Below are 72,089 nucleotides of genomic sequence, written 5' to 3' on the forward strand. Positions count from 1 at the left end.
GTAATTAAATAATGTCAATATTATAAGTAAAGATTTGATTTTTCATACATTGATATATGTTGTCCCTTGTTTACAGGTCCCTGCACAAGAAGATGAGGAAGAAGATGAGGAAGGATGCAGAGAAGGGAGCGTAGAAGGGAGTGCAAAAGGGAGCGTGGAAGGGAGTGAGGACGTGGAGAACATAGATTAGTCATAGAAGTAGTGCTAGCTACTCTTTTTTGTACTTAAAGCCACTGGCTTGGCTTCGTGCCTCTTGTATATACACTCCTCTTATTTTTTATACTTGAAGCCACATGACGTGGCTTAGCTTCGTGCTATATGTACATACAAGCACTTTTTGAGCTTTCAATTTTATTGCATTTTGGAGTTATAATGTTTTATTTGGAATTGTAATTAAAATGCGGTTGGCTATAAGAATTGAATTACACAATGTGGAAATGGGATTCCTGTAACTATATAGCATACACTACACAGCATTCTGTAAATTTTAAAAAAAATATTATGTAGCGCATCTATCAGTGCGTCTATAAATGCGTCCATATACGCGGCTGTCTGTTCAAGGAGCATCTATTTGCGTGTCTATAAAGGCATCTATAAGACCATTTATAAATGCGTCTATACACGCATTTAATGATGCGTCTGTCTGTTTTTTAAATTTTTTAGTAGAGCGTCTATTTATGCATCTATACGCGCGTCTGTCTGCTATATAGACGCGCTATTAGATGCGGGTCTCATGACATGCAAAAAGACACGCAAATAGATGTGCCCATAAGTTTTTTTTTAAGTTCAATAAACCCATCTGTGTGCACGTCTATGGGTGCTTTGTCTTGTTGTGATTTATTTATTCTTATTTGATAGCCAGAATAATATAATGTAAAAATATTATAAGAGAAGAGTATTAAGGAATTGCATGATTTACTACTTAATATGATTTTGAAGTTTGTTTTTTTTGTCACACCCACCCCCTCATGGCCCACTATGAGGGGAACATGTGCTCACAACCTTGGTTCTTGATTTTTAGATGAATATTATATCTATTTATTTATATCACTAATTTATAAATTTAAAATAATTATATTCATAAAATTTTAATGATTATATTGATTATATTTTATTATTATATGTATATATTATAAATTTTATTTATTTTGTATAACTGATATTATGTAATTTTAAAAAATCTTACATAAAAGATTTTGTATCAGTTAATTTATTCAATTGATATTTTAGATATTAATATTATATAACATATTCTATATTAATAAAATTATTTTTATAATTTTGCATGATTATAAATTATGTGTATGCAACAAATAGGGACCTTTTGTATAATCAGAAAATTTTCAAAAAGTGATCAGTGATAACCAAAGATTTTTGAAGTTATTACATATGCAAGAAGTTAGTAGAGAATTCATTTTTTGAAAAGTCTTGAAAACTTTCCAAAGGTGTAGAGAAAAGTTTGTTGAAGTTGTTACGTATGTAATAGATTGGGAGAGAATTGACTTTTTAAATAAAGTGAAGTCAAAACCTTTTCGAAAATGTCACATATGGAATAAATGGAATGACAATTTACCTATTGCCGCAATTTGAAAATTTTGTAAATTTGAGGAATGAGGAGATGAAGAGTGAACTATGATGATGGAAGAATGAAGTGTGGAATGAAAGTTTAGCCTAGAAACTTTCCATAAACCTAATTACAACCCACCTATCCCTTATAATCCCCTCTCCCTCCTCATTCTCTCATTCCCTTGTTCTCCTTCTCCTAGTTTCCAAATCCTCCTCCTCGTAGGCAATCCCTCCTCCTATTCTCCTCCTCCTTCCCCTTCCCTCTCCTCCCCTCCTTTCCCTTAGCTACCCTCCTCCTCCTATCCCCCTCTTCCTCTCTCCTTGTCGGCCCTCTCCTCTCCTCCCGTGTCCCTCTCCCTCCTTCCATCGTTGCCTCCCTTCCCTCTTCTTTCTCCCGTCTCCCTCTCTCCCTCTCCCCTCGTCTCCTCTCCTCTCCTCTCCCTCGCCTTTGACATCGATTTCATTCTCATTAGGGTGTTTCTTTGTTAATAACCACCACTTGGAAATTCTAAATGGAAATGGAAAAATGAAGAATTTTTTTTATTTTTTATATAAATTATAAATTATATATGATGTATTTTTTGGTGATTGAAATCTATGAGAGGACCAAGCTTGTCAAGGTAAAAGAAGGCTGAATGATATTTTGAATTTTAGCCATTAGTATTAACTCCAATGCCTAATTTGGACATCGAATTCATTGTCATCGGGGTGTTTCATTGTCGATAAGCGGGGGTTGGAAATTGTCAATGTGAAATACAAATGGAAAAATGGATAAAGTTTTTTATTTTTCCACTATGGGTATATATGAGTGTGTAAATGAAAATCTATCATATGACCAAGCTTCTCGAGGGAAAACGAAGGCTCATTTTGAATTTTAGGCACTAGTATTGACTTACTAGTCACGCGTGAAGTAGCAAACTTTGGTGATTGCGGGTTTGACCACGTCGAAGAGAGTGGGTGAGAGGATGATCGTTTTGAATTTTAGGTAGCAAATTTTGGTGATTGGAGAGTGACCACATCGACGGGGTGGGTAGGATTGGCTTACTTTGACTATGAGGTAACAAGCTATGGTGATTGTGATGACAAGGTATGAGGTCATGTAGCTTTCTTCATTGAGTGCCCATGGGAAAGCAAGAGTTAAAAACTAGTAATTTTAAAGGCGTGGAGAGAGTCCAACGGCCCTTTAAAGGCAAGGTTATAAGGGGTCTACGATAAAGAGAGGCAAGTACAACTCTAGAGTCTAAAACCATCAGAATTTTGAACCCAACTCTAAACCAACTGTGAAATCATTTATTCTTCTCCTTCTTCGCATGGCCCTGCCTTTGCCTGCATTCCCACAAGCCATAAACTCTCCGATCAGCTCCTCCCACCTCAGAGCCAGCTCTGGTGCCCCTCATGATCACATGCGCCCCTCATTTCCCAGAAATGCCCAACTTCCACAACGTCTTCAGTATGTAGCTGCCTCTTCCACTTCATCAACATTCCCGTCCACCGGCTTGTACACGTCCATGAAAGTAGACCATCTCGCTTTCTGGGATCAGCATGATGGGCTAGCCAGCTGCGACTTGGAGGAGGATGAAGTCGAAGACTCAATGTCGCTGGCAGAATTGTGCTTGTTAGCAAACGTAGCCGCGGATCGAGCCGAGATTCACTCCATCCTCGCCCAACAGCGGGACAATTGGAACAAGCTCTTCCATAACACCCTCACCGTGGCCACCATGACTGCGACCGTCCTCGCAGGCCTGGACGGATAGCACCATAGCTTGAGCTTCAGCTTGCCCGCCTTCTTCTTGGATGCTGGGTGTGCCTTCGTCATGTCCGTAGTCAACCAGTTTCAACCCTCTCAGTTGGCGGAAGAACAGCGGACTGCCTCTCGCCTCTTCAAGAAGCTCGTCAATGACATCCAATATGCACTGCAACTCCCTTCTCATCTAAGGCAATGCATCGCAGTGCTACTTAAGGATTCAAGGGGCAGGCTTCAAGCCCTGGATAGGGCATACCCTATGCCATTGACGCCCGGTGGACTGGAAAAGTTCCCGTCTCGAGTCGTTCCTCCGTTTTTGAGCGACCAACCGGCTCCTCCTTCCGTGGTACAGCTACCATCAGCACAGCCCCGTCGGAGCAACGGGTGGAACGACTCCATCGCTCGTGATCTAAGGGACGTAGCCACCCTACTTCACGATTCCGACATCCAAACTTACATCAATTTGGCCACCAATGTCTAGAAGGTCAACAAGTGTCTGTCTATAGCAGCGCCCTTGTTTGCCATCTCTGGGGTTGCGCTCAATGCTATAGACAGTTTCGCGTGGAGCAGCAGCAGCCTGGGCATGCACGCAGCGATTTGCAGCCTTCTCGCAGCCATTGCTGGAAGCTTTTCGCACGACCTGCAGCTAGGAATGGTATTCGAGCTATATAGGAATTCTGCGGGCTACTATGGAGTAGTCAAGGCATCCATCGACATCAAAGAAGAACACCCATCTGATAAGTACTTGAAATTTAACATACCTAAGTGCGTGTTTTTTTGCGGATGTGCATATCACTACCGGAAAAACATTGTATAATGCATGATCGACCATGCAAAGCATATCCAATGGTGACAATACTTTGCATGCACCTCAACCTAGTTCAAAGGGACTTGCGTCCAAAGTGGAGCCCCCATCCGATAAGTACTTGTTTGAATAACACACCTAGGACCGTGTTTTTCTATGCTTGTGCATGACACTAACGCAAAAACAATGTTTTATGCTTGATCGACAATGCAAAGCATATTTGATGGGCACAATACTTTCCACACACCTTCAACTCAGTGGAATCGACTTACATTCAAAGTGGCATTCCCATCGCATAAGTACTTGATCGGATAACATACCTGTCAGCGTGTTTTTTTACGGATGTGCATGACACTAAGGCAAAAATGGAATTTAGTGCTCGATCGACCATGCAAAGCATATCTGATTGCCACAATACTTTTCCTATGCCTCAACCTAGGTGGTATTTAAATGTTCTCAAAGAGGCACACCCATCGGATAAGTACTTGGTCAGATAACATACCTAAGGGCGTGTTTTTTTATGAATGTGCATATCACTACCGGAAAAACGTTGTATAATGCGTGATCGACCATGCAAAGCATATCCGATGGTGACAATACTTTGCATGCACCTCAACCTAGTTGAAAGGGACTTGCATGCAAAGTGGAGCCCCCATCCAATAATTACTTGTTTGAATAACACACCTAGGATCGTGTTTTTTTATGGTTGTGCATGACACTAAGGCCAAATGGTGTTTTATGGTTGTGCATGACACTAAGGCCAAATGGTGTTTTATGCTTGATGGACAATGCAAAGCATATCCAATGGGCACAATACTTTGCACACACCTTCAACTAGGTGGAATTGACTTACATGCAAAGCGGAATTCCCATCGCATAAGTATGTGATCAGATATAACACACCTAGTAGCATGTTTTTTTACGGATGTGCATGACACTAAGGCAAAAATGGTATTTAATGCTAGATCGACCATGCAAAGCATATCCGATGGGCACAATACTTTTCCTATGCCTTAACCTAGGTGGTATTGAAATGTTCTCAAAGAAGAACACCCATCTGATAAGTACTTGAAATTTAACATACCTAAGTGCGTGTTTTTTTGCGGATGTGCATATCACTACCGGAAAAACATTGTATAATGCATGATCGACCATGCAAAGCATATCCAATGGTGACAATACTTTGCATGCACCTCAACCTAGTTCAAAGGGACTTGCGTCCAAAGTGGAGCCCCCATCCGATAAGTACTTGTTTGAATAACACACCTAGGACTGTGTTTTTCTATGGTTGTGCATGACACTAAGGCAAAAACAATGTTTTATGCTTGATCGACAATGCAAAGCATATTTGATGGGCACAATACTTTGCAAACACCTGCAACTCAGTGGAATCAACTTACATTCAAATTGGCATTCCCATCGCATAAGTACTTGATCGGATAACACACCTGTCAACGTGTTTTTTTACGGATGTGCATGACACTAAGGCAAAAATGGAATTTAGTGCTCGATCGACCATGCAAAGCATATCTGATGGGCACAATACTTTTCCTATGCCTCAACCTAGGTGGTATTTAAATGTTCTCAAAGAGGCACACCCATCAGTACTTGGTCAGATAACATACCTAAGGGCGTGTTTTTTTATGGATGTGCATATCACTACCGGAAAAAAGTTGTATAATGCGTGATCGACCATGCACAGCATATCCGATGGTGAGAATACTTTGCACGCACGTCAACCTAGTTGAAAGGGACTTGCATGCAAAGTGGATCCCCCATCCAATAAGTACTTGTTTGAATAACACACCTAGGACCGTGTTTTTTTATGGTTGTGCATGACACTAAGGCAAAAACGGTGTTTTATGCTTGATCGACAATGCAAAGCATATCCGATGGCCACAATACTTTGCACACACCTTCAAATAGGTGGAATTGACTTACATGCAAAGTGCAATTCCCATCTCATAAGTACTTGATCAGATAACACAGCTAGCAGTGTGTTTTTTTACAGATGTGCATGACACTAAGGCAAAAAAGTTCTTTAATGATCGATCAACCATGCAAAGCATATCCGATGGGCACAATACTTTTCCTATACCTTAATCTAGGTGGTATTGAAATGTTCTCAAAGAGGCACACCCATCCGATAAGTACTTGGTCAGATAACATACCTAAGGGCGTGTTTTTTTGTGGATGTGCATATCACTACCGGAAAAATGTTGTATAATGCATGATCGACCATGCAAAGCACCGATGGTGACAATACTTTGCATGCACCTCAACCTAGTTGAAACGGACTCGTGTTCAAAGTGGAGCCCCCCTCCGATTAGTACTTGTTTGAATAACACACCTAGAACCGTGTTTTTTTATGGTTGTGCATGACACTAAGGAAAAAACGGTCTTTTATGCTTGATCAACATTGAAAAGCATATCCAATGGGCACAATACTTTGCACACACCTTCAACTAGGTGGAATTGACTTACATGCAAAGTGGCATTCCCATCGCATAAGAACTTGATCGGATAACATACCTAGCAGCGTGTTTTTTTACGGATGTGCATCACACTGAGGCAAAAATGGTATTTAATGCTCGATCGACCATGCAAAGCATATCCGATGGACACAATACTTTTCCTATGCCTTAATCTAGGTGGTATTGAAATGTTCTCAAAGAGGCACACCCATCCGATAAGTACTCAAGTGGTCAGATAACACACCTAAAGGCATGTTTTTTTGCAGATGTGCATATCACTAGGGGAAAAATGTTGTATAATGCATGATCGACCATGCAAAGCATATCCGATGGTGACAATACTTTGCATGCACCTCAACCTAGTTTAAATGGACTTTTGTGCCAAGTGGGGCCCCCATCCGATAAGTACTTGTTTGAATAACACACCTAGGACCATGTTTTTTTATGGTTGTGCATGACACTAAGGCAAAAACGGTCTGTTATGCTTGATCGACATTGCAAAGCATATCCGATAGGCACAATACTTTTCACACACCTTCAACTAGGTGGAATTGACTTACATGCAAAGTGGCATTCCTATTACATAAGTACTTGATCAGATAACACACCTGCCAGCGTGTTTTTTTACGGATGTGCATGACACTAAGGCAAAAATGGTATTTAATGCTCGATCGACCATGCAAAGCATATCTGATGGGCACAATACTTTTCCTATGCCTCAACCTCGGTGGTATTGACTTGTTTTCAAAGAGGTGCGCCCATCCGATAAGTACTTGGTCAGATAACACACCTAAAGGCATGTTTTTTTGCGCATGTGCATATCACTAGCGGAAAAATTGTGTATAATGCGTAATCGACCATGCAAAGCATATCCAATGGTTAAAATACTTTGCACACACCTCAACCTAGTTGAAAGATACTTGCGTGCAAAGTGGAGCCCCCATCGGATAAGTACTTGTTTGAATAACACACCTAGGATCGTGTTTTTTTATGGTTGTGCATTACACTAGGGCAAAAATTGTGTTTTATGCTTCATCGACAATGCAAAGCATATCCGATGGGCATAATACTTTGCACAACTTAAAATAGGTTGCATTGACTTACATGCAAAGTGGCATGCCCATCCCATAAGTACTTGATCGGATAACATACCTAGTAGCGTGTTTTTTTTACGGATGTGCATGACACCAAGGCAAAAATGGTATTTAATGCTCGATTGACCATGCAAAGCATATCCGATGGGCACAATACTTTTCCTACCCCTCAATCTAGGTGGTGTTGACATGTTTTCAAAAAAGCACACCCATCCGATAAGTACTTGGTCAGATAACACACCTAAGTGCATGTTTTTTACAGATGTGCATCACTAGGGGAAAAACGGTGTATAATGCATGATCAACCATGCAAAGCATATCCAATGGTCACAATACTATGCACGCACCTCAACCTAGTTGAAAGATACTTGTGTGCAAAGTGGGGCCCCCATCCGATAAGTACTTGTTTGAATAACACACCTAGGACCGTGTTTTTGCAAAAAATGTGTTTTATGCTTGATCGACAATGAAAGCATATCCGATGGGCACAATACTTTGCACAAATCTTCAACTAGGTGGAATTGACTTACATGAAAAGTGGCATTCCCATCGCATAAGTACTTGATCGGATAACACATGTAGCAGCATGTTTTTTTACGGATGTGCATGATACTAAGGCAAAAATGGTATTTAATGCTCGATCAACCATGCAAAGCATATCTGATGGGCACAATACTTTTCCTACGGCTTAACCTAGGTGGTATTGAAATGTTCTCAAAGAGGCACACCCATCCGATAAGTACTTGGTCACATAACATACCTAAGGGTGTTTTTTTTGCAGATGTGCATATCACTACCGAAAAAACGTTGTATAATGCGTGATCGACCATGCAAAGCATATCCGATGGTGATAATACTTTGCACGCACCTCAAACTAGTTGAAATGGACTTGCATGCAAAGTGGAGCACCCATCCCATAAGTACTTGATCGAATAACATACCTAGCAGCGTGTTTTTTAACGGATGTGCATGACACCTCCATGACACTAAGGCAAAAACGGTCTTTTATGCTTGATCGACAATGCAAAGAATATCTGATGGGCACAATACTTTGCACACACCTTCAACTAGGTGGAATTCACTTACATGCAAAGTGGTGTGCCCATCCCATAAGTACTTGATCGGATAACATACCTAGTAGCATGTTTTTTTCCGGATGTGCATGACACTAGAGCAAAAATGGTATTTAATGCTCGATCGATAATGCAAAGGATATCCGATGGGCACAATACTTTTCCTATGCCTCAACCTAGGTGGTATTGACATGTTCTCAAATAGGCACACCCATCAGATAAGTACTTCATTGGATAACACACCTAAGGTCTGTTTTTTTTACAGATGTGCATATCACTAGGGAAAAACGGTGTATAATGCGTGACCGACCATGCAAAGCATATCTGATGGTCACAATACTTTGCACCCACGTCAACCTAGTTGAAACGAACTTGCATGCAAAGTGGATCCCCCATCTGAGAAGTACTTGTTTGAATAACACACCTAGGAATGTGTTTTTTTATGGTTGTGCATGACACTAAGGCAAAAACGGTGTTTTATGCTTGATCGACAATGCAAAGCATATCCGATGGGTACAATACTTTTCAAACACCTTAAACTAGGTGGAATTGACTTACATGCAAAGTGGCATGCCCATCCCATAAGTACTTGATCGGATAACATAACTAGCAGCGTGTTTTTTACGGATGTGCATGACACTAAGGCAAAAATGGTATTTAATGCTCGATTGACCATGCAAAGCATATCCGATGGGCACAATACTTTTCCTACACCTCAACATCTATGGTATTGACTTGTTTTCAAAGAGGCGCACCCATCCGATAAGTACTTGGTCAGATAACACACCTAAGGGCGTGTTTTTTTACGGATGTGCATATCATTAGGGGGAAAACGGTGTATAATGTGTGATCGACCATGCAAAGCTTATGTGACGTGCATGCAAAGTGGATCCCCCATCCGATAAGTACTTGTTTGAATAACACACCTAGGACCGTGTTTTTTATGGTTATGACACTGAAGCACAAATAGTGTTTAATGCATGATATACCATGCAAAGCATAGACGATGGGCACAATACTTTTCACACACCTCAACGTAAGTGTTATTGAGTTGCATGCAAAGTGGCATGTCCATCTGATGAGTACTTGATCGGATAACTTCTCCCACCAATAAATTAAGTACTAATTAAAAATTATAATAAATGAGTAATTATTAAAAAGAGACTAATATTTATGTAATTGTTGCTACTGCAGCAAAGGACTCTCACAAAGGAGATGACTATGGATTTTGTTCTAGGGATGGATGTGATTTATGTAGCAAAAGAGAAGTAGTTGCATTTGCTAAAATTCATGATAGTGATCCCAATTCAATTTGCCACTTTCGAAGGCAGCAGCCTTTCTTTTCCAAAATTGCTCCCTTGATCTTGTTTGGCGTAGAGTAAGATGTTTCTCGTCAACTGTCTGTCTGCCCACTTTCTCTTTCTTGAAACTTCAAATTGTTATCTTAGTTACATTACTTTGCTATTGTTACAGATTCAGAAAATCTCCATGGTGAATCAAAACCACGGCCGTTCTTGTGGAAGACGCTCTGTGGATGATAATGCTACAAAGGCAGAATTATACCAAACATCCTTACCCTGTCGACCTACTTCTTCTATTTCGTCGGTAGAGAATTCAAGTGTAGTCAAAATGGAAGGAACTTGGGAAAGATTTAGTGTTTCGAAAGGAGCATGGGTGCTCATGCAACCTAGCAAAAGAAAAAGACCCAGACAAAAAACATTTTCTTGGCGTCGTGGAAGGGAAGAGTACAAGATTTTAAAATCACCAGAGGGAAGATATCCGTGAAAGAAGTTTTGATTCAGCACGTGTACATGCATAAAGAACTTGTCTTGCGAGACTATCCAAAAAATCTTCCACAACACAGGCCTAATTGTATATTTTTCTATTGTGGTTTTTTTCTTTACGAGGTGTATGGATTTTTAAGATGAAGCCTTCTCTCTTAGCTTATTGACATTCTTGTGTTGTTTTATTTCAGATTTATATCCTTCATCGTATGAGACATGGCAAAACATCGATTGTATTCTGGGATTTATAGATGTTCTGCATGGATTGATAGGAGAACAACAATACCAAGGTCGATGTGCAACAGAGCTAGCTCAATCGGGTATATTTTTTACTGATCATTTTTATCAGTTGCTGGACAAAGCTAACACACATGGTGTATTAATAAAACAAGACCTTCCGGCATGGAATTCAGTGGATTGGTCTCAGCCACATTCTAGTGTTACAGAGGCATATAGGGCGAAGCTTTTTACAGAAGTACAGAAAGCTCTGAGGCCCAATATTGCCACTAGGATAGTAAAAATTTCTTTATGCATGCCTCTCATAGTTTTTGTGGACTTGTTTAATACCTTTCCAGTGAAGGTTTCAAAAACAATGTTCACAGTTAAAGCAACAAATTCGGCATGCATGCCATAATTTTTGGATAAAGGTTGGGATAAGAAGACATGTAGTTCAGTGTTTTGTGAGGTTGTCCAACCTTCTATGCAACTGAAGTACATGGTTGCATCACAAAATTTTATTTTCTCTTTTTATTACAAGCGCAATCGAATGCTAGGCACAAAACTAGTCCCAATGGATCAAGATGAAGATTCTTTTGGTGCAGAAAATAAACTTATTGATATTGATGTTGTTGAGAATGGTGATGTGCTAGTCAATATCTCATTAAGAGAATGTTGCTCCCTAGCTCAATTGCGCAGTGACATTCTGTTTGAGATAGAAGGTTCTATCTCAAACGACTTTTTATTTATCTACAACAATAAAAAGGTACACCATCTGATTTATCCTAGTCTCATTAAGCATTGCTATTAGTTTAATTTACCTCTCTGATTCATATTGCTTTTTTGCAGTTGCTCAAAAGAAGAGAGAGCTCAATAAAATGCAAAGACATTGAAAATTTAAAAATTGAGATAACACAGACTCCATAAACAAAGGTTTTGTATTCAATCAAGTAAGATTTTGTACAGAACTGTTTAGTTAAATATGTAGAACATATTTCTGACATCCATTTTCTATTTATGTACAGCTTGATCCAGAGGCTGCTCTACATCTTTGGAGGATCTTTTTTCTGCTGCTCCATCCTGTCCTATGCAGTATGTTGGTGTTGCTCCATTGTCTCCTCCACTGCCCCAGGAGCATCTCTTTACTGCTGCTCCACCTTCTCCTCAACAACATCAGCAGTAGGTCTTTGCTCCTGTGTCTTCTCCTCCTCAGCACTAGGTGATTGCTCCTGTAGCTTCTGGTCCTCAGCATTAGGTGCTTCATCTGTGGCATCAAGGTGTATGACACCTTCTTGTACTTTAGAGCTCTCACCCAGCTCCACAGTAGCTGGTACCCGGGGGATTCACTCTTCATTAAAGGGGGACGTCACCTGCGTGCATGAACTTTAAGAAAACCCCCTATTTAAGATCCGCGTAGGATGATAAAACACCCCTATTTAAGCTTATAAGATACCACCAAAATTCCATTATGTCCCCCCCTTTCCTTAAATCTACATTCTTTCTCAAGCATTTAGATTACACAATAAGCAAATTTAGGTTACTTCCCCTATCACTATTTAAAACCATACACAAAATCAAACTTGTTTGGACTAGTTACCCAAGGTAACCTATATTATGTCCCCCCTTTTTAAATATGACATGGTCCCCCTAGCTTAAATTCAATATTGGGGAAAAAAAAAGGGCCCCCACCCCTAATGTATAAGCTTATGCCTCATTTCAAAAAAACCCCCTATTGTACACTCACGTGATATCATAAGTTTCCCCCTGTGAATCCCTCGGGAGCTGGTACAATAGGTTTGGGGGAGGCATAGCTCAAAAACCTCCAAATTGTATGAGCTCTAAAATTATGTACATAGTTTGAGCTGAAGCTATCCTCTTTCATCTACAATGGTAGACAATAATTTAGAACACTTTGTATCATTATGAATTATCTTCAAGCTAAATGAAAATTATTTTTTCTTACAAGGTCTGGCTGTTCCTTCTCAAAGTAGCTTGAAAGTAGATATTTTGCATTGATCAGCACTCTCCATCCACAGCTACTTGAATCATCTTGTTGTGGTGTCTGTACAGTTGGAAAGATATGTTAGAAACTGTTAGCATCTGCACAAAACAAAATTATTCAATAAGTTCAAAGACATAGCATTTAATAGACATCAGTAGAGGGAACGACTTTTTACCTCTAGACTTATTGGCTCTATTGAATCCAAAAGAGAGACATTGGGAGGACAGTGATCCAATGCATCTAAAAGCCTTCTAATACAACTGCAATATGTATAATTTAGTTAGTATGATATCAAAATAATGAAGTTTTAAGTTCAAAAAGCACACACAGCACTTACAATTTCAGCTCTCTGTGTGTGTTTTTAAGAGAGTTGAATAGAAAGCATTGCTTCTGCTGGATGTCAATAGAAACAAAACTCCAGTGGTCACTGCATAAGGAAATCAAAGGCTACAAGAGTTCCCAATCCTGCTATGGTATGGAAGAAGTAGTCACCCACATACCTGCTATGGTATGGAAGTAGCAAAAACATCAATTACTTCAAAATTGCAGTGTTTGAACCAGCTGGAAATACTAATGGGAGTCTCCTTTGCATCTCTTAATTTAGAAGAAATGGTAGGATCAATAATTTGGACTGTATGCTGTACAGAGGGGTGAAGCCAGCTTCTCATCATGCTGCATAGGACCAAAAAATAATTAGGGTAGGTTATAAAGGAGGTACAAGGAGGATTGATTTGCAAAAAATGTAAAATAATAGACACTTACTAGAGCATTGCAAGAATGATAGTATCTGAGCAATACTCATTCTTATGAGCCAATGCTGCTAAGCATTGTTTTGTTAAGTCAAAATCATTCACTGAAACTTCATCCTCAATATGGACAACTACATTAGGGCCCAGCTCCTGCAACCTTCTATGTATCGGCAGCTCCTTCTTTTCAGTCTCCACATCTATAACAGATTTTGTTTCTTTTATTTGCTGCTTCAGTGACTCCTCATAAGCAGCCTTCCCTCTGGTGTTCTTTGAGTGCGTTACCTCAACAACCTTTACCTCATCTACCTTCAACTTCCTTGTAGGTGGAATTAGCAATATGTCTCTCATCTTTATGTCCTGCCATTCCACAGGATGAACAAGCTTATCATATCTCCATCTCACTCTGGACAAAGTGTTGAAGTCTTTGGCCATCGAAGTCACCCTGTGAGCATGGGCTGCTACCAGCATTGCATCTTCAATCCATTTTTCCAAGTAATCCTCTGCCATTTCCTGTAAGGAAAGAATGGCAGTTCTATTCCACCTGAACCCAAGGTTCCAACTATCACAAATTTCTCTCACCAGTCTTTGAAAAAGTGCCTTGAGTATTGCAAAGCCTATAGCTTTCTGTTGCCTCCTGATCTCCCTTAGCACACCTACACCATGATTCAATCTTTTGGCCTTTTGCTTGAGCAGGCTCATTGGCTTACCCTTCCTGCAATGTGCAGCTCTTCCCTTTGGAGGCACACTAAATTTCTTGGTACCTGCCCCAGCTGCTGTTGTTGCAAGCCCTGGCCCTTTGCCAACTTTCCTTGCAGTTGACTTGGTTCTTGCCATCACTCTGAAAAACTGCATACAAAGGATTGGAAAGAGATTACAGACATGGAGAACATGTTTTGACCAAAAAAAGGCAATCACAGGGGTGGATGAAGCAATATAGAGAAATTTGCAATAAAATGCGATACGAGGAGTTTGAAATTCCAAACAGGTCCAAATCGCGTTTTCCTGCAAATTCCTGAAATGACATGCTGGTGCATTCCTACAGTGATTTCTCTCTCTCTACAACTAAATACAGTATGAATGGAGTTTATGCAAGAAGATTACATCCATGGATAGCTATGGAAGTCACAAAACCAGAATGACAGGGGCTGATGAAGCAATATTTCAATATTTGCAACAAAACGCGATTTCAGCTGTTTGAAATTCCTAAGGCCTTCTCCTCACGTTTTCCTGCAAATTCATGAGGCATCATGCTGGAATATGCCTTCAGTCATTTGAAGGTGTTTGCATAACCATGCAGGATGGATTGAGTCTATGGAAGGCAAGAAGTGTGCACAGACTGAAGGAAGAACCCATAAGTATAGTTTTACCCTCACATGCAAATATCACACTTGAAGATCTGCATTCCTATAGTGATTTCTCTGTCTCGACTTGAGTCTATGCATTTCCATGCAGGATGGATTGTTTCTATTGTAGGCAAGAAGATTGCAGAGACTAAGGGGAGAACCCATTATTACTGACCTGAAATCCATCTGTGGATGTGCTGTGCTGCTGATGAGTAACCTATGCTGAGGATGAACCTGTGCTGCTGGACAGGACGCTGATGTTGCAGAGTATGGAGGTAGGGAGGCAAGAGAGCAAAGACTAGAGGGCAAGAGGTCTGAAACAGGATACCATTAATAAGTGCAAATACAAATAAGGCATCTTCTAAATCCCACACCTGTGGAATGTAGTCGTTTTTCACACGTGTGGATGGGACCCAGATCTCTTGGAGTTTGAAATTTGGCACGTGTGAAAGGTACACTTTATGCCTTGGAACTTGTGCCATTCATGATTTCATAATCAATTCCACAACCACTCTTCCCTCCCCTGCCTCCCAATCTTTCATCCTTGCCACGACCCTCGCATCTTCCATTTACTTCTCTCTGATCCTTTCCTACCCAGCACACTCCATCCAGACTGCCTGAAGACTACTACCACTACCAGATCTCTAGGTTACCTAGAGTGCAGAGTTCAAGCCAGTGAAAGAGCAGGAGATTTACCAGTGTAACTCCAATAGCATGGAAAAGGAAAAAAAAGGTCAGAATTCTAGATTGGTTTCAATGTTTTTTAATATATATTTCTTCCATCCATTGGATTTTTGATGTCCAAATGTCTTCACTCAGCTCCACCCTTCTTGTTACATTTTCAATTTATACTGTCCAAGAATGTGGTAAATCACCCAGGAATTTGATTGGAGATGGATATGGATAGAAACTAGAAATTTGCAACAAAATGCGAGGAGAGTGGTTTATAAATCTCTAAATAGCCCATATCGCATTTTGCTGCAAATTCCTATTGTTGACACATTCCTCATGAAAATTTTCACTCAGCTCCAGCATTTCTCTTGCATATGAGATCATAGTGTCCAGGAATCACTGAGATGAACCTAGTGTTTGATTTGACATGCACATGAACAGAACTGGAGAATTTGCAACAAAATGCGAGGAGAGTGGTTTATAAATCTCTAAATAGCCCATATCGCATTTTGCTGCAAATTCCTATTGTTGACACATTCCTCATGAAAAGTTAAATTAGAAAAAAAGGGAGCTCATTTTGGGGCCTTTTAGAAGAGAGAGAAAATAGGCTCTCAACCTGGGCCAACATAACGTTGAAAATTCAACAAAAGAAGATGAAAATAAGAAAAAGAAATAGTACTATATGTTCGTAGAAGCATGTCACATTAATGAGGTGATCTAATTTGAATCTTTTAAAAATTTATTTTTTGTGCAGAATTTGGTGATTCTAATACCGTAAACGCGTCTGGAACGGCCCAAAACCCCAAAAATGGCACTGGAAATGCTGGAATCGGACATCCCGAGGCCCGGAAACGGCCAAAAAAGGTCGAAAAGTGAGATTTGTAGCAAAACGCGATTTGGCACCTTTTGAAAAGCCTAAAATTTGCAAGGTAGGCCGTTTAAATTCATCCCTTTCAAATTTCCATTACAAGTAAAAGAAACCTCTCTGGCCTTATACTCATGTGAAAGTTCAGTTGCCTTTGCCCTTTCCTCATTTTAGACGCTGTCATCTTCTTTTAATGCATCCATGACCTTGCTTTCTACCATCCTATCTCAGAATATCCCAAAATTAAGGAAAAGTCTTTGACTAAACTCCTTGTACTTCAGAAGTGCCATGCCTCTTTCTTTCCAATTAGCCCACCAAATTCTTAATTCTTACCTTCACGTTGCTCAAGCCCACCAAAATGTCAACTCAACAATAGCACAACATTAGCACTTAATGTCATCCATACTGATGACGGAATCATTCGCTAAGCAACAAATAATTCAATCAACCCTGTGTCAAATCCATCCTCAGCACTCTAAACGCTTCCGCTCAACCAAAGGACAATTCAATTCTCCTTACTCTCACAACTGGGCAAAGGTGCCAAATCGCGTTTTGCTGCAAATCTCACTTTTCGGCCTTTTTTAGCCGTTTTCGGGCCTCCGGATATCCGATTCTAGCGTTTCCAGTGCCGTTTTTGGGGTTTTGGGCCGTTCCGGCTGCGTCTGTGATGTCAGAATCACCAAATTCTGCATAGAAAAGTGCTGCTCTTATATGAACATTGAATGTAAAGCATGTGAAAGAATATATTTATTCCTTTTCACACTGACATTTCTCATGCAAGTATCCATATTTTCTTGCTTTTGTAGAGAGAGAAAAGAGAAAATAGTGAATTTCTTACAAGGCCCCAAAATGAGCTCCCTTTTTTCCTAATCTGAGTCACTCAGCTCCAGCATTTCTCTTGCATATGAGATCATAGTGTCCAGGAATCACTGAGATGAACCTAGTGTTTGATTTGACATGCACATGAACAGAACTGGAGAATTTGCAACAAAATGCGAGGAGAGTGCTTTATATTTTCCAAATGGTCTCCCATCGCATTTTGCTGCAAATTCCTGTGTCTGATTTGGTTCTTACTTCTACCTCATTAATTTGATATCTTTAGCCCTGTGGAAATCTTCCTTAATGATGAGAAATGTTTTTGCTTTGGAACAGCTGGCTCCCAGGCCCCACCTTTCAAGAGGAAGCTGGACTTTTCTACTGCTATTATTAGACCACAGCAATCACCAGGTGAGTCATGAGATGTCATGAAGGAATTATTTGGTGATATCCAATGCATTCACTGATTGCATATGTCAGCATATAGAATTCATAGTATATAAGTTTTTGAACAGGCAAAAAGAAGAGACTGGAGCAGAGTGCTCATTCTTCCATCAAAAAACAAATGGAACCAGAAGAGGACAAGTCCCCAGATTTGCTCCTATTAGAGTTTCTTCACAAATGCAAGGCTCAGAGTAACTTCCATATATACCATAGTATTTTCAACATGGAGTTCACAATGAGCTCTGTACTAGAGCATCACAAAGATTTTCTTTCAAACTATTGGGATACCTTCAAAGAACTGACAGAGGCAGGAAGAATTGTGGAAGGAGAAAAGGTTTTTGTGCATATAAATCATATTGTCTCCAATGACAGGCTGAGGTACCATGTGAACAGAAGATTTGACAGCCTGCCTGATCAATATAAATTCCATTGTACTTTGCACACCAGAAAGTGCAGAGTGCTTGAGGAAACCAAGGCATTTCTTATGTACATTGTCTTCAGTCAGGAGTCTTTGGATAAACAAGGGCAGGAGATTGAAGAAGAAGACACATCTGAAGCAGAGGAAAAGGAGGATGTTTCTTTGGTCACAGAAATGGCAGAGCAAGAAGAAGATATCAACCTTCAGGATGAGGGGCTGCAAGTGGCTGCTCTTGACCTTGTTCAACTGAGGACAAAAGCTCTGAGGGGAGCTGAGCCAGTTGAAGATTTTGATGTTCAGAGCAGCAACTATGCAGTGCCCATGCTTCTAGGTGTCTTGATGGTGGAAAAGATTATGTTTTCCTCCATGATATAGAGTGTATGTTCAATTTGAGGGAGGACTATGCCATTTCCCTTATTGCCCGGGCTTCAAGGCTTGACAAGGAGGTTGGCATAGAGGATGACCATTCACTACTGGCTATGGAAACAATTTTTGATCCTATAGAGGCCCTTACATTTTGTTTCAAAGAGGCTGAAAAGTTCCAAGAGCTAGATGAAGCTGCCTTCCAGCTCACACAGGAAGCTATGAATCTCTCAGCACTATACACAGAAAAGCCTAAAGAAGAGGCTGGACAAGAGGGGGGAGGGATAAATCTTTGGAAAGATGAACTGCTTGTTGCTGATGAAAATGAGAAGGTACTTCAAATCAAATACTTTGACTTCTGCTTAACTTTGTTTTTGTAGGTTGTGTATTGTCTCACTCCAATCTTTTGATATGTGGCAGCTACAAATTGAGGATGACACATTCCTCCAGAGATCAAGTGGAAGCAGGCCGGTTGGGTTTCGCAAAATGTCAGGCCTAGCTCATTATATTCATGATCTAGGCAGTGCCAAGATCTTGATTTACCATAGGGAGTTGAGCAACAATGGAGAAGCCATTGTTTACTTCTTAAAATGTTTGTCTAGGGCTTTAGGTGGACATGTTCTTTCATGGCAAAAGGAAAAGATCATTTTGATAGAGAGGTTGTCTGCCATAGATATATTTGGAGATTATGTGAATAAGCAGGCCTCTAGGGCCGCTTACTTTTTGTCTTACACTTCTTATGCATTAGCATGTGATGTTAAGGATCCCAAATGTCTGGAGGGCTATGGAAAACACCAGCTCATAAGGTTTCGAGAGCCACCCATGATTACATCAGGCCACACAGTCCAAGGAGAGGAACAAGTGGAGACAGCTGAAGAAAAGGATACCCCTCCCAGACAAGCAACAGAGGCAAGCATTGATAAACAGACAGTCGACATCAAGCCAATAAAGAAGAAAAAGACTCCAATCAAGATCAAAAAGAGAGTTTCAATCGACAGGCCCTGGGAGAAATAGGATTTAGTCATAAAATGTAGCACAAACATTATATTAAATTTGAACTGATTTGTACAAAGTCTTTGATATCTGGTATGATCTTGTATAAATGAACAATAAGTTGAAGATGAAATGATTTGTACATTTACATAGAGTGGTGTCGTTAAATATTAAACAAACAATATATTGAAATTGTGAACAAATTGTATTAAGTTTAGATCATATGTTTCACAAAAGAAATACTTTTTTTGCATAACACCAAGAGTCACTTGTTCCACAAAAAAAATTTCTATTGAATGAGTTTGAAAACATGTGGACATAACACCAATAAGTTACAAATGAGTCCTATTCATGTTTACTTGTCCATTTATGGTTTCTAAATATCTTCGATTCCCTCCATTGTCTATGTCTCTCTGCTGCAATTGAATTGTCTAGAGCTTGTCTTCGTCTTTGCTTTTGGGCTAGAAGAAAAGCAAGCTTGATTTTGGAGCTAGCAACTTTTCTTTTAGCATGCAGCCTCTGTAGTATGCCTCGGTAAAACCATTGGAAGACTTCCTTTAGACTATTTGCCTTCTGACTCCCTCCATAGTGTTGTGTGTGTCTGAAAAATGCATTACGTGCCATGTAGTGAGACTTCTCCATGCCTTGGGTAGACCAAATTGCTGGGCATCCATACTTTTTGACAAAATAGGGAAGGTGGTTGTATATGATATGCTGTAAGACATAAGAATGCATAGTAAGTAATAAAAAAAAGAGGATCACACTTAAGTAAAAGAAAAAGAGAGAACCTTACCATGTAGTGAGTTATATTGCAGGCTGTCCACGCGTCTTTCATTGACTTCCCAAAATGGTTAATTGCCTCCTCAAAGCTCTTGTAATCACTCTTTGTCCATGTTACTTTGTCACAGAACATGAAGAGTTGATCAAGAGACCTCCACACCTTTGCTTTCCTATTTCGTGCTTCCCCATCTGCCTCATGATCTTTCATAGCATTATGGACTTGCTTCCACAATCCATAATTAATCTTTGAAACTGTTCTACCTTGCCTTACTTGCTTACTGTGTTTGGGTCGAGACAAGAATCTTCTTGCCTTAACACCACCAATAGAGGGCTTGATTGGTACCTAGACCTTTTAAAATCCTTTGTGATTTGAACATCTCCTCCATGCAGACCTATATCGGATAACACTTTTTCCAATGCTTGAAGAGCATCCTTTCTATTTTTTTTGGGATGGAGTTTCCAAGCAAATCCAATATATAAAAATACCAATTTCTCAATAATTCGACATAGACCATGCAATGTGCAGATGTGAACATTACATAGTGGAATGTCCAGAATGTGGCCTTGAAGTCAGGGTCAACTTTATCTCTATTAGGTGCTCTCTTCCACCATTTTGAATCCATTACTTGAGCTGATTCTTTGCAGTAAAGACAAGGAGACTTTGAGTTGCCTCCTTTACTAATGTTATACATGCACTTAAGTGTTTTAAGATCCCCGGCCATGTGCCACTCTACTTGAAAATCACCTTTTCCTGCAACATGGAGATTCTCGCCTTGCACTTGTCTTTTGATTATTCTTGGTATTTCCGTGTGGTGAAACACCCAATCTAGTGTTTCATGGTCTTCGGTCTTCACCTGCCAGATTATAGAAAACAAAAGTATTACTATAACAGATTTGAAAACAATGACCAAAATCAAGTATAAAACAAAAAATGATCATACCTGGAATGAGCCTAACCACCATATTTGTTTCTCTGACTGCACACTAAAATACTTCGAACTCGCTTCAGTCAATGATGTATCGATTGCTCCATTCATCAATGTAATAGTAACTCTTTCCATTTTCTTTTCCTTTACAACCTCACACTCATCCAATTTGATAACAAATTTCAAAATGCCTTTGCACTACTCAAATGTTATTCCATAAAACTTGACCATTCTTTTTTGAAGTTGTTGTAGATCTACAAATATATTGTTCCAAGGATCATACACAATGGTTCCTTTAACATCATGAAATATTTCTTCAATATGGATATATTGCCCAATAAATTCATCTATACTTTCATTCAAATACTGACAGTTCTGAGCCACGTTTCTGTATTTTACTATTTTTGAGGTCTTTTAGGAGAGAAATAAATCAAAAAATAGTGAATTTCTTACAGGGCCCAAAAATGAGTTCCCTTTTTCCCTAATGATAGATGAGGATTCTAAAAGTCACTGATGATGGTATGGTTGATAACATAACATCCTTATGTGATCCCTACTATGAGGTAGGCAAGAATATGAGATGGAGCATGTAATTTTTTAACATGAGAAAGAGGCACGTGGTTTTCAATGATAAAGATAAGGTATACTACAATATCAAAGGACCTAAAAAGCATGCCCATGTGCCAGGCTCTATCACTTCAAATGTGGATGATTTCAATGTACTCAATTATAGAAGTGGCATCTTATTTGGAGTGGATGAGTTCATTGGTTCCAAGAAACAAAATGATTTTAGAAGCGAAGCCTTATCTGGGGTGGATGAATTCTTGCACAGTGAGAAGGGCAAAGGTTTCAATAACGATGTCTTGTCAAGTGTGGATGAGTTCATGCATATTAACAAACCTGGTGTCAATCAAGCTTGTGGATTTGTGAAAGCCATGCAAGATGTCCCAATGAGCGATGTTCTCTCAGGAGTGGAAGAGTTTCAAGGTTCTCAATACTCTCGTAGAATATTGAATTCATTGAATGGTCCTAAGAGTATGTTAAAAATGAGGATGAGATCAATAGAGGATTATTCAATATTTAACTTTGATTGTGATATGGCTAAGGATGCAATGACCAATCATGGATGCTTGGTTACAAACAAATGTGAGGAGAAGAAGTGCATAAATACAGATAACAACATGCACGAGGAACGAAAACGGTCATACATATGCATGAAGAGAAAGCGAATCTAGGCAGATCCACAAAAGCAACCAAAGAGGAAGAGAGTAATGAAGGAGGAGAACATGTTAAATGCATTGGGATATCTATGTTGCAAGCGAAGATGTATGCGCTTCATTGATCTTGCAGACATCAGGGAATGTAGAGGACACGTGTGGCAAAGAAGAGGAAGCGAAAGAAATGAATACCTTCTCACAAGTCTCTCTTGCTTTCTTCAAAATGGCAATAAAAGGCTAAGTTCAAGACAAAAGGTAAAACCTCTCGTAAATGGAAAAAAGATTTGCAATAAGGCATATCGCAATATTACTGGATTATCCCATGGTACATATTGGGATTTAGTCACCAAGGCAAAGGGCGGCAACAAATTTAGCATTCACGATAATAGAGGAAGGTCCAAATCAAGAATCTCAACTGTTAGGGCAGCAGCAATTTTGCAAGACTTCATACATGAAAGTGCTTTACCTCAACCCCATATATCTACCTCATATCTACCAAACTCCCTAATGGTGACACGATCACTCTAGGGTGGAATCCATCAAAGCCGTATGCTTGCTTGAGAAGCACTTTCCCTCGAGCATTATGACAACTCAAGTCCACTTGCTTGTGCACATAGTTGATGAGGTGGCTATTGCAGGTACCGTTCATAGTCGATAGATGTTTTTTCTCGAGTGGTTTATGAAAACTTTAAAGGGATTTGTAAGACAAAGAGCAAGACCAGAAGCAAGCATGGCAGAGGGATGGCTTGTGCAAGAGTCATTAGTATATATCACAGAGTTTCTTGCATCCACAGCTCCCGATATGCCGCAAGCTTGGCATAACAAGGATGATGATCGCATTGTTGGCGAGGTTCCCCAAGGAATAGGGATTGAAAGAAAGATGAGCGAAGAGAAAATGGAGAAATTCAATAAGTTTTGTATCCTCAATAGCCCTGAGATGCAGAAGTGGATTGAGAGATATGAAGTGGACAAAGCAGAAAGAATAAATGCAAGGACGAGATTCATAGTAATGTACAGGCGATCACAACCATATCCACGGGATCTGGCTCTTCTCCCCACTCACATGTCACTTAATTGGCTACAACTGGCTCTACGTAAAGCCGAATGCGATGGAGAGACAATAAACGAGCGCGAGCGAGAGTTATCATTTGGATGTATGGTGCATTTAGTTTCTTACCTCTTGACGTAATTAAGTGATTATTTGTAGCAATATACGCTATAAAATAGATGCATCTTCATTGTTTTAATGATGCTCTTTTACAGTACAAAAAGTACAGTGCATTATGGTCATATGGATGACATTTTCACGTGGAATTGATCGATTCAAAGAGAGTCACGTATGATTGTGGAGTCATGGCTAACTTCACACAAGACAGCCGAGCAAGTGCTTCGGATACCAATCTTCTCTCCTCACAGTTGGATTATTGTGGAACCATACGCGACATCTATGAAGTGGATTTCAGACGATTTGGTATTTTCATTCTTGATGTAAAATGGTTTAGACTCGGGGGGGTCACTCATCATATGTAACCCTATCACGTGAGTTCAAAAGAAGGATATTTTTTATTCCTAGAATTTACAGAAATAAATATACATAAGGGACTATTTAAAATAGTTTTGGAAAAAATTTACAGATTTGTATAGAAAAGGGGTACATTTTATTAATGACAAAATTTACAGATAAGGGATTTTAAATATAGGCCTTGAACGCACGTGATATAGAGGGTTTATACATAGTGACCCCCCCGAGGGTTTAGAAATATTTACAACGGTCCCCATGCGACAGTGAGAAAAGATAGTAGTGGTTTCTTTGCAATAGACTCCACCAAACATTGGACCGATGAAAGTTATACTTTTGTTCTTCCTGAGCACTGTGAGCAGGTGCATACTAATGATTTAATTAATTGAAGCTTTCGTTTTTAAAGATCCATTGATACATGTACTTGAGCATAATTTCATATATATAATTGATGACATTTGGCACCCATCTTCAATATAGGTGGTTTTTCATCCAGATCGTTCTGATCTAAGATGGTGGTACGTGATAAAAGTTGCACCACGAAGTAAGCAAATTTTTGAAGATAGAGATGTCGATATGGAGATGCCACTACCAATGCCGGATCCAATTAATGAATCTAGCAAAGAAGATGAAGATCACAATATGAGCCAAGAGGAAGATACGCATAATGACATCGCATGGGAGGAAGATGGAGATCACGATATCTTGGGGGGGTCACTCATCATATGTAACCCTATCACGTGAGTTCAATAGAAGGATATTTTTTATTCCAAAAAGTTACAGAAATAAATATACATAAGGGACTATTTAAATTAATTTTGAAAAAATTTTACAGATTTGTATAGAAAAGGGGTACATTTTATTAATGAAAAATTTACAGATAAGGGATTTTAGAAATAGGCCTTGAACGCACGTGATATAGAGGGTTTATACATAGTGACCCCCTTGAGCATGATATTGAGGAAGAAGACAACGATCATCAAGAATCACCACACTTTATTGAAAAAGATGATCAAGTACTTTACAGGACCCGCTTTTCATACCAACGATTAGCACCCCGCGCGCACTAAATGTCAGTACGTAAATGTCGCAATAGGATCCGTGCGTAGTAGTGGATGCATTCTGTATGTGATGGGTATTCTAGGTACTTTCAAATTCATATTCGAGAGGAAGATCAAAAGAAAACCCACACCTTGGGGAGTTTTTGCTTACAGGCTGATCCCTTTTGGGTTGACCAATGCACCAGCTACATTTCAAAGGTTCATGAGTCAAGTGCTTGAGCCTTACTTGGGAAAGTTCATAAGGGTGTTTTTGAATGATTTTTGCATTTATTCTCAATGCGCATAGATCACATCGAGAAGTTAAAGATGGCCTTAGCTAGGATTGATTAAGCAAAAGGGTGTCTTAATCCTAGCAAGTGTCATTTGGCTCAAACAAAAGTAGTCTTGTTGGGGCATATGTGTCTGAAGAAGGCTTGCAAATGGATCCTGACAAGGTTTAAGCAATCATGGCATTGCCAAGTCCTGAGAGTGTCACTGGTGTTTATAGAATTCTAGGAAAGAGCAAGTATTATCAACGCTTTTGTGATGATTTCACAGAGATAATGCATCCCATGAACTTGTTGACAAGAAAAGGGGTTTCTTTCCAATGGGGTGTGGAGGAGGTGTGGAGCAACAAGAGTCTTTTCAGCAACTTAAGGAGGCCATGAGTAAGGCCCCAATATTGAAGTCCCCTAATTGGTCTCAAGACTTTTATGTAAATCCAAGTGTATCTTTGCATTCAGTTGGTGCTATATTGCTACAAAAAGGAGAGGTAGGTAGAATGCAACCCATCTATTATGCCAGCCGATAGCTTACAGAGGTGGAAACAAGGTATGAAGAAATGGAGTAGCAAGCCCTCTCTTTGGTGTTTTCAGTCAGAAAGTTTCGCTCCTATTTATTACCTCGGCCATTTTTCTTCCTTACCTCTCAGTATGTATTAGCATATCTAGTTTGCAAGACTAATCCTGGGGGGAGATTTGCAAAATGGTTGTCAGAGCTTCAAGAGTCCTCTTTCTCTTTTGTCTTTGAAAATACCACTAGGTCCACTATGGCAGATTTGCTCATAGGACAGAAAGATCTAAGAGAAGAAAAGAAATATAAGGAGGACATTAATGATGAAAGGGAGACACCACCAACATCTTTTGTCTTGCATTTTGATGGGGCTTTTAGTCCTTCACACCAACAAGGAGCCGGGGGGATAGTCTTGATGAATTCTGAAGGTCAACAGGTGTGGGCAAGAGGACAAGAGCTTCCAAGTATCACAACTAACAATGTGGCTGAGTATAATGTTTTGATTCTTGGTTTGGAGGGTTGTCTTCAAAGTCAAGTTAAAGAATTGGAAGTAAGAGGAGATTCAATGTTTATTATAAAGCAAATGCAAGGGAATTACAAGACAAGAAGTCCTCATTTGAAGGCACTATGTAGTCAATTTGATTTTTGCAAGTTTGTTCATATAAACATAAAAGAAAATCAAAGGGCAGATGAGTTAGCTACTCAAGCCATTGTAGTACAAGACTGGGGGGTGGTTTCCTAGGTAGACACTAGATGGCCAGAATTGCAAGATGTTCAGCAATATGCGAAAGAAGGCATGTTTCCTCGAGGGTTAACTCCACAATAGAAGAAAAGATTGGTAACGAAGGCTTGTCCCTATACTATTGTTGATGACATTCTTTATAAATTGGGAAAAGATAAGGTGCTCCGTCGGGTGGTCCATCTTATGGAGACTAGGAGAATCCTAGAAATGTGTCATGAATGCTCGCTCATATCAGAGCAAGCATTATTTATTGGTGGCCACAGATTATGCGACTCGGTGGGTAAAGGCCAAGGCCATAGTCAGTAGCAAGGCAAGCACAGTTCCAAAATTTCTCTTTGATCAAATTTGTTCATGCTTTGGTTGTCCTTTGAAAATTATCACTGATGGAGGAACCTCTTTTAGAAATGAACTAATTGAAGATGTGGCGCATAAACTAAAGATAAATCATAGCATGTCAATGCCATACTATCCCCAATGTAATGGCTTGGCTGAGAAAATAAATGGATTGTTGTGCAATTCAATGGGAAAGCTTATAGACACCAAGAAAAGGCATTGGGATAGGCACTTGGCATAAGTTTTATGGGCTTACAAAACCACACACAAGCTAGCTATTGGGTTTACACCATTCCAACTAGTGTATGAAATAGAAGCCATTTTGCCCATTGAATTAGAGATACATAGTCTTCGCACTACTGTTGCAAGAAAAGAAGGATAGGAGGATGCCTATGCTCAACACTTGGTACAGCCAGAAGCCTTGAATGAATGCATATTACAAGCCTTACAAAACTTGGAAGCTTCTAAAAAAAGGCGCAAGGCTCATTTTGACACCAAATTATGCAAGAAGAAAGATATTGTAAAAGGAGATTTGGTCATGAGATTTGATAACCATCTGGACAAGCGGCTAGACAAAAAGTTTATCGGCCAATGGGAGGGACCATATCGAGTCAAAAAGAAGTTCACGAATGAAACCTATCAGCTTGAGGATGTTGATGGCCTGGTGATACCTGGACACACCAATGAGTATCACCCTAAATTCTTCTATGCTCGATCACCTTGAGGGCCAACAGACCCTCTCTGTCACTAGAGAGGATCTGCTAGGGGGAGAAAGATGTGATGCCAAAATTGGATTTTATTTTATTTTTGGCATTGGTATTGCTTTCTTCTATGTTTGATAAGAGTTTGAGTATCAAGTGATAGCCTAGCAGCTCTCACTTATTTCTATTTTCTAAGATATTGTATGGGATTGAGAAGATGAGTGGAATGGATCATTGTAAATACCATATGTATGAATGATAAATCCCTTGGTATGGGCTGAGAGTTATTTGTGTATGGGGTATTATGGGGTTTTTATAAAATAGGAAGAGTGAGTCATATAAAGAGGTGGGCTCATGTCCATGTGTTCCAATAATATAAGAGAGATCACATGCCAAGCATGTGGAAGGCATGTGGAGGAGTGTGGAGTCAAGAGAAATCCTTCTAGAATTCCTATGTGGAATAAGGAGGATGTGGACATATGGAAAAGAGAGGGTCCCTATGGGCTCCATGTGGGGAGACTCTTGACTTTCTCAATATTTTAAGAGTCTTGAGCATCTTTTGATGGGACACATCGCAAGACTAGCCAAAAAGGATATGAATGGTGACATACAGGCTTATGTGATTGATGGGGAAAGGAATCTATAGGAAGCAATTGTAAATGGGTGAAGGAGGGTGAGAAATCTCTATAAACACTACAAGGCATAGGCCCTTTTTCGACGAAAATACCGACACTTTTTACATAAATTTTTTGTTTTCACGGGCACAAACGTCGTTATAAAAGTCGCTAAAAGCGTCAGAAAAGAACCATCGCTATAAAGCGTCGCTATATAGCGATGCTATTAAACGTTGCTATATAGCGACACTGATCATCGTTGCTATATAGCGACACTAGTAAACATCGCTATATAGCGACGATTAATAGAAGTAAAAAAAAAGCATTAGTGGGGCTAAACAGGGCCATAGCAAGCCCTGTTTTGCCCCACTAATGCTTTTTTTTTAAATTACAAAATTTCCCTTGCGAAAAGGGTGATACAAAATTGCTCAAATGAAATGATCGAGCAACAAAAGGATATACATGTCGAACATATACAACATTGTTTGTTACAAAATTACCCTTTTGAAAAGGGTACAAAATTTATCAAACGAGTGGATATACAAAATCACATACATGGCGAAGTATATGCAAACTGCTACTACTACTACTACTACTCATTTGGATCGTCCTCGTTGTCCTTGTCCTCCTCATCTTGTTGGCCTGATCCTTGGTCCTCTTGAGCTGTGCCTTCTTTCAGATCCTCGTCTTGTTAGCCTGATCCCTAGCCCTACTGATCGCTCGCCTCCGGTGATGAGACGCTGGAGCTTAATAGCAGGCACGTCTATAGGCGTTGCTTGAATAGAGAAATTACGGGCACATCGAATAGCGCGTCTAACAGGTTGGTTATTTGTGCATGTATTGACACATCTATTAGCACATCTACACTAAGAAAATATGGGCCCCTCTAATACTGCATCTGTTAGAGCGTCTATTTGCACGTGTATTGGCACGTCTACACTGAGAATTAGACACGTATTTAGACGTGTATTTAGACACAAAACAGAGAATACAGAAAGTGAGATTTTGGTGTACATCACTGCTTTCCAAACATTGCCCATGATTACCAATGCACATAATTTTTACAAAAACATCAATGCTTTTTTGCAAGCCCACATATACAAGAATTAAGTGAGGTGAGGAGAATGAGACAATATATAAAATAGTTTTGCCAATATCAATGATGGGTTACGGTTCAATCTCATCCTCAATGAGATCAACCCTTTCCAAACTATCTACTTCAAAATCCAAACAAGTGTTTAGATCTACAGATACATTCAACCCACTACTACTTGTGCTACTCATGTGCTCATCGAAATCAGCATCACCAATGGTAGGCTCGTCCTCATGGGTAATGGCCTCAATATTTGTATCTCCTATCTCATGATCATCCTCCTCTCTCGTATCACGGTCATCATCACCTCTATGGCCATGATCATCCTCCATACGCTCCATATTAGTAAATGTACTATACATCACTTTGAAACGTGGCATAATAGGTATGACATGCCACCATCTATTATTATCCACCATTGGTTGATAGACAACCTAATTCAAACACAAATACAATCATGTTATTTTCCTTGCATCGAAGGTATCAAATATTTAAAAGTGAGTATTTTTATATGTGTGCACAGTACCTGTTCACATTGTTGCGGTAGTACTAGTGTGTCCTTTCTACTTTGCCCAAACTTTGTGGAGTCAATAGTTACAAAGCCACTTGCATTGCATTTGATTGTTGCATTAGGGACTCTTTCCACCACGTCCTTAAACCACTTTACATCCAAAACATGCACAAAGAAGCGTCGAAAGTCAAGCTTAATAATATCTTGGATTATGCCACAATAATCATCCATGGCTCCATTGGCTCACTCAAAGCTAGCAATGACGCCGCAATCTTGTGTGTTTCTCTTATCATCAATCCGTTGTGTTCAAAAATGCTTGCCCTCACACCATATAGCATTAAACATAATACACTACACCAAGAAAAAATCAATTAAATAAGCAATCTAAATTATTGAAAGCTCCTAACTTATGCATAACATTCTATATACCGACCTTGCTCATGCATCCCCTAGCATACTCCCATTCTTCCATTGTGATATGCATCCCCTCGTCTTTCTCTGCTTTCTCCATTTCGTCAAGTAGCCAATCCACATGAAAATCCTTTGGAAGTGCTCTTAGATACTGAGGGTATGGCACACGAGATCCATGGTGTGTGGAAAGAGGGCCCTTTCTTCTTGTCTTCTTGCCTTTGCATCCTCGTATCTTGTCACCCATCTTTTCATCACATCACTATTAAGCACCCAATAGAGGTTGATATTATTAAGCAACTCTGTGTCTATGACTTTGTTGCGTCCTTTCCCTTGAGGCATGATAGAGGTCATCCTTAGGTCTTCATCATCTCTCCATAGTCGTGGGAGAGAGCTATCCACATTAACATGAAACTTAGAAATATATACAAGTGACTCTTGTACCAACTAACCCTCGGCCATGCTACCTTCGAGTCTTGCATTTTGTCCCACGAAGCCCTTCAAGGTCTTCATGAAGCGCTCGAGGAAGAACAACCATCGTGCATGTATAGTACCGCATATAGCAATCTCATCCACCAAATGCACTATAAGATGTAGTTGGCTTGTGAGAATAAAACGTGGAAATGTCTCCTCCACTAAACAAACCACCTCCACTGACATAACTCGAGCATTCTCAAGCATGGTGGGATCTATTCCTTTGAGCTGACATACCTAGAAATGAAAAAGTACACCATATTAGCAATATGAATACCTTGCATGGAGCATTGATATGCATCATATTTTCTATCATGTAAAGTACCTCACAAGCTCACCCATCTTGTAAATACAATCCTTCACGTCCTTTGATGCACTACGAGAAATGCTAGTAGGTAGTATGAACTGAACCCACGAGGAGGTGATTGATTAGTTGCTTATAATTATTCACTCACAAATTTGAAAGGAAAAAGATATTATGCACATAAAATACTTACTTGGAGCATCTTGTGCCAATCATGATATTTCAAGCCATATAATTGCTCTACACCTCTTTTCTTGCTCTTTGTAAAGCCCCCCTTCAAACACCTCATGCATCCAGTGGGAGTATAAATTGTAGTAATAGCGTGCTTCACCGCCGTCTCTAGCTTTGATAACCTCCACAGTGCACGAGGTAAAAAAACATGCCCATTTGGTCTCTCTTGTGGCCAAGCTTCATGCATCCTCCGTGTCATATGTAGATCCTCCCTTATGCCTATGGAATCTCGTGTCCCATTCAAATGCTCCCAAATGGTAGATGCCACATTCTTGAAGATATGCATGGGATCAAGCAGGTGATTGATCTTGAGGTGGGACCAATATGGTAAACGATAAAAGATGGAGTATCTAAACAAAAGTTGGTATTAGCGGGCAATCTTTATTTCTAGCTTTATGGTAAACGATCAAAGATGGAGTATCTAAAGACAATAGTTACAAACCCTTACTGGCTCATGACAAGTGGTCGAGGAGTCGTGGAACCATCCCAAATTCTCATCCAATTTCCTGTAGTGAGTGATTGTGGAAGGACTTCATTCCAAGGTAGGATGATCAGGTGGGAGAAATCAATGGTGATTCTCATAGATGACCTTATTCAATGCGTCTGCCCATGAGGCAACTAGCGAAGGAGTGACAAATAGGACATGCATGGTAACCCGATGTAGTGAGACCTGAACAATAGACGCAATTAAGAGTTGAAGGTGGGTTCAAGGTGCCACATCGGTTGCCTACTCATAATTAAAAGTGCAATGCTTACCTAAACACTCGCCATAGCCTAGGAAGTCATGCATCGTCCACATCAAGATTGCTTTGTAGTTGAAGTCTCATGACAAGGGAGGCCTGCTCACATCATGCACCTTGATACCTCTCCAAAGTATCTCTAGCTCATCAATCAAAGGCTCCAAATAAACATCAAGATTTTTGACTTTATGTTTCTCTGGAATTAGAAGGGACAACATAACATGTCCTTTCTTAATAGCCATAGAGGGTGGAAGATTATAATTCACCAATATCACTGGCCATACATTGTAAGAGGTGCTTTTGAGACCAAATGGGTTCACACCGTCCATACCCAATCCAAGTCTCAAGCTCCTAGGTTCTTCCTTGAAGCTTGGCCATGTGTCTTCAATATGCTTCCACGCAATAGTGTCTGCGGGAGTTCTCCACTTGCCATCGGTTGATCGATGGGAGGAATGCCATGATATGAGCTTAAGGGAGGCACGTAGAATAGAGAATGTGCACCCTTCAAACAATGGAGTCGATGCTGCAGTAAAAAGATCGTCCTGCTCCATGCTATCATCCCTCCCTTTGGATTGATGGACATATAAATCCCGCACCATATCATCAAACACCTCCTCCTCCATGGCTTCATGAGGTAATGGCAGAGGGCTACTATCACCATCACTCCATGCATCCGTAACGGTCCCTCCTGAAGATCCCACCTCATATCACCGACGCTTCGCCTCCTCACGGCGAGCATAGGGCAACATATGCGGGTGTGGCATTGCATCCTGTATCAAATTAAAATGGGATCATAACTCAAACATATGAACACCCATAGGTATCTCAATCAACCTTAACTCTTTAACACTTACCATGTTTATGGTCGCATTTCATTCTCCATACTTTGAGATGTGATTGAGTGTAATTCTGTGTGCACGATACATGTTTCCTCGACATCGATCACACATACATTTGATTTTTTGCTCCAACCACATTTCGCGATGGTGGATGCGGAGGGATTCATCCTCACTGGAGCTACTTGTTGAAGATGAAGACATCCTATAAACAAACAACCAAAAAAAAATTGCTTTTCTTCAAATATTTAATCTTAAAACTCTGTGGCACGTTTAAAGGTGCTCTAAAACTGCGTCTATTTGTTCTGTGGTGCGCGTCTATAGACGTGTCTAAAATTGCATCTGATCTGTGTATTTAGACGCGCAATTACACGCATATTTAGACGCGTGTATAGATGCGCCATTAGATGCGCTTATAGATGCGGTTTTCAAATCTACTTTTAGCGCGTTTGCTTTGCTTTTCTTCACATAAGCTTTGTGCGGCTTGCTTGCTTTCCTATTAACAGATCCACAGTCCGACACTTATCTCCAAGCACTACTTCTAGGCTTACACAATCATCTCCAAGCATGTAGGAGAAGAGGGTGAACAAGGAAGAGAAGCAACTTTGAAGAAGGACAAGAAGCTTCCATACCTCTATCCAAGGTAAGTCTCTTTATGGTTGATCTTCTTTGAAAGTTTCTCTCTTTGGAGTCATCCTTTGTCGTATCCAAGAAACGAATGATTTTGGGTTTAGTGTTAAGCTTTTGTGTCGAGTGCATGTCCTTTTCCACCTTTTAGAATAGTCCATCTGTCGGAGCGCATCTCAGAGCGCATCTAAAACCGCGTCTATATGCGTGTCTAATCTGTTTTCAGAAATAGATAGCCGCATCTATAGACGCGATGTTATACGCAAAAATAGATGCACTTCTCAGACGCGTCTATAGACATGATCCGATAGTTTTAGACCCTTCCCTTCCCTTCCCTTCCCTTTGCTTCTCTTCCCTTCCCTTCCCTTCCCTTCTCTTCTCTTCCCTTCCCTTTCCTTTCCTTTCTCTTTCGTTTTCCCTTTCCACTTCCACTTCCAAGAAAAGGATTTGCCTCTCTTTTCTTCTCTCTTTTCCTATATTTGCCTCTCTTTCCTTCTCTCTTTTATCCTCTCTTTCCCTCTCTTTTCATGGTATTTTTTCTCTCTCTTTTTCTCTTCTCAGCTCATCAGTAATCTTCTTCTTTTTTTTTTCTAGTTCATCATGTGGCGAGGAAACTCTTTAGGCTCACCTGATCTTCGGGAGACCATCTTTCGGGAGTTATATAACCTTTTAGGGCACCCTCCCAATCCTGGAGAGTTATACGGCTACATGACGGGTACTCTAAACACCCCCCAAGAGTCGGCACTACAGACTCCAAACCACCCCAACCCCACACCAGCTGAGATTACCCCAGTGGAGTCAGCACAACCCAGCCGACTACACAGTCGAGCCCCTTCCCCCATGCCGTCTTATGCCCCTTCCCCCATGCTGTCAGGAGGTCCCTCTGTCTCGCAGAGCCGTCGACGTACTCCTGTGCAGTCGAGACTCGGTTCTCCAGCTATGAGTGGTCCACGTAGTCTCGTGTAGTCTCCAGCTATGAGTGGCCAGTATACTAGCTCGACATGACACGATAGCAGGCATACTAGTAGGAGAGCGGTGGGGGATGCATGGCACCATGCTTTGGGATGGGTGGTGGTGGGGACGAGGTTGATTCAGATGATTTAGACGTGCCTCCGAGTGATGGTACGATCTTCTATGACATCACTCAGACAGGAGGCATCTTGATGGATGCATGAGGGAAGGACATCATGGCCTTCATGCACTCTATAATTGCTAACAATTACAGAGATTGCTTTATCCACTACAAAGACCAGCCAAAGAGGTTGGCTGATGAGACCCTCGCTGCTGTTCGCTCTAGGTATCCTAACCCCCCCAATCTTTAGTTCACAGATAAATGGACCAAGTCAAAGATTGTTACGATACTTGGCAATAAAAGATCTTCGCTTAAGAGGCAAGCACTAGCGGAGCTTGCCAGGATCGAGGGAGGTCAACCACCAAGGGGCCCACCCCACACCGCTCATAAGTGTGAGTGGAACAAAGCAATGAAGGCAGTCTGCAGCACGTGGAAGCACGAAGGATCCAAATGGAGCAATATGGAAGCGTGCATTTTGGAACAGGGGGTGTTGAATCATGGGAGGCCCAATTTGTAAGTATCAATCTCAAATTATATTGTTTATGTAGTTTATTAGGAGGTTGTTTCTTTGTACTAACCCCTCCACAAATTGTGTCATCTTGCAGCTTGATATCGTGGGCAGGTACCCTACTCCTATCGAGACAGCCTACCACCGCCACCATCGTAAAGGAGATACATGGAGGCACTTTTATAATGACGGGTTGATTACTAAGGAGCAGTACATCCGGGAGCGTCCCCCGAGGTATTTGAAAATAATTAAATAATGTCAATATTATATGTAAAGATTTGATTTTTCATACATTGATATATGTTGTCCCTTGTTTACACGCCCTTGCACAAGAAGACGAGGAAGAAGACGAGGAAGGAGGTGGAGAAGGGAGTGCAAAAGGGAGCATAGAAGGGAGCGAGGACGTGGAGAACTTAGATTAGTCGTAGAAGTAGTGCTAGCTACTCTTTTTTATACTTATAGCCACTGGCTTGGCTTCGTGCCTCTTGTATATACACTCCTCTTATTTTTGGTACTTGAAGGCACAGGATGTGGCTTGGCTTCATGCTATATGTACATACAAGCACTTTTTGAGCTTTCAATTTTCTTGTGCAACGTTCTATCAATGAATGCCTTGTGAACTAAACGTTTTGGAGTTGTAATGTTTTATTTGGAATTGTAATTATCGGCTATAGACGTGCTTGCAAGAGTACTAATTAAAATGCGATTGGCTATAAGAATTAAATCACACAATGTGGAAATGGGATTCCTGTAACTACATAGCATACACAACATACACAGCATTCTGTAAATTTAAAAAATATTATGTAGCGCTCTATCAAAGCGTCTACAAACGCGTCTATATACACGTCTGTTTGTTCGAGGTGCATTTATTTGTGCATCTATAAAAGCATCTATAAGATCGTTTATAAATGCGTCTATACACGCGTTTAACGATGCGTCTGTCTGTTTTTAAAATTTTCTAGCAGAGCGTCTATTTACGCATCTATATGCACGTCTATACGCGTGTCTGTCTGCTATATAGATGCACTGTTAGATGCGGGTCTCTAGACGTGCAAATAGATATGCCCGTAAGTTTTTTTTTAAGTTTAGTAAATGCGTCTGTAGGTGCTTTGTCTTGTTGTGAGTGTAAAGATGTCTATGAAGGAGGTGCAATGTTTCCTCGGAACCTACCCATCTGACCCAATCAGCCCCTTCAATCTCCTTGATATATATCAGTCCATGTCATGTTGAGCCGCAAGATCTTCTTTCAACAACGTATCGCTCTTCTCTTTGGCATAGACCGGCTTGTTGAGATTATGGCCTCCGCTGATCCTTTCCTTCTTCCTATGCTTGAGTATAACATCACTTGGGATGTTACCATCTTCATTCTCATATAAGGGAGGATAGTATGGTGTAGTCTCTTGGTATAAAAGCTTCTTTTTAATATCCCTTTCCCAGTGATGAACATCTCTATCACTCAATTTGAAAGCAGCAGGAAGTGTTCAAAGAGGTCCGTGAAGTTTATTACCCCCAACTTCATGTCACACCACCATATTACCCAATAGTTTGGATTCCAAATTTTCAATCCATTTTGGTTTTTAAAAAATCAAAAGAAAGTTATGGAGCATGCCCTCAAATGGGTATGCATCACTTTAGCACAACATTGGAGGCCAGTTAACCCATGCATAATGATCTCATTTAGGTGTGTCCTTAGGTTGAGGAGAAGCTCTTGTAGTGTACTTTAGAATGATTACTTAGTTGCATGTATGTATAGAACAAAATTTTGATGTTTTTGAATAAATTGCTATATCCTATAGTCTTCAGGATGCATGCAACATAGCACATCTAACATAGCAACATAGCACTTGTAAGGTTGTATGCTTCACATGCAACATAGCACTTGTAATGATTTAATGGTCTTGTTCAAAATCCTTATGCCATAATTTTTTGCTAGCATGTTCAAGTTTGGAATGTGTACTACAACTTGAAGACAAAGTTTGCCGAATTCCGTTGAGCAATGCATAAGTTATGGGTCATGCAAGATACCTATATATAGAAAAGTCCCTGAATCTCACCAAAAATGGCTACACCCAAGCAAACAATGACCCTAAAAATATCAATAAAGCATCAACCTTTGAATTTTTCTTTCCCTTTTCGCTATTCATATGCATCTCAAACCACGTACACTTCCAGCTCTATAATATGTCCATGCCTACGCCATTATTATCTTTCTATGGACATCTCAGAGTCTAGTCTCATGAGCAAGTTGCTCACGATACCAGTCCAAAACATACATCAAATTCGTCTACTGCCACTCTCTTAATCTAAGAATCTAGCTTCAAATCCTCAATAAAGATTCATGAAAGTTTCTTGATGTCTAGTACCAGATGATTTCATTAGGAGAGATGCGACTTTTCCTTTCTATCTCCAATATCAACCCCTGTTGTAAGGCGGGGGCTTCCGGCATATGGCAACCAAGCTCTGCTTACTCAAAATCCAATTGGAAAGAGATTGTTGGAGTTGATAGAATGTAAAAAGTGCAATATTTGGTAGAAAGTTCTCCTCCTGGAAACTGTGAAAGGCACGGCATCGTCAACCTTGTCTTGCAAATCCACAAATTTTCTTGTCTTATTTGATATTTTAGCTGCCGAGGTAGCCAAATAGGCCGACCTTTTTGCTATTTTTGAATATCTTTTCATCATTCTTGATTTTTCAAATAGAAATGATCTCTATCCGTGAAGAATAAAACGCTCTCTCTCTCTCTCTCTTTCTCTCAAAAATGATAATGCATTTGTAAAAATATATAACTATAAACAACCAAATGTTCATGTGTTATTAATAATCAAGTACTATGACAATGATATGACTTTATTGAGATTTCTGATATATATGTGTAAAAATAAACTTATTTTAAATCAAAATTTTTAAATATAAGCAGTATTTTCATCAACCAATATTGATATCATTATAAATTTCAATGATTATGTCTTCTTGACTAAAATGTAATCAATGTAATATGATTTTCTTAGTTTAAAAATTAAATGCCTTTATGCATAATATATTTCCTAAATATGTGTGTTAGTGATTTTTTTTTAAAAAAAAAACACAAAATTTTATCAGTTTGAGTTACACAGCCATTGATTGGACTATTGAAATATGAAGTGAGGTTCTTGAAGTCAATGAGTTGTTGCTTGAACTTGTTCATTTTCTTTCTTGTTTGTTTTCCTTGTCAATGAAGATTGTAGCATGTTGTTGAATACATAATTGCTTCAATATGTAGATTTTAAACTTGTTCTTTTATTTTGGCAGTGGATGTTGTCCTCTTTCTTTTTATATATTTTTTCTTTCCATTTGAAGTAGTTTTTTGATAATCCATCAATAAAGTCCTATGAGGAGACATATTAAAAGCTGATAATCAATTTGATTTTTTTATTTTTTATATAAAATTATAACACGTGTTACACCAATGTTGTACTTCTTTTCTTCCCAATTTTTTGGTAAAGATTTAGGCTCTACAACATGCAAATCATATTGTTTTCCATGTTTATGTACATGATAACGTATCTTCTCTTCTAATATTATATGTAAACTTATATAGTTAAAAATCTAATACCTTCCTTGATTTCTCTAATTCCATACACTAAGAGGAATCGTTCGTTAATATTTTGTGTAATCGAGATATCAATGCCTTCCTCATTGCAATTGGCAAGTGTTTCCATATTGTTCTCACAACCTTGCGGCCCTAAGCTATATGCTTTTACATTATCATGTTGGTTTGTGAGGGGAGTGGAATGCCCCTACCTTTTTTGAGGTGATAAAGTTCTGCTTCATGCTTGGTAAAATCGTGTTCTCAAAAGCTTGATCTAGCTCATCTGAATTTGCATTTGCATGGCATACGTCAACCTCTTATAATTTTCATACACATCGCTATTTCTAATCTTTTGTGGTGCATCGATAGCATTAGAAAATGAAATTCTTTTTTGCCTCAGATAGTCTTCATTGGGTTTTTGCAGCTCGTGAGATCCTTAGTCATGTACGTTGGCCCTCTTCCAACTTCCCTTGTAGTTATAATAAGCTTCCCTTGTAGCTCTTATTATAAGCTTGCGAGCTTTGTCCTTATCCTTGGATGTAAGTCTCAAGTTGTGTACTGTGTGTGTGTAAACGTTTTCCTTTGTGTGCGAGAGAGCAAGAGAGTGAAGGAGAGATTAATGGTCAAGATTCATCTATACGTCGCCACGGTCTCCAGTGCTCTGCCTTACCATGAGATGGGATTTTCCTCTTTTGCAAATCCTCACTTGTTAGTAAGAACCCAATTTCGGAAAGTCCGAGTGCAGCCACTCCTTCATCATCCCCGTCAGTTTCAACGACAACAATTGGCTTGATTCCGATGGTAATTTCCAAACTAGGGCTGGGGCATAGATCAAGATATCTTTTGGGGCAACTTGGTTTGTGTTCTAATTCCCAGCAATCGTGGAGATTTTGGAGTGTGCAGTTCTTACAGGAATCGTGCAGCTACCCCCAGATTGATTCTTCTACTGGAATGTTTCACGTAAAGAATCCTTCCGATCCCATTGCAGGCTGTGCATTGTCGCAACCCGCGAGATGCAACAAAAGCAACAATTCATGGCTGTGAGCATTTTCTCAAATGACTATGTCTATCAAGGCACGTCCTCGTTGATTCATGGATTGCTACAATTGTACCGTCGCATTCCATGACAACAGCACCAGCAATTGTTTCCACTATAAAGAGTCAGAAGGTTTCTGATGCTAGCTTCTATGCCTTCATGAAAGTTTGAAAATAGCATGCTCTTGCTATGCATCACATCGTTGGGCGTGAAGAAGATGGCTGAATTTGCAGCCTAGATGACAGACGATGCATTAAAATCATAGGGTCATGTTCTATATTTGTAAAGGAAGTAAGGGAGGATGCATTCACGAGGCTTCACCACGCTTATATATTTATATCTTAGCAGATGAGCATAATCACTTCCTCCACATTTGCAGTTTTCTTGCCTTCACAAGATGGAAGAAGATGCGGTGTCAAAGGACGAGAAAAGGACACGCCATTTTTATCCAGAACGGCGATTGCAGGAAAATCATGATCCCATAGAGCTTTGGAGATCGATCGCGCGCGATGAAGACCCCTAGGAGTGAAATTGCCTGAACATAGCAGTCTACGCAAAGTAGAGCAGACATTGTATGATTGAAATGAGATTGTCAATTCATGAGAAAGCCTGCAAAACTAAGAGATGTAACCATCAATGATCAGACTAAGGATCTACTAGTATGTGATAGGCATCTAGGTTTTCAATCGCGTCCATTGCCAAAAGCTTGAATCATTTCAATTCTACCTCAAGGTCTCTTGCGTCCTCCTCAAGACTCACGCAAGTCTTGCAGTATCTACTCATATTCCATTTCTTTTTCACCTCTGATTCTCAACAGCGATTGCAATGTCTTATTCCCCTCTCCTGATCTCACCAATCCGTGGAGACTCTCATCTAGCATTTCGGAAAATTCAAGAGAACAAGAATCAGGAAGCCAGTGTGACCGATTCAATCTAACTGAACCTAACTGATCGTTTGATCTAACGCATTACATTCATCACCCTAAATCTAAGGGCCCACAATCTCTGAATGGTCCTAACTGATTAGTTTGCTTAATATATTATAGATTATAGATGGTGCATAAAGTGTAGTTTGTATCTAGACTAAACGGATCGTGTCTAAATCGTTGACGCTTGTCTGAATCTTCTTTTTACGACTGGTTGTCGTGGTTGATAGTTTGATGTCATCATCAACAACAACCTCGATGAATACTACGACGTATCTAGTTGTTACTGATGTTAATGAAGATGATGCAACAGCCACGACATCCGGATTGCGTCAAGATTATGCTATTGCATAGTGCTGCTAACAGCGTCTGCGTTTAGTATGAAGTGGCATTAACGTAGCTAATTGCGGCAACGTCGAAATACAAGTCCGGTTGCAATCAGACGATCTATGGTTGGGTTACGGGTATGCGGCTAAAGCCTGCAATGACGGCTTTATGGTGTTGCCTGCTTCCTTCATCTGAATACGTTCCATAGAGATTACGACTACGTCTACGTCTTAACTTGTGATTGACGGTGCAGAATGTTAGAACGTGGATGGCAGCTGCACTTCACCGCGTCCACAAATGCAAAATTGCCAATCCACTTAGAACTGCGATGATATCGATTCTCCGCGTCCAGCTGTTGTTATGTTTTCACAAGCACTGGTTTACTAGATTTCGGTGTTTAGCAGCTGTTTCCGACCATCCTATTCGATATTATCATCCATCCCTTATCTTATAAGATTGAGAACGTCGACCACTGAATCAATGCATGCACAAGCAGTCAAACTGGCTAGTGATTCTACTGCAGGAGCAGTCTAGTATCAAAATGGCCGACAGTAGTTGAATTTTACTGCTAGGCTTCCAGTGAGCACCTGAAGACGTTCCTCGGACGCAGGTCAACTGGAAATCATTAATTAAAAACCGTTCGAATGAAAAATGATGGTAGCTCTGGATGAAGCCTCCACGGCATTCATCCTTGCAAATAATATAAGCAATCTGCTAAAACTATGTTGCCTAATCTGTGTTCTGTGGACTTGTCCAATCGTACCGCACGAAACGGTCCCCTTTGGGACCCATGTAATTGGTTTCATCAAACGTTTGATCCGACGTCCGAACAAGAGCCGCCTCCAAAAATCAAATGATGTCTTGTACATCACCTCTTAGCTTCTTGCTTTTTCAAAACTTCTTGATAGAGATACTTAACACTTGAAAAGAGAGTGAAAGCATATTCTACACGCCGATTTCACGATCTGGCTTCAACTCCTCCATATAAGGTACCCTGCTGCAGCAATGCGCGTTGCAGGTAACCATTTGAGCGCTGTGCAGATGTTGCGCTCCCTTGTTCTTGCAGTAGAAAGCGTACAGAGAGAGTTGTAGGATGCCAAAAACCGACCCGATCGAATTCGAAGCCTGCACCGCTTGTTCACTCATTAAATGAAAAAAAGCTTAGACCATCTAGCTCCTCACACTTTTTTTATTTATTGAAGAGGTCTACTCATAAATTACTCAAAAAGCCAGATATGAGGCTTCGGTTAGTAGGAATGCTGTTTTAGCTCCTCGCACTTTGCATACTCAAGCTGGAAGTCGAAGCGTAAGAATCATTGTCGTTACCATGAGGAAAGGGTCCTTGATTGCCAGCGCATAGGCCAGCCAGACGGCCGCGGAGACGGAGAGGAAGAAGGACAACCAGAATGGCATGTACTCCACGCTTTTAGTTCTGATTACGAGCCTCTGCATTCGAGCGCAATTTGTTGACAACACAAAAAGAATGCGTTTTCAGATATACAGACTTGAGAAAAAGACGATCTAGGCTAGACTCTTACCATGATGCTGAGAGGAGCACCATAATTACAAGCGGAATTCGCAGCACAGAAGATGCCAACTACGATGATCCGGACATTGCCGTGAGTGAATTTGAGCGTAGTTAGAGAGACTGTGGCAAAAAACACGCCTAGAAGGAGGAGGAGGCGGGCGACGGTTACCTGCATAACGTTTTGGGGGAGCTTCCGGACGTCAAGCAGAAGATGGCTTTACGATACTTGAAACGCAGATGAAATGTATGTTTGGATGCGCACATATGGTGATGAAAAAGAGGAAGATGAATGGATGCAGAGGTGTACCCGTTGGGACTTTGAAGCGAAGGAGAGGTACAGAGAGACGTAGAAAATTCCGAAGAAGACGCCCACAGCGCTAATGGAGACGAGCAGGAGCTCGTTGGGTTTGAGCAGGCCGTAGTAGAGCCACAGCGAGTTGCTGAGGAGTGATGTGAGGTAGGGGACTGCAGAGAAAGACTCGGTGGATCCCATCTTCAAAATTCGCCAGAAGGTGGGCCTGCACAAAAACCTCCAAATCAAATCACCATCAAACATCAACTAATTCGTGCCAATCCCCTTCCACCATTTATGTCCCATCGCAGCTTGCACTGCGTGCAAAAATCGCACTTTACCATCGACCCTCACACAAAACTTTGATCGGACGATTGCTTACAGTGGCGACGTGAACACAAGTATGGTAAGAATATTTCCTGTTCAACAAACATGATCAACTCTTGGTCAGGATTCATTCTTTTTGCTCATCATTCGCAGGTTTCCACCTTTCTTCCTCAAAGGTGAATGCATATATTGACGTCAAACGTTCAGACTTGCAAGGAAAAGCTGATCATTACCAAAGATGCCGAGAACCAGGCCGAGAATCTGCATGATGCCAGCCCAGAATATTTTTCGTGGTGCAGAATCTACTCAGGCAACCTTGGAAGCTCGAAAATAGATGGAATCGGTGGAGTGGATTGAGGCTTGAGGATTAGCCTGTAATGTTTATTGTCTGCAAGCAGCTTAAGCAGCACGAAAGGTTGCACCATACGAATTTTTCAAGGGTACTGCTCCCGATCAAGCTTGCAACGGAGATTAGCACGTCGATTGCGCAGAACTCAATCCCTGCTTCAAATGCAAGTGGGATGTTATTGTTTCAATCTTGTTTTCACCCCCCTGCCCAGCCCTTATAATCCTCAAGGTGAAGAAAGCCTGATGCTGAAAGTTGTAAGATTCCGAAGGTTTGGCAAGGACACACTTCCTTTCTTCATTTTCAGCTTGTGTCACTAGTCTCTCTCTCTCTTTCTGCTCGTCGCGCACACAAGTTATGTGACAATCCTTCTTCCCTAACACACACTCAATCCATCCATTTCCTGGTGCTCCCTTTTACTGCGCTCTCTCTCTCTCTATCTATCTATCTCTATCTATCTGCTAAGCCCATCCTGCTGTTGATGAACTGGAGAGATACACCCACTGTCTCTGTCTCCCTAGTCTCAATTTGCAGATTCTACTCCTTCTGAAAGCACACCCACCCTCCCAATATTGAATCAATACATTAAGGTATGCGGGATCAGTTTATTAACTACTCGCATGCATGTACATCAGGTCGTCATGATATAAACGCAGCAAAAACGACGAAGAACCATGCGGAAGAAGGATGATAGTGATGAATAGATTCTTAGGCCAAGGAAGGCTTACCCGATGGGGGATGAGGAGGAGGAAGAGGTAGACGCAAGATGGGAGAAAAGACAAGAGCAAAGCCAAGGATTAAATAGGGGAAGGGAGATGGAGTGGGTTATATCACGTGGAGAAGAGGCTTATGGATGAATCAACACCAACACCACCTCCCCCCGAACCCCTTTTTGAAAAACTTATGCTTTCAAGTTGGTGGCTTCCGTGAAAGTGGGAGGAGCGTTTTCACTATCTTCATGGAAAAGGTACATGAAAAGGAGCACCCAATATCACCCATAGCTACGCCCTCATCATAACCCCCACCTCACACCTTGGCCTTCCCTACCCTCAGTAGCTCTATGCTCACGTGATGCAGTGCCTCTGAGGGCAGCTGTTGTAACCCTCTGCACTAGCTCTTGTTTTATTAGGAGCAACAACTTTAGGGGGGAGAGAGAGAGAGAGAGATAGATAAAGAGAGAGAGAGAGAGAATCTTCAAGTCACACTTTAAAAAGCCATTGCAATGATTGTATAAAAGGGAGCATAGTGTAAACATGGGATTCTGGTAGGAAGTCCTTGTGATCTTGTAAACCTTCTACTTAATAGGAGTGACAAAGTACTCATACTATAGGTCTTGAATTCTAGTATCAAATCTCTTGCTTATAAGGGTGTCATGTGGTAGGTTATAAGTTTTGGTTCGTTTGTTAGTTTAAAGAGTGGTGAGGAAGAGAGACATAAACTTGGTACCGAAATTTTTGGTTTGTGATGCTTTTGGTAGTTGGCCAAAATTGATTTGTGGTGCTCATGTCAAAGTGTCAGTAATTTTTTCAATCATGTTAAGCAATCAATATTTGCATCGGTATCAGGTATTTGCATCATGAGTGTACATAGTAGTTCTATTGATATATCCAATATATGGTTTTCGAAGATCAATGCTATCTATTTATACATCAATGAAAATAATGACACTTTCTCTGGTAAAATCTTGAGTCATAAACACCTATTTCTCATTCTTTGATTTTGCTTTATAGTTCTCTTCTTCACTTCCTAGCTCGCTAGTCCATACAATATATCCTACTATAGGGCAAGCAACCCTCTGAGTAGCAAGCATGTTCCCTAGTGTAAAGCCCCCAAATTGCCATACAATGTCAATCATGAGAGATGCATCATTGAGGGTAAGAGATGCATTAGCAAGCATGGGAGAGGGCCATGGGATTATTATATGCCTGCATCAACCAGGGATTTCATTGATGTTTTCACATTTGCATTAATATGTTATTCATGTACATCATTTTTGGTCCAAAATAGTGTGAGGGTAATGTCATGACATTGGTAACTAGGAAAAATACCAGTACTGTAAAAATATATCAATAGTAAATTAAGCATTATCAAAGATAATGTGAGGGAAATTGGCATTAATAGGGTATTAGTGATAGGTTGTTTAAGTATTATGGGCAACATCTGTAATAGTACCAATAATACTAGGATATTGATAATACCAATCGTAGTATGGCTTTTATAGATCATAATATTTCCTAAATTATTATAATTAGTTTCATACTTACAAACACCTTGCAAGAGCCGCAAGCACTATTGGTTTGGCAAGATTGTCATCCATAGCTCTTGCATTTAGTAGGTTGTGGATCACAATTGAGTTGTGAGGAGAAAATGGCCATGAAGAAGATAGTGTTTATTGTGATTACAGAAGTGGTTGATTGCTCCAATATCTAGTGTATTAGGATAAGAGCCTACCTCAACTGCAAGCCGATGAATGCAATGGGAATTATGGCAGAAGAGTGAGATAATGAAACTTCCAAGAAGTCATATTTTCCCATTTCCTTGGATTTCAACCTTGACACAATTAGCGGAGGGGTTAGTACAAAGAAACAACCTCCTAATAAACTACATAAACAATATAATTTGAGATCGATACTTACAAACTGGGCATCCCATGATTCAACACCCCTGCTCCAAAATAAACACTTCCATATTGCTCCATTTAGATCCTTCATCCCTCCACGTGCTCCGGACTGGGGTGCGCCTTTGTTGCCTTCATTTCTTTCTTCCACTGGTGCTTGTGAGTGGTGTGGGGCTAGCCCCTTGGATGTGGTTGACCTCCCTCGAGCCTGGCAATCTCGGCTAGTGCCTGCCTCTTAAGCGAAGATCTTTTATTGCCAAGTATCATAACAATCTTTGACTTGGCCCATCTATCTATGAACTAAACATTGGGGGGATTGGGATACCTAGAGTGAACAACAGTGAGGGTCTCCCATCAAGATGCCTCTTGTCTGAGTGATGTCATAGTAAATCATACCATCACCCTCTGGCACATGTGCATCATCTAAATCATCCCCGTTCCCACCACTACCCCACCTAATCAGGCTGTATGCCATGCATCCCCCACCGCTCGCCCTGCTACTATGCCTATTGCCATGTCGTGTCGAGCTAGAAATTTTGGCCGCTTGTAGCTGGAGAAGCGACTCTCGACTGCATGGGAGTACATTGGCCACTCGTAGCTGGAGAAGTGACTCTCGATGGCACGGGAGTACGCTGACGGCACTGTGAGGCAGAAGGACCTCCTGACTGCAAGGGGGAGAAGGGGCTCGGCTCCATAGCCAATTGGGATGTCTCGACTCTACTGGGGTAATCTTAGCTAGTATGGGATTGGGGTGGTTTGAAGTCTGTACTGCAGACTCCTGGGGGGTGCTTCTAGCACCCTCATGTATGTGTATAATTCCATAGGAGTGGGAGGGTGCCCCAAAATATTATATAACTCCCGAAAGATGGCATCTCGAAGATTAGGTGAGCCACATGATGAATTGAAGAAAAGAAAAGAAGAAGATTACCATCGAGCATGCCCTTATCACGAGATGCAAAAGAAAAAATAGAGTGACAGCCTGACATTGAGCAAGAATTTACAGACTCCTGCATTCTTTGAATTAGAGTGACAGAAGTTTGTATCTGCTTGCTTAATGTTAGGCAATTGAAGCTTCACATAGGGGAAAAGAGAGAAGGAAAGAGAAGAGAGGACACAACAAGAAAAGGTACCTACAGATGCATTACCTTAATTTTAAGAAAAACTTATGAGTGCATCTATTTTCGTGTCTATAGACCTGCATCTAAAGGCACGTCTATATAACAAACAAATGCACATATAGACACGCCTATAATAGATGTGCAAATAGATGTCCTACTAGAAATTTAAAAGAAAAAGCCAGATGCGTATATAGAAACGCCTATAAACACGCAAATATATGCACTACTAGAAATTTAAAAAATAGAGAGACGTGTACATAAACATGTTTATAGATACACTTTAGATACACTACCAAATATTTCTTGTTAATAAAAGTAGAATTTTGTGTGATTGAATAGAATGCTGTGTATGTTGTGTATGCTATGTAGTTACAAGAATCCCATTTCCATATTGTGCAATTCAATTCTTACAGCCAACCGCATTTTAATTAGCACAATTGCAAGCACGTCTATAGCCGACGATTATAATTTTGAATAAAATATTATAACTCCAAAATGTTTAGTTCACAAGGCATTAATTGTTGATAAAATGTTGCACAAGGAATTTGAAAGCCAAAAAAATAAAAGAAGTCACAACGACACAAATCACCTATAAACATGCTTGATAGACGTGCAAAATAGCAGGCGCATCTATAGGAATTGCTTGAATAGAGAAATTACGGGCACGTCTAATAGCTCGTCTACCTACGATGTATTGACACGTCTATCAGTGCATCTACATTGAGAAAATATGGGCTCATCTAACATTGCATCTATCAGCGCGTCTATTTGCCCATGTATTAGCACGTCTATACTGAGAATTAGACGCGTATTTAGATGCAAAACAGATAATACAGAAAGTGAGATTTTGGTGTACATCGCTGCTTTCCAAACATTACCCATGATTACCAAAGCACATAATTTTAACAAAAACATCAATGCTTTTTTGCAAGCCCACATATACAAGAATTAAGTGAGGTGAGGAGAATGAGACAATATGTAAAATAGTTTTGCCAATATTAATGATGGGCTACGGTTCAATCTCATCCTCAATGAGATCAACCCTTGCTAAACTATCTACTTCAAAATCCAAACAAGTGTTTAAATCTACAAATACATTCAACCCACTACTACTTGTGCTACTCATGTGCTCATCGAAATCTGCATCACCAATGGAAGGCTCGTCCTCACAGGTAATGGCCTCAATATCTGTATCTCCTATCTCATGATCATCCTCCTCTCTCGTATCACAATCATCATCACCTCCATGGCCATGATCATCCTCCATATGCTCCATATTAGTAAATGTACTATACATCACTTTGGAACGTGGCATAATAGGTATGACATGCCACCATCTATTATTATCCACCATTGGTTGATAGAAAACCTAATTCAAACACAAATACAATCATGTTATTTTCCTTGCATCGAAGGTATCAAATCTTTAAAAGTGAGTATTTTTATATGTGTGCATAGTAGTATCTGTTCACATTGTTGCAGTAGTACTGGTGTGTCCTTCCTACTTTGCCAAAACTTTGTGGAGTCGATAGTTACAAAGCCACTTGCATGGCGTTTGATTGTTGCATTAGGGCCTCTTTCCACCACATCCTTAAACCACTTTACATCCAAAACATACACAAAGAAGCGTCGAAAGTCAAGCTTAATAATATCTTGGATTATGCCACAATAATCATCCATGGCTCCATTGGCTCCCTCAAAGCTAGCAATAATGCCGCAATCTTGTGTGTTTCTCTTATCATCAATCCGTTGTGTTTGAAAATGCTTGCCCTCACACCATATAGCATTGAACATGCTCATGCATAAGCATAAGCATAAGCATGAGCATATGTCTCCTTCTCTTATGCTCATGCATAAACATAAGCATGAGCATATGTCTCATTCTCTTATGCTTATGCTTATGCTTATGCATGAGTATATGTCTCTTTTTCCCTATTTTCCTCCCTCTTTTCCCCCCTCTTTCCCCTCTTTTATGCTCATGCATAGGCATAAGCATAAGAATCAGCATATGTCTCTTTCTCTTATGCACAAGCATGAGCATAAGCCTAAGAGAAGGAGACATATGCTCATGCTTATGCTTATGCATGAGCATAAGAGACATATGCTTATGCTTATGCTTATGCTTATGCATGAGCATATGTCTCTTTCACCCTCTTCTTCTCTCTTTCCCCCCCTCTTTCCCCTCTTCCAATCTCTTTTCCCTCTTTCATGCTCATGCTCTTATGCTCATGCATAAGCATAAGCATAAGCACAAGCATATGTCTCCTTCTCTTATGCTCATAAGCATGAGCATATGTCTCATTCTCTTATGATTATGCTTATGCATGAGCATAAGAGAAGGAGACATATGCTCATGCATAAGCATAAGCATATGTCTCTTTTTTCCTCTTTCCTTTCCCTCTTCTTCTCTCTTTCCCCCCCTCTTTTCCCTCTTCCAATCTCTCTTCCTTTCCCTCTTCTTCCTCTTTTCCTCCCTCTTTTCCCCCCTCTTTCCCCTCTTTCATGCTCATGCTCTTATGCTCATGCATAAGCATAAGCATAAGCATGAGCATATGTCTCTTTCTCTTATGCTGATGCATAAGCATAAGCATGAGCATATGTCTCCTCTTATGCATAAGCATAAGCATAAGCATAAGAGAATGAGACATATGCTCATGCTTATGCTTATGCATGAGCATAAGAGAAGGAGACATATGCTCATGCATAAGCATAAGAGAATGAGACATATGCTCATGCTTATGCTTATGCATGAGCATAAGAGAAGGAGACATATGCTCATGCTTAAGCATAAGCATGAGCATATGTCTCCTTCTCTTATGCTCATGCATAAGCATAAGCATGAGCATATGTCTCTTTCTCTTTCTCCTTCTCCTTCTCCTCTTTTCCTCTTTCCCCTCTTTGAGTCTCTTTTCCTCTTTTCCTCCCTCTTTTCCCTCCTCTTTCCCCTCTTTCTCATGCTCTTATGCTCATGCATAAGCATAAGCATAAGCATGAGCATATGTCTCCTCCTCTTATGCTCATGCATAAGCATAAGCATAAGCATAAGAGAAGGAGACATATGCTTATGCTTATGCTTTCTCCTTCTCCTTCTCCTTCTCCTTATCCTCTTTTCCTCTTTTCCCTCTTTGAATCTCTTTTCCTCTTTTCCTCCCTCTTTTGCCCCCTCTTTCCTCTCTTTCATGCTCATGCTCTTATGCTCATGCATAAGCATAAGCATAAGCATGAGCATATGTCTCCTTCTCTTATGCTCATGCATAAGCATAAGCATGAGCATATGTTTCATTCTCTTATGCTTATGCTTATGCTTATGCATGAGCATATGTCTCTTTTTCCCTCTTTCCTTTTCCTCTTCTTCTCTCTCTCCCCCCCTCTTTCCCCTGTTCCAGTCTCTCTTCCTTCCCCGCTTCTTCCTCTTTTTTTCCCTCTTTTCCTCCCTCTTTCCCGTCTTTCATGCTCATGCTCTTATGCTCATGCATAAGCATATGTCTCTTTCTCTTATGCTCATGCATAAGCATATGTATTTGCCTTTCAATCTCTTTTTCACTTTCCCTTTGTCTTTTCCCTCTTTTCCTTCTCTCATGGGCATGTCTCATTTTCCTTTTTCGATCATAAGCACAACAACACAAAGCAACTATAGACACGCTTGATAGATGTGCAAAATAGCAGGCGCGTCTATAGGCATTGCTTGAAAAGAGAAATTATGAGTGCATCTAATAGCGTGTCTAATAGCTCGTCTATTTACGCATGTATTAACACGTCTATTAGTGCATCTACACTCAAAAAATACGGGCCCATCTAACATTGCCTTTATCAGTACGTCTATTTGCGCATGTATTCGCGCATATATTTGCGTGTCTACATTGAGAATTAGACATGTATTTAGACGTGTATTTAGATGCTAAACAGAGAATACAGAAAGTGAGATTTTGGTGTACATCACTGCTTTCCAAACATTGCCCATGATTACCAAAGCACATAATTTTTACAAAAACATCAATGCTTTTTTGCAAGCCCACATATACAAGAATTGAGTGAGGTGAGGAGAAGGAGACAATATGTAAAATAGTTTTGCCAATATCAATGATGGGCTACGGTTCAATCTCATCCTCAATGCAACCCTTGCCAAACTATCTACTTCAAAATCCAAACAAGTGTTTAGATCTACAAAAACATTCAACCCACTACTACTTGTGCTACTCATGTGCTCATCGAAGTCAGCATCACCAATGGTAGGCTTTTCCTCACGGGTAATGGCCTCAATATCTGTATCTCCTATCTCATAATCATCCTCCTCTCTCGTATCACGGTCATCATCACCTCCATGGCCATGATCATCTTCCATATGCTTCATATTAGTAAATGTAGTATACATCACTTTGGAACATGGCATAATAGGTATGACATGCCACCATCTATTATTATCCACCATTGGTTGATAGACAACCTAATTCAAACACAAATACAATCATGTTATTTTCCTTGCATCGAAGGTATCAAATCTTTAAAAGCGAGTATTTTTATATGTGTGCATAGTAGTATCTGTTCACATTGTTGCAGTAGTACTAGTGTGTCCTTCCTACTTTGCCAAAACTTTGTGGAGTTAATAGATACAAAGCCACTTGCATGGCATTTGATTGTTGCATTAGGGCCTCTTTCCACCATGTCCTTAAACCACTTTACATCCAAAATATACACAAAGAAGCATCGAAAGTCAAGCTTAATAATATCTTGGATTATGCCACAATAATCATCCATGGCTCCATTGGCTCCCTCAAAGCTAGCAATGATGCCGCAATCTTGTGTATTTCTCTTATCATCAATCCGTTGTGTTCAAAAATGGTTGCCCTCACAACATATAGCATTGAACATAGTGCACTACACCAAGAAAAAATTAATTAAATAAGCAATCTAAATTATTGACATCTCCTAACTTATGCATAACATTCTATATATGGACCTTGCTCATGCATCCCCTAGCATACTCCCATTCTTCCATTGTGATATGCATCCCCTCATCTTTCTTTGCTTTCTCCATTTCATCAAGTAGCCAATCTACATGAATATCCTTTGGAAGTGCTCTTAAATACTGAGGGTATGGCACACGAGATCCGTGGTCTGTACGAAAGAGGGTCCTTTCTTCTTGTCTTCTTGCCTTTGCATCCTCATATCTTGTCACCCATCTTTTCATCACATCACTATTAAGCATGCAATAGAGGTTGATACTATTATGCAACTCCGTGTCTATTACTTTGTTGCGTCCTTTCCCTTGAGGCACAATAGAGGTCATCCTTAGGTCTTCATCATCTCTCCATAGTCATGGGAGAGAGCTATCCACATCAACAAGGAACTCAAAAATATATACAAGTGACTCTTGTACCAACCAACCCTCAGCCATGCCACCTTCGGGTTTTGCATTTTGTCTCACGAAGCCCTTCAAGGTCTTCATGAAGTGCTCGAGGAAGAACAACCATCGTGCATGTATAGTACCGCATATAGCAATCTCATTGACCAAATGCACTATAAGATGTAGTTGGCTTGTGAGAATAGAACGTGGAAATGTCTCCTCCACTAAACAAACCACCTCCACTGACATAACTCGAGCATTCTTGAGCGTGGTGGGATCTATTTCCTTTGAGCTCACATACCTAGAAATGAAAAAGTACACCATATTAGCAATATGAACACCTTGCATGGAGCATTGATATGCATCATATTTTGTATCATGTAAAGTACCTCACAAGCTTGCCCATCTTGTAAATACAATCTTTCACGTCCTTCGATGCACTACAAGAAATGCTAGTAGGTAGTATGAACTGAACCCACAAGGAGGTGGTTGATTAGTTGCTTATAATTACTCACTCATAAATTTGAAAGGAAAAAGATATTATGCACATAAAATACTTACTTGGAGCATCTTGTGCCAATCATGAGATTTCAAGCCATATAATTGCTCTACACCTCTTTTCTTGCTCTTTGTAAAGGCTCCCTTCAAAGACCTGATCATGCATCCAGTGGGAGTATGAATTGTAGTAATAGTGCGCTTCACCACCACCATCTCTAGCTTTGATAAGCTCCACGATGCACGAGGTAAAAAAAACACACCCATTTGGTCTCTCTTGTGGCCAAGCTTCACTCATCCTCCCTGTGGTACGTAGATCCTCTCTTATGCCTACGAAATCTCGTCTCCCATTCAAATGCTCCCAAATGGTAGATGCCACATTCTTGAAGATATGCATGGGATCAAGCAGGTGATTGATCTTGAGGTGGGACCAATATGGTAAATGATAAAAGATGGAGTATCTAACTAAAAGCTGGTGTTAGCGAGCAATCTTTATTTCCAGCCAATATAGCACACAATAGTTATAAACCGTTACCGGCTCATGCCAAGTGGTGGAGGAGTCGTGGAACCATTCCAAATTCTCATCCAATCTCCTGCAGTGAGTGATTGTGGGAGGACTTCATTCCAAGGGAAAACATATCTAGGATGATCAGGTGGGAGAAATCGATGGTGATTCTCATAGATGACCTTATTCAATGCATCTGCCTGTGAGGCAACTAGCGAAGGACCACAAACATGCATGGTAACCCGATGTAGTGAGACCTAAACAATAGATGCAATTAAGAGTTGAAGGTGGGTTTAGGGTGCCACATCCTTTGCCTATTCATAATTAGAAGTGCAATGCTTACCTGAACACTCGCCATAGCCTGGGAAGTCATGCATCGTCCACATGAAGACTACTTTGCAGTTGAAATCTCGTGATGAGGGAGGCCTACTCACATCATGTATCTCGATACCTCTCCAAAGTGTCTCTAGCTCGTCAATCAAAGGCTCCAAATAAACATCAGGATTTTTGACTTTATGTTTCCCTGGAATTAGAAGGGACAGCATAACATGTCCTTTCTTAATAGCCATAGAGGGTGGAAGATTATAATTCACCAATATCAATGACCATAAACTGTAAGAGGTGCTTTTGAGACCAAATAGGTTCACACCATCCATACCCAATCCAAGTCTCAAGCTCCTAGGTTCTTCCTTGAAGCTTGGACATGTGTCTTCAATATGCTTTCACATAGGAGAGTCTGCGGGAGTTCTCCACTTGCCATCGGTTGATCGATGGTAGGAATGCCATGACATGAGCTCTGCAATGGATTTGCACTTGAACATATGTTGGATGAGAGGGATTATGGGAAAATGTCGCAGAACCTTATGAGGCACATCCAAAGTTTTGAGATCTGCTCTATATCTTGCCTCTCCACAAGTAGGGCACTCTCTTGCATCCTTATGTAGTCCACGAAACAAAACGCAATCATTGATGCATGCATGGATGCGCTTGTAATCTAATCCTCCAAGAGAGATCACATGTTGTCTTGCCATATCTCTTGAGGTCGATAATTTATTCTCCCTTGGAAGCATTTTACACAATAGCCTGCACGTGAAGACCATAAATGAGGAAAAGCATTCGAGTAATTGACCCACTAGCATAATTCACCATGTTTGCAAAATAGACTTTAAAGCTTACTTGAGTAATGCATTCAAACTTGCATTGCTCCATCCATAGATGGTTTGCAAGTTTAGTAACTCAAGGGAGGCACATAGAACAGAGAATGTGCACCCCTCAAACAGTGGAGTCGATGATGTCGTAAAAAGATCGTCCTGCTCCATGCTATCATCCCTCCCTTCGGATTGATGGACATATAAATCCCGCACCATATCATCGAACACCTCCTCCTCCATGGCTTCATGAGATAATGGCGGAGGGCTACTATCACCATCACTCCATGCATCCGTAGCGGTCCCTCCTGAAGATCCCACCTCATATCGCCGATGCTTCGCCTCCTCATGGCGAGCATAGGGCAACATATGTGGGTGTGGCACTGCATCCTATATCAAATTAAAACGGGATCATAACTCAAACATATGAACACCCATAGGTATCTCAATCAACCTTAACTCTTTAAGACTTACCATGTTTACGGTTGCATCCCATTCTCCATACTTTGAGATGTGATTGAGTGTAATCCTGCATGCACGATACATGTTTCCTCGACATCAATCACACATACATTTGATTTTTTGCTCCAACCATATTTCACGATGGTGGATATGGAGGGATTCATCCTCACTGGAGCTACTTGTTGAAGATGACGACATCCTACAAACAAACAACCCAAAAAAATTTGCTTTCTTCAAATATTTAATTTTAAAACTCTATGGTGCGTCTAAAGGCGCATCTAAAACCGCATCTGTCTGTTCTGTGGTGCGCATCTATACGTGCATCTAAAACTGCATCTGCTTTGTGTATTTAGACGCACAATTACATGCACTTATAAACGTGCTTATAGATGCGGTTTTAGATGCGGCTATAGGTGCCATTTTCAAATCTACTTTTAGCGCGCTTGCTTTGCTTTTCTTTGTTGAGATATCGAGCTCCACTCGTGATATGCCAGGGTGACCATTGTGCATTTATGTCACCGACTTGTTAGCTGCAGATGCAATTGGTACACCACCCATGAATAATAGCTGGATGACAGCTCTCCTTATGTACTCTAGTTCGTGGCTCAGTTAGTATGCCACCTTAGTTAGCTGAGTTTGTTTTGAGACCCACATATAGGGTTATTCTATTTCTTTGTACTAGAGTTCTTTTGTCTTTCACAACTAGGAAGAGGAAAATTGTTTTCAGCCTCCACCTTTGTGTGTATTCCCCCATTGTGTATGTGAGAAAGCCGCAAGTGAGACTCCTTTCTTCTCTCCCACTATCTTCACATGGTATCAAAACCTGGTTCGTGGTAAGGAGCTCAAGAAAGCAAACCAAGTTCGCGGTCTCCTGGTAAGAGGACCAGTGTTGCTTTCCTTTTTTGAGTTTGGGAGTAAATCTCTGCAGGTAGCACAGCCAGAAAGTGCAAGAGTGCATTGTCTCAAATTGAGATGCCCTTCACGGTGTGGCAAGAGGGCTATATATGCTGCGGGATAGGGCAAAGCCCTGGGTGACTTTATTTCTCTGATTTGAGGACATTTCAAGGCCCGTTTTGGAGGCAGAAGTTCTCTACAAGCACTGAGAAAAAGGCCCTGTTTTTGCTGTGCGACCACTATTCTACAGGTCGATGAAAAGTTGCCGTAGAAATTGCATCGTATGCTTGTGTGCAGAGATATTGGGAGTTGCAGAATCATCCTTATTGCCTGTTGATGCAAAATCGTCACTAGGAAGTAACTGTGTGGTCAAATACCACTTTTGTCAGTTTTGCAGATTTGCCCTTGTGAGGCAGAAGCTGTGTTTTTTGTAGTGATAGAATATTTTGCAGTGTTTTGTAATGGCGTCTGATTCTCTTTCACAGATTGTCACTGAAAAGCTTGACAAGAACAACTTCGAGGCATGGAAGTTTAGAATGACGAATTTCCTTATGGGAAAAGGCTATTGGGAGTTCATTACAGGAAATGAAGAAGAACCAATTCTTCCTAATGTTCCCAATCAACAAGAAATGCAGGCATTTAAAGGATGGCATGATAGAGCCAGAAAAGTTATGTACTGGCCATCTATCAGTATTTCAGATTCTATGATTATGCATATTCAGGATGCAAGTATGCCAAAGAAGGCATGGGATACTTTGGCAAAAATGTACAGCACAAATACGCAAGCCAGGAAAATGGAGCTCAAGCAGGAGTTGCACAATGTGCAGAGAGAGAATATGAGCATCAATGACTGCTACATGAAGGTGAAGAAAATTGCAAATGCACTTGCTTCCATTGGGTTGCCAGTGGAAGATGATGATTTAGTTTCTGTAACCTTGAGTGGTCTAGGAAAGGATTATGCACAGTCAAGCACATAGTAGGAAGTTTGATTTATATGACTATTACTAGGCCAGATTTGAGCTATGTTGTTGGATTGGTAAGTCAGTTTATGTAAGCTCCAAGAAACCACGTTTGGATGCAGCTAGACGCATGCTCAGGTATGTGAAGTCCACATTGCAGTATGGACTATTTTATGAGACTGGGGTTCAGATACAGTTGCATGGATACACTGATGCTGATTGGGTTGGTAGTATTTTTGAAAGACGATCTACCAGTGGATATGTGTTCTCATTTGGGAGTGCTACAGTCACTTGGAGCAGCAAGAAACAACCTATAGTTGCCTTGTCGAGCACAGAGGCTGAGTACAGGGGTGCAGCAATGGCTGCATGTGAGGTAGCTTGGTTGCATATGCTACTTTATGATATGCATCAGTCTACAGATGGGCCAGTTGTCATTTATTGTCACAACATGAGCAGTATACACTTGGCAAATAACCGAGTCTATCATGCTAGAACAAAGCACATTGAGGTGCATTATCACTATGTGCGGGAGAAGGATTTACTAGGTCTTATTGATCTAGTTTATGTCAGCATAGAGGATCAGGTAGCTGACATATTCACAAAGACATTGGGCATAGAGAAGCTGCGGAAGTTCAAAGACCTACTTGGTGTGCAAGAATTGGGATTGAGCTCGAGGGGGAGTGTTGACAAGCATGACCCTCTTTCCTTGATATCTCCATCTCTACATTCCTCGTCCCATCATGTACATGCTTCTCTTTCCCCTCTTCCTCTTCCCTTGTGCCATAGTCTCCCTCTTCATTCCCACCCCTCTTAATCCCTTTTCCCCACCCATGTTAATGCTTCTAGCCTCACGTTCTCTTTTTCTACATGGCCCTCGAGCGTCGCCATGCCTAGCGTCTAGCCTCTTGTCTCGAATTCTTTTCTAGTTAATAGTAGGTGTAAATGGGAAGGTGAAACTTGAGTGATCTCAAGGGACATTAATGAAAGGGTATCACCCGTTCATTGTGAATCTCACGTAGCATTCTCTCTACCACATTGCATTCATCCGCCATCTCTCTCTGACCTTGCATGTAGGTCGAAATAGAAACAAGTACTCTCATGAGAGCGCTCTTCCCCATTGGAGGGCCAATTGGCATTCAAATTCTGCATGCATTGCACACATTTGCATTCTCGAAAAGTCTGGTTTTTCACACACATAGTCAAGACCTAGGGTTGTGAGGGATCATATCTGAACAAGGCTATCTTTATCTAGAGAGGGATCACACTAGATACGATACCACTCTCTATGTCTAGGCCTTATTCTTATTTGTATATTTGGCCTGGGAGATTACTCATAGATGTACAGAGGTTATTGATGGGACTTGGACTTCCATGTATCTTTCCTGAGAGAGTGGGACCTTGTTTTTGTTTCAAAGGAGGGAGAGGGAGGTGGCAGGAGGGCTGGCAGGGGGGTAGAGGGAGAGCGGGGAGGAGGAAGGGACGGAGAGGGGGCTAGCAAAGGGGAGGGAGAGGAGGAGAAGCAAGGGGAGGGAGAGGGCGGACAGCGAGTGTGAGGGGGAGGGAGAGAGAGGGAGAGGGCCAACGTAATGTTGGAAATTCACAAAAATAAGAGAAAATAGAAAAAAGAAACAATACTTTATGTAGGTACAAGTGTGCTACATTAATGCGGAGATTGGTTTTTTATTCTCACAAGATCTTTGGACAAGAAGACCAACATTTTATCTGACAAGGGCCTTCCCGCTTTCACCTTCCTTTGAACTTTGAAATGTTGTGCCGGCTTTCCTTCGAAAGGTCTACCATTCTACACCACTGCCTCATTGTGCAGCAGCCTCTTCTTTTCCAAAATTGCTCCCTTGATCCTGTTTGGTGTAGAGTAAGATGTTTCTTGTCAACTGTCTGTCTGCCCACTTTCTCTTTCTTGAAACTTCAATTTGTTATCTTATTTACATTACTTTGCTATTGTTACAGATTCAAAAAATCTCCATGGTGAATAAAAACCATGGCCGTTCTTGTGGACGACGCTCTGTGGATGATAATGCTATGAAAGCAGAATTATACCACATATCCTTACCCCGTCGACCTGCTTCTTCTATTTTTTCGGTAGAGAATTCAAGTATAGTCAAAACGGAAGGAACTTGGGAAAGGTTTAGTGTTTCAAAAGGAGCATGGGTGCTCATGCAACCTAGCAAAAGAAAAAGACCCCAGACAAAAAACATTTTCTTGGCGTCATGGAAGGGAAGAGTACGAGATTTTAAAAATAAAATCACCAGAGGGAAGATATCGGTGAAAGAAGATTTGATTCAGCATGTGTACATGCATAAAGAACTTGTCTTGCGAGACTATACAAAAGATCTTCCACAACACAGGCCTAATTGTATATTTTTCTATTGTGGTTTTTTTCTTTACGAGGTGTATGGATTTTTAAGATGAAGCTTTCTCTCTTTGCTTATTAACATTCTTGTGTTGTTTTATTTCAGATTTATATCCTTCATCGTATGAGACATGGCAAAACATCGATTGTATTCTGGGATTTATAGATGTTCTTCATGGATCAATAGGAGAACAACAATACCAAGGTCGATGTGCAACAGAGCTAGCTCAATCGAGTATATTTCTTACTGATCATTTTTATTAGTTGCTGGACAATGCTAACACACATGGTGTGTTAATAAAACAAGACCTTCCGGCATGGAATTCAGTGGATTGGCCTCACCCACATTCTAGTGTTACAGAGGCATATAGGGCCAAGCTTTTCAAAGAAGTACAGAAAGCTCTGAGGCCCAATATTGCCACAAGGATAATAAAAATTTCTTTATGCATGCCTCTCACAGTTTTTGTGGACTTGTTTAATACCTTTCCAGTGAAGGTTTCAAAAACAATGTTCACAGTTAAAGCAACAAGTTCGGCATGCATGCCACAATTTTTGGATAAAGGTTGGGATAAGAAGACATGTAGTTCAATGTTTTGTGAGGTTGTCAAACCTTCTATGCAACTGAAGTACATGGTTGCATCACAAAATTTTATTTTCTCGTTTTATTATAAGCGCAGTCGAATGCTAGGCACAAAACTAGTTCCAATGGATCAAGATGAAGATTCTTTTGGTGCAGAAAATAAACTTCTTGATATTGATGTTGTTGAGAATGGTGATGTGCTAGTCAATATCTCATTAAGAGAATGTTGCTCCCTAGCTCAATTGCGCAATGACTGTTTGAGACAGAAGGTTCTATTTCAAACGACTTTTTATTTATCTACAACAACAAAAAGTTACACCATCTGATTTATCCTAGTCTCATTAAGCTATGCTATTAGTTTACTTTACTGCTTTGATTCATATTGCTTTTTTGCAGTTGCTCAAAAGAAGAGAGAGCTCAATAAAATGCAAAAACATTGAAAATTTGAAAATTGAGATAACACAGACTCCATAAACAAAGGTTTTGTATTCAATCAAGTAAGATTTTGTACGGAAGTGTTTAGTTGTACATGTAGAACATATTTCTGACATCCATTTTCTATTTATGTACAGCTTGATCCAGAGGCTGCTCTACATGGTCCAAGATCTCCCTATCATCATTTTTTGAAGAATCTTTTTTCTGCTGCTCCATCCTATCCTGTACAGTATGTTGGTGCTGCTCCATTGTCTCCTCCACTGCCCCAGGGGCATCTGTTTGCTGCTGCTCCATCTTCTCCTCAACAACATCAGCAGCAGGTCCTTGCTCCTATGGCTTCTCCTCCTCAGCACTAGGTGCTTGTTCCTATGGCACCACATTAGCTTCATCTGTGGCATCAAGGTGTATGACACCTTTTTGTACTTTAGAGCTCTCACCCAACTCGATAGTAGTTGGTACAATAAGTTTGGGGGAGGCATAGCTCAAAAACCTCCAAATTGTATGAGCTCTAAAATTATATACATAGTTTGAGCTAAAGCTATCTTCTTTCATCTGCAATGGCATATGATAATTTAGAACACTTTGTATCATTATGAATTATCTTCAAGCTAAATGAAAATTATTTTTTCTTACAAGGTCTAGCTGTTCTTTCTCAAAATAGCTTGAAAGTAGATATTTGGCACTGATCAGCACTCTCCATCCGTAGCTACTTGAATCATCTTGTTGTGGTGTCTGTATAGTTGGAAAGATATGTTAGAAACTGTTAACATCTAAACAAAACAAAATTATTCAATAAGTTCAAAGACATAGCATGAAATAGACATCAGTATAGGGAACAACTTTTTACCTCTAGATTTATTGGCTCTATTGAATCCAAAAGAGAGACATTAGGAGGACAGTGATCCAATGCATCTAGAAGCCTTCTAATACAACTGCAATATATATAACTTAGTTAGTATGATATCAAAATAATAAAGTTTTAAGTTCAAAAAGCACACACAGCACTTACAATTTTAGCTCTCTGTGTGTGTTTTTAAGAGAGTTGAATATAAAGCATTGCTTCTGCTGGATGTCAATAGAAACAAAACTCCAGTGGTCACTGTATAAGGAAAAAAGCATTAGGAAATCAAAGGCTACAAGAGTTCTCAATCTTAAAGAAGAATCTTAAAAGAAGTAGTCACCCACATACCTGTTATGGTATGGAAGTAGCAAAACATCAATTACTTCAAAATTACAGTGTCTGAACCAGCTGTCTGAACCAGCTGGAAATAGTGATGGGAGTTTCCTTTGCATCTCTTAACTTAGAAGAAATGGCAGGATCAATAATATGGACTGTATGCTATACAGAGGGGTGAAGCCAGCTTCTCATCATGCTGCATAGGACCAAAAAAGCAGCTTCTCATCATGCTGCATAGGACCAAAAAATAATTAGGGTAGGGTATAAAGGAGGTAAAAGGAGGATTGTTTTGCAAAAAATGTAAAATAATAGACACTTACTAGAGCATTGCAAGAATGATAGTATCTTAGCAATACTCATTCTTATGAGCCAATGCTGCCAAGCATGGTTTTGTCAAGTCAAAATCATTCACTGAAAATTCATCCTCAATATGGACAACTATATTAGGGCCCAGCTCCTGCAACCTTTTATGTATCTATAGCTCCCTCTTTCCAGTCTCCACATCTATAATAGATTTTGTTTCTTTTATTTGCTGCTTCAGTGACTCCTCATAAGCAGTCTTCCCTCTGGTGTTCTTTGAGTGGGTTACTACAACAACCTTAACCTTATCTACCTTCAACTTCCTTGTAGGTGGAATTAACAATATGTCTCTCATCTTTATGTCCTGCCATTCCACAGGATGAACAAGCTTGTCATACCTCCATCTCACTCTGGACAAAGTGTTGAAGTCTTTGTCCATCAAAGTCACCCTGTGAGCATGGGCTGCTACCAGCATTGCATCTTCAAAATATTTTTCCAAGTAATCCTCTGCCATTTCCTGTAAGGAAAGAATGGCAATCCTATTCCACCTGAACCCATGGTGCCAACTATCACATATCAGAATGTAAGCTACCGTGTTACAAACCTTAGCCCAGAAAGCCTTTGGCAAATCTTTCCCTTTCATCATACTCCTGCCCATTTCGTAGATAGCGCGCATCTTGCGCTCTGCTACTCCATTTTGCTGTGATGTATGTGGCAGGGGTTTTTGCCTCTTGATCCCATGACTTTTGTAGTAACTTTTGAATTCACCTGATGTCAACTCACCACTTTTGTCTGATCTCAGGTTCTTTAGCTTCCTCCCTAATTCTTTCTCAACCATTACATGCCATTCTTTGAACTTACCAAAGGCATCATCTTTAGTCTTCAGGAAGTATATCCATATCCTTCTATTGTAGTCATCAATCAGCGTCATGAAGTACTACGAACCACCCAAATCTTTCGTCTCCATCTTTTGGCAGAGGTCCGTGTGAACGAGCTCTCGAGGAGCCTTTGCCCTGCTGGCCTCTTTATGAAAGGGTTGCCGATGCTACTTGCCCATCATGCAAGCTTCACATGCATCGGGCAAATCTGTAATTTCTGGTAGGTCTACAATCATTCCACTTTTATGCATCTCCTTTAAAGAACTAAGGTTTAGATGACCAAACCTCTCATGCCACAGCTTATTGTTGCTCACATCGGCTCGAGCACTGAAAGCTGAGAGTTCGTAGATGTTGTTGCATCGTGTATCTTTACCAACAACCTTCCCTTGAAGATCCAAAATCTGTGTGCCATTCTTATCGAAGTGAACTTGAGGTCCTGATCTGTGATCACAGAAACAGGCAAGTTCCTCTTGATGTGTGGTACATAAAGAACATCAGACAACTATCTTACAACTCCATCTGACTTGAGAGCAATCATACCTTTTCCTTTTGCTAGACATTTTGCATCATTGCTGACTGCTACCTGGATGTCATTCCCTACCGGATGTAGAGAGGTATACCATTCCTTACGACTGGTCATGTGGCGCGATGCACCATTGTCAATAATCCAAGGTTCATTTGCAAGTACATGAACTGCCTCCATGCAAATCTCCTCAATCACTATGAATAGCTCTACTGGTACTGCCTGCGCACTATTGCTGGACACTTTCTTTACTCCGTTCTTCTCATCCGCAATCTTCTTTCGGCACTCGTTCTACTTGTGCCCTGCCTTGTTGCAATAGAAGCACTTGATCTTCTTCTTTTAACACCATATTAGAGAATTTGGGAAAATCTTAATAATTTGGGAACTTTTGAGGGGTTGTAATTATGTAACATTCAATGTTTTTCATTGATTTTTCCCATAGATTTGGGAGTCCATCCAAATCTTGCAAATGTGCATGGTTTGCATCAACATAAATAAAATGTCAAATGTTGAGGTTTCGACCAATGCATGGTATTTTTTGAGGGGTTACAATTACAATGCATTGAGTGCACTCCATTGACTTTCTCCCTGGATTTGGCCGTGTATATGAAACTCACAATTTAGAGTGTGCCTGTTTTGCATTAGCCGAGAAAAAAACATCATATGTTTGAGTTTAACGAAGCATTTTTTGCCTCTTCTCAAAAAAAGGTGGTGTTCAAAAACACCATTTTAGTTTAGTTGGAGAAAAAGTAAGAATGCAACACTAGTCCTTGATATTTTGTCGAGTGTGCAAAACTTGCAACCACAAAGCAATAGTCTGTAAAAAAAAAGATAAAGAAAAAAGATCAATATCATACCTTCCAAATATTTGTCAGTATTCAAATAAATTATTGTTGTGCAAGGAAAAAAAAGTCATGCTTTTCAAGTACCTTCACTCCATTGTGGAGTCAGCATCAGAGTCGGAATCTGTTCTATGAGCCAAATCAGATAAAGCTCGCTTGCGTGCAATGGTTGGTATCTTCACCTTGATGGGGAGGTTGCTGCTCTTCGAGGAAACCTTCTTTGAGAGGTTACATTTTGGAACCCATGACCATACAATAGCATCAACAGATTCCCAACGTGGAGGATCACCTTTATTGCAATCCAAATCTTGTTCCAACAATCTGCATTCACCTCCTCAATTTCTGCATTGTGTCTTTTGCATATAGGTGCCCAATATTGTATGAAAACCTTCTTGAAATTTTTAGATTTATTATCCTTCTGTACATCAGTTTGAGCAAATTGGGTAAATGTTTTCTGCTGGTCGGACCAAAAGAAAGTGTCCTTTTTGTACATCAACCATTGGATCAAATGATTGTTTTGGCTTTTTCCTTTGAGGTCCACAGTAATGATCATTCAACTCTTCAATTCCTTGAAACTCATCGTTTTCATTATCAAATACTTGCACACAATCAATATGTTCCGTCTTTGGCCAAAATCTCTCATACATGCCCTCTACACTATTGTTTGGTTTATCAAGCTCATCAATCATGTTCTTCCAGTACTTCACTACTGGCTTGTAAAACTTTGTGAAAGATGCATCTGGACCTTGCAGGTGTGCCCATTTTTCCCAAAAGCGTACATACTCCTTGATACCAACTATCACATCTAAGTGATCCTTCACATACTTAAACATGGTTACATAAGGTGGCTCTCCACTTGGTAGCATTGGATGACCATCTGGATGTCTCTTCCACAACTCAATGCCACCTTCACTTGGTTGCCAATCTAATGATCGTGGATGCACTTTATATTGCATGATAGGAACTTCATTTCGCATAAAGAACCGAAATTGGAGAGGCTTTTAGTGTCCCACTAAAGAATCTTTCCCATCGCATAGGCATCCATCAACATAGCTCTTGAAATCAGGGACTTTCGTTACCAAAAATGGTGTTGGAGAAGACTCCTCACATTTTCTAAAAGTATCCATGAGATGTGCAAATGTCAATGTTTGGCTAGTTCTTAACCTCTCTGAAAACCTGCTAAACATTGCATCAATATCCTCATGTGTATGCCCAACCATCAAGAATCCCAATTGAATTGACTTGAAAATCCCTCGAGCAACAAGTAATTATAGGTATGCAAACAAGTACCTATTCTTGTTTTCAGAACCATAATTATCCAACTGCAACAATAGGTGTTCGGGTAGTTTCTTATAAGGATTTTCTTGATGGGAACTTCCAATTCCAAGGTCTTTGAATGTTCCACCCACTACTCCAAGATGAAGTTGTTGCTTGCCATTAGAAACATAGTGAGAATCCAATGCTTCTCTTGAGGTTAGTGCATTTAGCACAGCGTTGTCAGACCTTGGCATCCCATCATGTACCAAATCTCCAAGTACTGTATGGTTATCAAATCTTTCACTGATGTAGATGACAACATGCACTCAAGAGGCTGGATAAGTGTTGAATCAATTGATGGAAATGAAATTGACACAGTGACAACAATCATTGAATCATATCGCAAAGTTTCAGCAACATTAAAGAAGCATAAGAGTGGGGAAGATAGTGGGGAAGGAACAAAGAAAGGAAAATCAGCTATGGTTCAAGCACCAGGTGGTAGCGGAGAAGGGGCAAAGAAAGGAAAGCTAACTATAGTTGATGTACCACAAGAAGGAACACCTCTAGAGGGTATGCTAGCAGTTGTGGAAAGAAGCAGTGGTAGTGAATTGGAACCAAGTGGAAAGGTCATAGGAAAAAAAGGGCAAAAGAAACCATCAGGCTTGGTGGAATATGAAAAATACTACCCATTTGGGTTGCATGCAACATTTTCAATTCCAGTTACAAGATGTCAAAAAGCTCCTCCAAGCTATGTATATAGAGGGTTGAACAAAGAGCATGTGGAGAAGCTTGCTGCAGACTTCGGTTATAACTCTAGGCCTCCTGCTACTGTAGCGGATTTAATGCCTTTCAATCCTGAAACAACGCAGCCCCTGGAAAGGGTAGATAAAAAGGATTGAACCAAGTGCCACTACTGGATACTATCTAGACAACATTCAATATATGCTGCTAAAATATTCACATCTAATGATGATAATAGCACGGCCCAAAGAAAGAACTACTACCGCACCCGCCAGGCGAGGATTGTAGTGAATTGTCCCGCACGCTTTTGTGTGGAGATATCAAAGATGGCAAACCTGGAGTCTCAAAATATCTTGAGACAATCTCCATACATTGATATACTTAAGCTAGTGAGGAGACAATGGATTCTCTTTAACAGACCCAAGAAAGCACAACAAGGGCTTACAAAAGGACATCCAGATCGTGAGAATTGGGATGTAAGTATAGATTTTTATTATGAATCATTTTTTACAAGTCAGTTTTCGTAATTATTGCATTCTAATGGATTCATATATTTTGTAGGCTTTCATTGACACTGGCAAGGTAACATTGGGCAATAGCTTTGCCACGAAGGATGTACGTATGATAATCACAAGCGATGCCATTTATGATGGTTGGATCTCCATCCTTGAGGATTACATTGCAGGCAAATATTCACAAGATGGAAAATGCCGTAGGCAACCCACAATCTCAATGTTTAGATGTTTGCGTGGATTGAGTGATGATCAACTTGGTCAAATTCAAAATGACATTAAGGAAGGTAGAGTAGTCACAGCTAAAACAAAGACTGATGCCATGATTCTTGATATTGAAGGACGAGCTATGTAGATCAAGAGAGATGCTGCACTACAAGAAGAACTTTATATGTTTATATCCGCAGAACGGCCTTCTTTAATGTTAAAAAATTGAGATGAGTGCAGATTACATTTTAAAATTACTCCAGAATTGTATCATCGGATTCGTGGCTGCTCTGACTCATGGTTAAAAGTGAAGCTTCAACAGGGCAAGGAAACTCCACCATTGCCTGATGCTGCAAAGGGGTATCTGAGGTGGATTATGGGACAAAGTGAAGGTGCAAGTCATGGACCGAATTCCACCCGGCCTTGGAGGTTCTACACAGTCGGTTTAAACATGGAGGGAATGGAATTTATACATAATGTGTACCAAGAGCCAATGGCAATAGGGGTTGCCTTTTTGGATGTAATGTATGGACCAAGCAGAAGTAGAAATTGGAATGAGGATTGCTTTGAGTGTTTGTTGAAAAGCTTGATGACAATCGCTTCTCCCCCAGTGCAATTCCTTCTTGTGGTGTTCTTGACCATGGATCATGTATCATGTTTGAAGAATGCATTAAATAAGACATGCGGACAATATAAAATACACTTCGGTTGCCTTAATTTTGAAACTGCAGATATATTTGTCACTGGATCTATGGATGGCTTAATTGCCTGTGTACTGGTAAGCAAGGAAAAGCATTTCAACGATATTGAGCACTATACCAATGCACAATGTAAGCCATCGATATATGTTGCAGATGAAAAATATGAAAAATCAAGTGGTGCAGAAGAATCAGGTGATGAGGATGATGATGACGAGGATGATGATGATGAATTTGAGATTGAATTGTCCTTGAAAAGAAAACGTTCAAGTATCATGAAAGACATGATCATGGGCTTCTGTCGAGAAGATGAGTATGTATTGGACTTGTTCTCTGACGGGCTTGCTGCAATAGAGTCTCTTTCTTGTAAGAGGCGTGTTGTTTCAGTTGCTGAGACTTATGAGGAGTTGGCAAAGGTTGAAAGTATATGTTGCACATATGCTTACAGTAATCATGAAATTCGACAATGGGCTGGCTTGCAAGAACCAATATTGGCAATGGAGGGGGTGCCAAAAGAAGATGATACAATTGAAGGTGGAGGGGATAAAGAAATTGATACCATACCAGGACAAAAAGTGCTTCAACCGTTCAATGAAGAGCAGCGTGAGCATTTACAAAAACACGCTTCAAAGTTTTGGGAAATAGAAGAGGAAGCAACAGGTCCTTGAAATTGTCCTTTTATACAGTGTTCGTGTTTTCCATATGTTATCTTGCTATATTCTCCATATGATGTATTAATTTTGTTCCAAAGATCTTTTAATATTTCTTGGAAATTTCTTCTATCTCATTGCCATAATTCAAACATTCATATGTATTCTTGAATATGTTTAATTTTCTATATTTCATGAAAAGATGTGTTTGCATGTTGTAATACCTTCGGAGTGTGATACACATCCAAATTTATTTATGAGTTCATAAATGTTAAAAAGTGTGTTGAGTCTTGATCGTGATGAATGAATTAGTGTAAATTGTTGTTTCTATCCTTATTCACTTCATATGAATGCTCAAATATGTTTTGGCCGCTTGGCCAAATATTTTCTTAGTGGGAACACTCGGGCAATGCTAGATAATGTTGGACTCCACTCTATCTATTACGCAAAGGTATTTGGCATTGTAAGGATATGTAGTTTTGGGGATTAAAATAACTTGAAAGGGTATAGATTCGACAACTTTAGGGGGTATACTAAGCATATGAACATGAATGCTTTCTTTTTTTTAGTATTCCAATTTTGTTTTGAAAAAGAAAAACATGAATGCTTTCACACAAACAAATTGCATTGAGAGCACACAACCTAAAGTTTGACAATTTGGTTTTCCATCTCAATCTTCAGTTTGTTTCTACTTATGAATTTCATTTCCTTGTTTATCAACAGATATTGGCCATCTCAATTTCTCATCGCTAGAAGCATTGCCTGTACATGTGACACCTGATCCAATGATTCATTATGTGCCTAATTTGAACATTAGCATGCAAGTTCCAAGCTCAACATGGTTGATTGAAAATGTTGAGGATGCAATGTCTGCAGTTAACGTTCCATTAACAAATGTGAATGCAAGCTTAGAAGGTAAAGGAGAAGATGCAATGTCATTGTATGAAGCCAAGGTGTAGGAAGAAATCTTAGAAGGTAAAGGAGAAGACATAATGTCACCCTCAGAAATAATGTCAAAAGAGGTGATAACAAAAATAAGACTAGCAGTGATAATAGATTTGAAAGGGTTATTGCTCGAGCATTGTTTTTCAAAGTCAAATAAACATATGAGCTTGCACAATGGGAAGCATTGGCTTGTTCTCCATCCTGGGTGATTAGAGTTTCTACAATGGTTGCTCGATCACTACCATGTTGGCATTTGGTGAAGCGCAAGCCATTCGGAACAAACAAAGTGTTATGCAGGAGAAAATTCATCAATCCTTACTTCTCTTCTATAATTTTAACTACATCGATGAGGAAGAGATGAGCTCAACTCTTGAATGGGTTGAGTTTAGGCTAAGGACTTGAAAATAGAAAATTCATCAAATTGAATGGCTGTAGTCTTGAAAATCTCAAGCTTAACTGTTGAAGGTGTTTATTAACACCATTAAATATTAAGAGAGTTTACAACAACCGAATCTTATTTTTTCATGTAACTTATGTAGTCTTGAAAATCTCAGGCTTAACTTTTGAAGGTGTTTATTAACACCATTAAATATTAAGAGAGTTTACAACAACCGAATCTTATTTTTTCATGTAACTTATGTAGGCTGCGTTAAATTTTATAATTTTAGTTTCATGTCCTTAAAAAATATATAAAAAAATGCTTGTTTTTATGTTTTTATATGTGCTTTGAAGATTGGGTTTTTCTTAAATTTTATCTGAAAACTAGTCCAAAAGTATATGTAAAAATGAATTTGTACATTGACAAGTCCAAAATTAATGAAATAAGATTTGAGGAGCATATTCTCATGATGTTGTTTATTCCATGAATATTATGGTTGACATTTATTTGTTGCAATGTATGAATCATGATGTAGTTTTTGTTGATTATACACCAATTTGTGACTTATTACTTAAGTGGCATTTAGTCATGATATTTATATATTTATTTCATGCACACAGTTTTATGATATGAATGTGTGATGATGTGATTATTTGGAAATATAACCTTGTGTGATGAGAATTTTGATATGATTATGTGATGATGTAATATTTGTAATATATTTCACTCCAAAGTATCAATTCCCAATGCTCCACTCATGACTTAAAGTACATCATTCCCAATTCCAACACTTATCCTTATCATAGCGAACACATCGTGCCTTAGTGCACTTGTATTCTTCCATCTTAGTCCTTCCACAAACACTCTCTTATTTCTTACATCCTAGTCCTTCTGATTAACTTGTATTTGTCTTTCACATTACATCTTCCCTCACTTTCTATCACTCTTGAAGGAGGGGCGGCTCACTGTGCATCCCTCGCTATCGCTCCCTCACTCTCCTTCTCCCACTTTCCCTCTAAGACAATGACTAGTTACTACCCGACTTCATTTACTGAACTCAAATTCTGTCTCAGATCCCTTTTGTATGGACCAATGAAGAGAAAATCATTCGAGGAGGATATGTTACGCACATGGCTGCTTGATTTGAACTCAGCAGAAGAGGTGAATATCCCTAGCTTTCTTTTTTGCTTCTTTTAATCACGTACTTCTTATGCTAATGAGTTAAATTTTCATACAGGATATGGCGGTGGCTAGAAGCTGTATTGAAAAAAATGGTGAAGATGAGGAAAGCCAAGAGAGAAAAGAAGAGTTGTTGAATGCTTACAAGTCGGTGAAAGATTCGAAACAGGTTGTGAGGACAATCTGTGAGGAGATTTGCGATGCCAGCCCTGGTTACGCATGGCCTGCAAGTTTAAAGTCTGCTTGTTTTCATGAAGCCAATGCCATAGTAGGCACTTTCGAGGACATATGCTCTCTCTAATGACTTAATAGTCAAGTGATGGAAATTTAATTCCATAGAAATTTAATTCCATAGAGATTATGTGTTTTCTAAAGTAACTATAATAGACAAGAAATGAAACTACAGTTCCACAAAGACTTTTTAGTTCTCTAATGTAAAGTTGTAATAGACAAGAGAGACAAAGATGAGATCTTCTAGGCTAAGCTAATGGAAGGTGTTTTTTAACACCATATGGCTTTGAGTTATATGATCTTCTTCTTGTACAAATGTGTCATGCCTTTTTTTAAATGTACTCTAGTTTTTATAACATGTCACGACATTTTTTCTAATTTGATTTTTTAAAATCTTACTTTTTGTCTCTTTTAACAATGTGATGTCCTCTTTTTTTAATGTACTCTAGTTTTAATAACATGTCACATCATTTTTTCTAATTTGATTTTTTAAAATCTTACTTTTTGACTCAAAGTTTTGTTTTATAAGAGCCTCTTTTTTTTAAATGCTTTATCCAAAATTATCTCACAAAATGAATTTGGACAGTGCACCAATCCAAAATTAATGAAATAGGTGTTAATAACTCTATGTATTTGATGGTCATGAAACTATTCAAATAGCTTTAAGTATAGAATACCTTATACTTGTAAATTTTCATAAGGATTAGACTTCTCTTGTAGAGTGGAAATGCACGTGCCTCATATTGTACCCTTGTTTCGGGGTTCATTTGGAACCCACAAAAGTATTCCAAAATAACAAAAACTCAATGCACAATGCACAATTCATATATGGAATGCAAGACATCCTTATGAATAATGTAGAGAATACATTATTGGAATCAGAAAGTCACAACACCATTAGAATTGCTCAAAATAGATCAACCCATTAAGAAGGAGTAATATCCATTTTAGAATGCACAATGCTTACAATTGTTGATCCAAAAACTCTCTCCATACTCTCTTATCTCAAAACATCACATTCTAGCTCTCATGCATTTCCAAGCGTGGATTGAAAAGGTACACCCGACAGGTGGTGACCTTTTGTATATATAAGCATTAAACTATGCAAGAATATATTTAAAACACTATCCGAATAATATTCTCTTATCACTGAAACACGTGTTGGATAGGAATTTGGCACAAATTCCTGGACCTGAACCCATCGAAATGTTTTCATCAGAATATCTTAGGGCTTTGCATCTAAGCTCTCTTCATGGATGATTTTTTCCTATTAGTTTTGTTAAGAGACAAAACTTTTATATTTGCATCGAGAGTTTGTATGCCCTAATAAAAATCAAGGTTTGAAATATTCGCCAGGATTTGAAACTTTTATGAGGAAAATTTTAAAGTTTCACCAGGATT

At 39.9% G+C, this 72,089-nt stretch overlaps 1 protein-coding gene and 1 pseudogene across 1 annotated transcript; one reads left to right on the top strand and one right to left on the bottom strand.

The window, feature by feature from the left end:
- The first annotated feature begins 2,918 nt into the window (after window positions 1-2,918).
- Window positions 2,919-39,587, top strand: LOC147891081 (putative F-box protein At4g22030; annotated as a pseudogene).
- A 2,106-nt stretch (window positions 39,588-41,693) lies between these two features.
- LOC147891082 (bidirectional sugar transporter SWEET15-like) lies at window positions 41,694-43,162 on the bottom strand. Its single transcript, XM_087389143.1, has 6 exons — window positions 43,129-43,162; window positions 42,951-42,987; window positions 42,584-42,794; window positions 42,287-42,445; window positions 42,075-42,194; window positions 41,694-41,873 (listed from the first exon to the last, which is right to left on the bottom strand). The coding sequence occupies exons 1-6, from the start codon at window positions 43,160-43,162 to the stop codon at window positions 41,694-41,696; spliced, it is 741 nt and encodes a 246-aa protein (XP_087245269.1).
- Between the last annotated feature and the right edge of the window lie 28,927 nt (window positions 43,163-72,089).

The sequence above is a fragment of the Dipteris shenzhenensis genome, chromosome 18 (genome assembly GCF_047967505.1).
Source record: "Dipteris shenzhenensis isolate YYH24624 ecotype China chromosome 18, Dip_SZ_1.0, whole genome shotgun sequence".
Lineage (NCBI taxonomy): Eukaryota > Viridiplantae > Streptophyta > Polypodiopsida > Gleicheniales > Dipteridaceae > Dipteris > Dipteris shenzhenensis.

Excerpts from the sequence above, each read along its gene's own strand:
- LOC147891082 (XM_087389143.1), bottom strand. The coding sequence starts at position 43,162 with ATGCAGATTCTCGGCCTGGTTCTCGGCATCTTTG. Across the intron at positions 42,988-43,128 it reads CCTGGTTCTCGGCATCTTTG|GAAATATTCTTACCATACTT; the intron begins GTAATGATCAGC and ends TTTGTTGAACAG. Across the intron at positions 41,874-42,074 it reads TCAAGGACCCTTTCCTCATG|GCTTCGAATTCGATCGGGTC; the intron begins GTAACGACAATG and ends CAAGCGGTGCAG.